Source organism: Pollicipes pollicipes, unplaced genomic scaffold (genome assembly GCF_011947565.3).
Source record: "Pollicipes pollicipes isolate AB1234 unplaced genomic scaffold, Ppol_2.1 Scaffold_7261;HRSCAF=8764_pilon_pilon_pilon, whole genome shotgun sequence".
Classification (NCBI taxonomy): domain Eukaryota; kingdom Metazoa; phylum Arthropoda; class Thecostraca; order Pollicipedomorpha; family Pollicipedidae; genus Pollicipes; species Pollicipes pollicipes.
The window spans coordinates 15,166,736-15,238,468 of NW_023597054.1; the positions used below are offsets into that span (position 1 = coordinate 15,166,736).

General features: G+C 52.5%; 1 protein-coding gene across 5 annotated transcripts; it reads left to right on the forward strand.

The window, feature by feature from the left end:
• The first annotated feature begins 16,794 nt into the window (after positions 1-16,794).
• Positions 16,795-39,700, forward strand: LOC119111819 (calcium-transporting ATPase sarcoplasmic/endoplasmic reticulum type-like). Of its 5 annotated transcripts, XM_037235648.1 has the most exons (18): positions 16,795-16,851; positions 19,580-19,798; positions 20,194-20,211; positions 20,566-20,648; positions 21,626-21,739; positions 28,780-28,918; positions 29,438-29,580; positions 30,648-30,701; positions 31,327-31,506; positions 31,846-32,239; positions 32,555-32,805; positions 32,996-33,316; positions 33,609-34,165; positions 34,529-34,832; positions 35,237-35,473; positions 36,106-36,223; positions 38,586-38,604; positions 38,955-39,700. In XM_037235648.1, the coding sequence occupies exons 2-17, from the start codon at positions 19,681-19,683 to the stop codon at positions 38,597-38,599; spliced, it is 3,045 nt and encodes a 1,014-aa protein (XP_037091543.1). In that variant the 5' UTR covers positions 16,795-16,851; positions 19,580-19,680; the 3' UTR covers positions 38,600-38,604; positions 38,955-39,700. The 5 variants fall into 5 exon arrangements, with proteins under 5 accessions (XP_037091543.1, XP_037091542.1, XP_037091539.1 ...); XM_037235647.1 differs by lacking the exon at positions 38,586-38,604; XM_037235644.1 differs by lacking the exons at positions 38,586-38,604; positions 38,955-39,700 and having other exon boundaries at positions 36,106-36,311.
• Positions 39,701-71,733: the final 32,033 nt, after the last annotated feature.

The following is a 71,733-nucleotide window of genomic DNA, read 5'->3' on the forward strand; positions in this document are numbered from 1 at the left end:
GAAAGCGACTTCCAGTAGGCCCCGAAATCTGCGTGATGCGGTGCGACAGATGCCGAGTGGCGTACCCCTCAGCTGTAGGCTGTACCGCAGTACAGCCAAGTCCGCCTGTGCAGCGTTGGTTGACGAGTGGTGGTCGGACGAGCAGGAGCCAAGGCAAGGTAGGTGACGCTATGTCCCAGACCCTGCCTTGGTGACTCGTTCTCGTGATGGTTTATCAACATTCCTATTTTAAACGAGGGGAGGGTCGAAGCTCTATGATGAATGTGATGTTACGAACCGTCCCATATTGCGGGAGATTTCTTCAGCATCCCGAATGGGGTGCCGTGCACCAGTTATCATATTGACTTTGCTGCTCGTCAATATGCCTCGATGTTGGGAGCGGGAATAAATGTAAGCATGTGTGAAGTGGCATCCGTTTACCTTGGATTTGTTTCATGATGTGACTTTACGAATGAAAGGGCGTTGCCACAACAAGCTGAATATGTACCGGACTCCGAAACCGACGAATTTCGTCAAGTAAACCACCTTTAGCGCTTTGGTTCGTTGCGTTTCACTGCTGACTGTCTTTTACTTGCTGACTTGTTTTTTTGCTTTCTAGTCGTCTTCAAAGCAGACTTCCCGCAAGCAATGTGCGACAACATACTTAACCAACAAATTTTCGGATGATGTTATGGCACGCAATGTGAGTAAGAGCTGACGGTGCTACACGTGAAGTCAGCGACGTTAATTTACGTCACTGTTGTGGGGGCACGACCGAATCAAGGGCCCGACAGCATAAGCCTCAAAGGGGTGTTGCAGAGCAGGCTAAGTCCACTTTTTGAAAAGGAGCAGTTTTTTGTGATATTCCAGAACAAAAACATTAGGTCCAAACCAACATTGGAAGACCAAATTAACACTAGGTATGGGAAGAGATAGGGCCCTCTCAAGAGGGTGCCCATGGATGCCCTTGTGTGAATCCTGTGGCATGGAGGAAGAACTTGACAGGCCGGTGAAACTGTAGAGACCCCGACCACTTGTTGACACGATTTGCGCACTTATTCATGATTTTCGCAACGTCGACAGCTCGAGCTTTAAGAAACCCTCTAGCCGAATGCACGTTCCATGGCTGTCATTCGACAGCTCAATCTTTAAGAAACCCTGTAGCCGACGGCACGCTCCATGGCTGCCATGACGGACCTTGTTCCGACTAGTTTGTTCACCAACACTAGATCCTGTTCCCCGCATCATGCTGTTTTTGTGGATATCAGGCTGGTTACTGGTTCCCAGTGGTTTTTCACAAACACTAGACCCTGGCTTCTGGCTTTCGCTGGTGTCTTACACATACTAGACCCCAGTTTTGGATCCCATCGGTTCACTTCCAAGGCACTCTGAGATCCTGATTCCTGGTCCCAAGGACGTCGATTTGTTAATGATTTGGCGAGTAGACAAGGGTGCGACAGCGTGAGCTTCTCAAACACCTACATTTCAACAGATGTAGTTATTTTATTTTGACAAACGCCGATTTTTATTTTACAACTTGCGTGATATTTATTGAACAGTCCCATATTTGAGCAGCGTAGTGATTTTGACCGGCAGATAATGCCAAAACAACGTAGCTTTTGTGTCATATTTAACCTTGTCTTTAATTTGTTAACTAAGCGTAAACCAATGTCGGAGGAAGGGGCGACAGTTCAACATTGATGTGGCCAGGGTTCTCACAAAAGAATACGATTAATAACTGACTGGTTCTATTTCATTAATTTGTAAGCATCAGCTTGATTTATCATTTGGCAGTGACTTGTTACCAGACAGAACAGGTAATTCGTCTCAAGGAAGAGATACCCTGCAGTAATACAGCATCATAATATATATATATATATATATATATATATATATATATATATATATATATATATATATATATATATATATATATATATATATATATATATATATATATATATATATACATATATATATATATGCTATATAATGCAGTATTATATATGCATTACTTAAGTAATACGCATACTTGTAAGTACAACATATAAATGTGTACCGATCAATGGCAGGTGTTCCATGTAAGATCCTCGTTTTTACTGATTCCTTTGACTCTGCGCTATGGCTTGGTCACTTCTGTGCTCTCATCATAACGCCAAGCTGTCTTGGTTTTTGTCGGAGCTCGGGTCTTATCTCAGGCTAAATATCGAGTCTTGCGGATCCGTTGACCTTATGCCGGATTGTATCTAGGATTTTGTCTGTGCAATTTTGCATATTCTAGGCTGAATGAGAGATAATCGGACAAAATCTTCAGAAGCAAGTATTGGCTCTTTTCGATCTTCCAGCCCACTGTCACACTGCATCCTCATTTCTGCTAGCCACCTCAACACAATTTATTGCTGTATCTTGATTGGTGCTAAATCTCCGTCTCAATTTCAAACTGGTTCCTAGATTCTTCCTGATTTTGCAGCCAGGGACCAGACCCTGGTAAGAAGTCTTGGGAACCAATTATATGTACCTGGGCTCTTTCTGTAGCGACAGAGAAACATGTTTGGTGATTTGCCAAATATCGCAGTCGTCTTTTCAATGGAATTTGGAGCTTTGCGTAGTATATATATATATATATATATATATATATATATATATATATATATATATACCAACATTTGCCGTAACACGTTTCAGTTTTCTAACCTGATTCAGTGTGAACAACCCGTTCTTTCCACATCCTATGGTAAGAGTATCATCAACGCACGTGCAGCGGCTGTGGTATAACCCCTCTAAGGACACTTCTTTTACACATTTTGTGCCTTACATTTTGGTTTTTACGTTGAGGTGTGTTACGCTGAGGTGTTTACCTTGAAGGTGTGATGTTTCCAGCATATCAATCCACTTTCCCTCCCTAAGACTCCTATACATCACATTTTTGCTGCACACCATCTCCAAGCCAACAAATTGTTTGTTTTTTATGGAGTGGTCCAGTGAGTGGATGAACCCGGGTAGTCCCACAAGTAAAGTGGATGAATTACGTAAGTTGTTCAGTGCATTAGCGAGGAACATTATTCACATAGATAAGACAGCAGTATTAGCCTTATTCCTCGGAAAAAACAGGAGAATGGAGGTATAGTTAGCTTGATGTTTCGGCAAGGCGTCTTTATCGAAACAATAGCAGTGCTTCACTTCTGCTATTATTTCGATAAAGGCACGTTGAAGAAGTGCTGCACTTCTGCTGTTGTTTCGATAAAGGCATGTTGCCGAAATATCAACCCAACTATATCTCCATTCTCCTGGTTTTCCCGAGGGATAAGGCTAATACTACTGTCTTATCTATGTAAAGTGGATGAACACTGGGTAGTCCCACACTATTCTTTCCGTCCCGTTAGTTGATGAATGGCTTACCAACCGGATGTTTAAAGCTCTCCTGTCTCCCCGATGTAACATACACATTCCCACACATTGCGATGAACACCATAACATTACTGGTTTTACATATAATCGTTCGATCACACGTACTCGACATTTAAGGTATCTTTACTAAATCATGCTTCAGATAAATCCGCCGACAGATGACGTAGTCAAGGTAGGCCAAGCGAGGGGCAGTCAGGAGTGCGGAAAAAAACGTGAAAGCTCGGCAAACCGAGTATAAAACGAGCAGTCGACTGCAGCGCGCCGGTGCTCGCACCATCTGCAGATAACCGAGCCAGCCCAACGATGTCAGACCCATATCGACGCACACAGTACCATCTGCAGATACCCAGCCAGCCCAACGATGTCAGGCCATCGACGCACACAGTACCATCTGCAGACAGCCCAGCCAGCCCAACGATGTCAGACCATCGACGCACACAGTACCATCTGCAGACAGCCCAGCCAGCCCAACATACGCGCACACAGTACCATCTGCAGATAACCCCAGCCAGCGCAACGATGTCAGATCCATCTCGACGCACCAGTACCATCTGCAGGACAGCCCAGCCAGCCCAACCGATGTCAAATCCATCTCGACGCACACAGTACCACTGCAGACAGCCAGCCCCGCCCACGATGTCAAATCCATCTCGACGCCACACAGTACCATCTGCAGACAGCCCAGCCAGCCCAACGATGGCAGGCCCATATCGACGCGCGCAGTACCATCTGCAGACAGCCCAGCCAGCCCAACGATGGCAGGCCCATATCGACGCGCGCAGTACCATCTGCAGACAGCCCAGCCAGCCCAACGATGTCAGACCATATCGACGCACACAGTACCATCTGCAGACAACCCAGCCAGTCCAACGATGTCAGACCCATGGTGACACCCGCAGTACCATCTGCAGATAACCCAGCCAGCCCAACGATGTCAGACCCATATCGACGCACACAGTACCATCTGCAGACAGCCCAGCCAGCCCAACGATGGCAGGCCCATACCGACGCACATAGTACCATCTGCAGATAACCGAGCCAGCCCAACGATGTCAGATCCATCTCGACGCACACAGTACCATCTGCAGATAACCCAGCCAGCCCAACGATGGCAGGCCCATATCGACGCGTGCAATAGCAATTGCAGATAACCCAGCCAGCCCAACGATGGCAGACCCATATCGATGCCTGCAGTCCACCGGCAAGTGACCAGCATCGCGTTTGTCGAAAACAATCGCAGAAGAGCACGGTAGTGCGATGGTTTGAATACGACACGTTCAATATGAGCTTAAACCGAACAAGATGTGGCTAATATATTGACACAAATGTAAACCCTAGTTCATGGTGACCAGTATCAACCCAAAGTATTTGAACAATTCGCCATATGTTGGTTACAACGACATAAAAGATCCTACAATGCAAAATCTTTCACATTCATCGGAGCAAAATGTCGCGCTTAATTCCCGGTCTACCGTCAGCTATACATCGACACTGAAGTCCGAAGTCAAGACTGGTGGTTGTCCGCACGGGTGTGGACAAAAGTATGTATAAACAGGCAGCCTTGTGAGATTTTTTGATGAATTTTATATGACATTTTTTGTATGATCATTTTCTGTACGATAAAGCTAGCATGAATGATGTCAGTCAGTATAGGCGGTGTAGAGCATAGGTGGGGTATACATTTCATCAAAAGTCCATAGCGTTAAAAGTTGGCATAGGATAAAGTTCGGAGACATAGAGTTTCTTTGACAAAAGTATATACGCAAAAGTTTACATGTCGATGTTTTGTGCATGTACGCAAAGCTTGCATGTTGATGTATGGTGAACGTAAGCAATGTTTGCTTGGAATTATTCGTCAAGGATAAGTCTGCTTCACGGAAGTATAAACGTAAAAGATCATATGCAGATGTGCAAGATAAGTTTGAACGTAGATCTCCACCACTGCTGAGCTTGGGATGAAATGTCATCGTGAGGCCACCACATCCTCTCCTCCGGGGACGGCCGGGGCATGGAGGACGGTGGTGGATAGCGGCAATTACGTAAGGCGGGTGAAATATTAGGACTAGTTTAGCTCTTCGGGACATGAAGTTAAATTTTTTGACGGTCAGAAAATTAACCCGAATCAATGCAAGTGGTGCAGAGTAAACTTGGAATGACAGGGATCGGAGACAAACAAAAGAAAACATGTCCACCTCAGGCCAACCGCCGTATTTGCCGTTTTTCCTTAACTGTCCCACCCTGACGCCGCCTCTAACGATGCCCTCGCTTGTGGCTCCCGAGCGCACCACTGGCGCTCGCTGACGCCGCCTTTAACGACGCCCTTCGCTTGTGGCTCCCGAGCGCACCACTGGCGCTCGCTGACGCCGCCTCTAACGATGTCCCTCGCTTGTGACTCCCGAGCGCACCACTGGCGCTCGCTGACGCCGCCTTTAACGACGCCCTTCGCTTGTGGCTCCCGAGCGCACCACTGGCGCTCGCTGACGCCGCCTCTAACGATGTCCCTCGCTTGTGACTCCCGAGCGCACCACTGGCGCTCGCTGACGCCGCCTCTAACGATGTCCCTCGCTTGTGACTCCCGAGCGCACCACTGGCGCTCGCTGACGCCGCCTCTAACGACGCCCTTCGCTTGTGGCTGTTGAGCGCACCAGCGACGTCATCTGACGGCCGCGGCAGAAGTCAGCTAGCTAGTGAAATACGGTGGGGAGACGCCCGTATGATGCCTAATAAACGATCACTTATATACAGCAACCATGTGACTGGAGAGAAAGGGGCACCAGACGCACCCACCCTCTTGCACTCACTTTGATATGGGCCTTGTCTGCACCGGCCCAACATTGCCTAAAGGTATAGCGTTTGAACTGGACGCCGGAGAGATGCACGGGCTAGCTCTACACCTTAGGTTATCCCGCGTAGACACCAGTTCAGCAAAATTTGCGAGCCAATGGTGCATTATTTGTTAACCGTCCGATCGATCTCTCCTAAAACACTTTCCATAGGAGCATTGTCTACACACATCTAGGTTATACGACCACTGCTTACCAGTCTTTGTCAAATCAACTTTAACCATCACAAACATGTGGAGGCGCTCAAACGCTTACCAGAAAGTGAATACGTGCTTTGTGGATAAGAGCATCTCCCATGCAAGCTTTTGTTCCGACGAGCATTTGTCAATACGAGTATTTTACATGTGTACTTTTTTACCATGTAAACGTTCGCTTACGAATGTCTGCCGATAATCTTTGCGTGTGCACTTTTGCTATAAATGCCTAATATCTCGCGTGCATTTGCTTCCTAACATTTGCGTCCTTACTTTGCGCATCCGTACCTTTTTCTTTCGAGCCTTTTCCCTAAAACGCTCCACACGACGACTATTTAGCCGCGACACTGGCATTCGGTAGGCGAAGGGCAATGAAAACGATTCGGCTCAGACAAGGACTTGCAATTGCACTGTCCCTCGAATCCGTTTCTGCTCGCAGCTGGCCACGCGCTGTCCAATGTTACAGTTGGATTGGCCAATTTTCTGGCATATTGTTTGCATCACATATCGGAGCGGCGGATGTTTGGCCACGTGAAGGAACCTTTGGCAGCCCGAGCCCGAAGCGACACGGAAACAGAACACGGCGACTGACGCAACAGCCTTAAATTGTATTGGTGCACCTGTTCATCCTGGCGTGGAGCTAGCCACACCCCGTCGAGGAGCCGGGCGACCAAAGCTTTCCTCAGGAGGGGAGGGGGGAAATATCAATCTTCCTTGAAAGCCTGCAGACTTAAACCACCTCCTTGCGAAATCATCCAGTATCAAGCGTAATCCTCCTCGGTCAAAGGGGGGGGGGGGACAGGGCTCCCTTGACGCTTGCCTTGGATCCAGTCCCTGCTGATTGGTCCTTGCTGTCGAGCGCAATTAATAAGAGGGTAACACTCTCGCGTATTTCTTATTGCTTCTTGATGAGTCAATTTGAGTTTGAGCCGGGACCAGCTAATTCCGCTCGTGATGGTCGGCAATGAACGCCCCCGGAGGCTTTTCGGCAGATATCGTAATGACAAATTTAGGGATTTCCCAACGCTACTACCCATGTGCATCTGAATTGGAATGCATTGCGCAAACTGCCGAAACTGCCGAAAATCAACGAGGTATTTTTAAGCTGCTACCGCCTGTGCGTAAAATTTGTATGCAATTTGGTATTGAACACTAGCAGAACACATTTGGCGCTTGCAAGTATCCCCCAAATACAACGGCAGCCAGCTTCGGCACCGTAGCGCGTGTCGTATGGTACTTGATTTATCTGTAATTAGACCACTGACGATCAAATATAGCTCCAATATAGCTAAAATATACAGGCTAAAATTTAGATACTCTGCAAAAGTTGACGGAAAAAATCATCGTCAAAAAAGTAGGACTATTAGAAGTGTATGCCCTGAAATGGTCCAAAAATAGAACGTTACATTCAAACACATTGAGTTTTGCACAATGCGGACCTCATAACTTTAAATTGTAGTTTTCGTAACGTCCACCGTACGTCATGCACATCTGCAGTCCCGGCTGTGCGTCGCCGTCAGCTGGCCACGGCAAATTTGCTGTGGGGTCAATCCTACAGGTTCGCTTCATAAAAGGAAGACATCAAACTTCATATATAGAAGGTACCAACCTGGAACCAATCTGATCAGCGAAATGCTGTCAGCGCTTGCAAACGTTCCCCAGTGATCCAACGCGATGAACATGAAACTTGCCAATTGCCAGAAATCGCCGAAACGCGTGGCGAAACCCGGCCAGGGTGCCGCAGCAAACGCGATAAAAACGCTTCAAATTGGAAAGGAACGGGCTATTGCGGGCAAATCACGAATTTGTGCGCACACTCGAGCACGCGGGCTTGTGCTCTAACGGTGGATTTGACGGTTTGAAGCGTTTTTTTAGGGTTGTTGTCAGACTTCGGTAACCTGAGTAAAAATGCGATGTGACACTGACTGCATTGTGCATGTGCATGACTGCATACGTCAGACCGATAGCGACACCAGCAATCGACATGGAGGTAGGACCGGCGACACCGTGATGGGGGGGGGGGGGGGAGGGCGTGGGGGCACGTCATCGTAACTTTCAAAACGTGGGAAAATGTATCCCACAACCTTGGAAAGAACAAAAATTGCCGGACGCATGCAATTGTTCTGGCGAAGCGAGTAAAAGTACAAAATATCCTACAGAACGCTAAACGCACTTGAAACGGCCATGGGCACCAGAAATTCTCCGAGTTGGGAGTACAACACACAGCTTTTTCGATATAACACACAGCACAATGTAATATATTGTACTACCGAAAAAAGGTATCTCCGTCACAGTAAAACTGTGCGCGTCGCCTCACATATTTGGTTAGGCACTGGTGTGGCTAAACAAACACAGCTGCAGATTTCCGAGATCTATGAAATGACGATTTTTCATGGCAATTTGGCCACGGATAGCAACAGCGGCGTACTCTTGCCATGGGATGTGATGATTGTGTTGCATGTCAAACGTGTCGCACAATACTTAGCAATTTGCATGCTCTTTTTGGATATCCAAAACATGCGGCACGATATTTCCCCATTCCCATGATGACGTCAAAACATATCTTGCATATTCCAAGGAGCTGGCCTTCTGTTTTTTTTCAAAAAGCTACAAAAAAAAGTTTCAAAAAGCATCTGGTGTCAACAGTCTACGACTTTTGCTGGCTTCTCCGCCCTCTGCTGCCGCCACCAGCATATCAATATTTGTGTCATGCGGTGACACTGGAGTCATTATGATTTAAATCCTAGTGCCAGTTGCTGTTTTCGTTTTTAAGATCACTTACTGTAAGGTCAGCAATGGATAAGATACAACGTCAAGGTGTTTTCGTCGCACGCGGGTTAACGATAGACAGCTGTTAGTGCCGTAACATTTTGCTTGACCCCGATCGTATTTAGCTTCCAAGTTCAACTCACTTCACCATATGTTCTCCTAAGTACTTAGCCTCAGAATGACAGAATTTACCGGTGTAAGAAGATGAACACTCTTTGTGTGCATGCACATAAATACATTAAAATTCATTTTATTTTATTTGGTATTACGTAGTGTGTTGAAGAAACCTATTTACTTTATCATGCGAACCCCTCATACTTCAGGACAGTCTGAAAATGTTGGCAGATTTCTCACGAAATACGTGGACAAAGCACCTGGATCGGGGCAAACCTTGAGCTGCGATATGTGGCAGCTTTTATGAACCTAAGGTAGTCACTTTTCACACATATGAGGCTGATATAAGGCGCGCATTATAAGTTTGAGTCTCGATTAGCTTCCAACATTGCATTTCCATGAGGCTGCACGAACATCACGAGCGTGCCTGTCATTCAGGCTCTGGCGTCCTGGTGCCCAATTCACGGTGCTGTGCTACGGGCTACCTGAAAGACAAGTGGCCAGGCCGACATGTTTGGATGATGCGTACCCCGGATTGATAGGCAGGGCATTGTCAATGAGCATTGGTGTTTACCACAACGACAAGATAAGTGTTTCTAAATGTACATAGCGTAAACAACGTTGCTCAAAGCAAGTTCCATAGCGACGTTTGTGTGTTCAGCTTCAAGCCATTAACCTCGTTTGACTTAGAAGATGTCAATGACTCGTGGAAGGTTATGTGAACATGGTTCGCTATTCACCAGCTTATGGTGGCTAAATAACCAGAGGCGGAGGGGCAGCGAATCTAGGGATTCTGACTCAGATCAGGCTGGACACTGCGCACCTCACATGCAGGTCGAGACAAAGATAACCTGCAACACGTTTAAACCTCCACGACTAGTGCCTCTTATAGCACCAATATTTACAACCTATTAGGATAACCATTCGACTTAAGAATTATTTGGTTGATAAACTCCCACCAAATAAAATTCAGCAATTAGCATATGACTAAAGGTCATTTCAAAAATTCGGCATTCCACTAAAAGACACTTCCACAGCTGATATTCGGTTAATAAGCATTTGAAGAAAGCAACATTGGACTAAATAGCCGTTGGGCTGAAAGTGCCATTTGGTAAATAGCTTAAGCATTAGCATGCTATTTACCGTTGTTTACCATTGCGCTGGTAGATGCTATTTACCATTAGCACTGCCCAAATTTAACACTGGCAAAAAGGCATGTTGACAAATTACCGCTTGACTTTTCACACCTTGCCTTTTTGATACGGCGAGAGACACGTCGACAAAATGCATTCGACAACATGCATTATGCAAAAATACAGTCAATTAAGTGCTTGTCGGTGATTTGTCCCGATACCATCTCACGTCTTCTTATGACATGACCCGGCTGGCGCCCCAACTGAGTCATGTCCGTGAAGTTGGCGATTTATTCGGCGATTTGTTCAGCGACGAGTTCCGATCTCTCTGAAAACATGTCAGCTGGTTGATCATGACACGAAAACATCAAAAATGACATTTTATTTTGAAATATCATGTGCCACACAAAGTCAAAAGCCAGGCCATAGCACGCGGAACTCCATATCACAAATATCGGCCGATTTCAAGTTTTCAAACATCAGAATACTCAACATAGAAGGAACAAGCCTCCATCAAAAGTTTCTTGCCTCTCAAAGAAGTTTTCAACGTCAAATTTGCACTCAAAGGATTGGAGCTCCATACCATACACATAAAATAAACGGCTGATTCCAACTTTGCAAGCTTTGGAAAATTCACCAGCGCGTGAACTAGCGTCCGTCGAAAAATCCGGCCTTCTCAAAGTCATTCTTTAAGGTAATACTTAAGCTGAAATGACGGATAGCTCCATCTTAGCAAAAGTTACCAGCTGATTTAAGCCTTTGAAGCATAAGAATGTTTACAAGCACAATAATTAGATTAAAACTAGATAAAGCAAGAGAACAAGAGCGCAAATTTAAAATCAGTCTGCAATGTTTTTGCTCATATAGAGTTTCCCGTACTTTGAGCCTGAATTTGACCTTCAGGGGTCAATTGAATGAATCACAGGGCTTTTTAACAGACGCTGTTTCATGCTGCTAGGTGAATATTTTGCCTGCTTGAAGAACTAAAATCAGGCACTAATTTTTGGATGATTCGGAGTTCTCCGTCACTTGAGCCTGCCATTTCAATTTGCAGGGCTGGCCTTGAAAGATCAGGGCTTTTTTACAGACGCTGGATCACTGCGATCCGGAATATTCTGTTAATCGGCCCTGACATTTTTTTGGTGATATGGAGTTCCTCATACTTTGGAGATAAATTTGACCGTGAAAAGGACCTTAAGAGGTTCAGGATATTTTATTGAACGCTAGTTTATTCAGTGATAATAATCTGATAGAATTTGCAATCAGTTGGTAATTTTTAGGTGATATAAAGCTTCCCCTGCTTTGACCTTGTTTTCGACCTTAAAGGAAACATAAAAGTGCAAAAATCCCATTTTTATGCTTTTGTGTCACAATTGACCATCTGAAGCGTTTTCAGAAAAGTTCGAGCTTGTCGCTGAATATATCGTTGAATAATTCGCAAACTTTGCGGATATAACTGAAGTCCAATTTCTCTAGGACTTCCTGGATGAGAGGATTATTTACCGAAAGCGCTTCAACAAAAATAATACATATCGCATGTGAAAAATGCCACAGACCCAAGCTGGGGCCAAAGCTAGCCATTTAAGGTGGCACAAAGCCAAGGCCGAATCCGAAACAAGCCGTTGAAAATGCATCGAAGTTGGAACTGAACCCGGCATCGTCCCTTCGTCTGGCGAGCCGGCCGCGTACATTGCAGGGGAAGGTTGAAGGTCCCACCTCCAGCTTAATAAGATGCTTTGTCCCTATTTGAACCTTGTACAACTCTCCTTGCGTCACTCACCTGTCAGGAGAATAGCTGCACAAAATAATTTGGAGGGGTGAGTAAGAAAAAACGACCAAACCTACCCCAAAAACGCGACAATGGCAGGTTTCTCCACAGATTTAGCTTTGTGTTTATATTTAGGCTGTTTTCTAAGCCCTTCTCCCCAGGGAACTGCACCCTACACCAGTTCTTTTTCAGGGGTGCGGCCAAAGGAGGGATGGGGGCCAGGTCACTCCGTTAGTCCAGGGCTTTTTCGTTTCTTTACCAGGGATGAAACTTTACGTTTTTTGTTGGGAGGCCGAACTCATGAGCATTACCTATCATAGTTCCCAGACGCAGTATTCAGATTTCGCCTGGTTAACTCTGGTAAAAATTGGGCCCTGATGTAAGCAAGAAAGGTCCTAAGCTCCTGTTTTTTTTATAAATATTCTGAGCTTAGAGCTCCTATGATCAGCTAACAACGTTCAGTATGCTGGGGGTACTACTTTTATGAACCTCTAGTGCTAAAAAGATTATATTGATTGAACTCAATATTTTCAGATGAGCGTTCAGTATCTTGGTCACGTTTCATAGACGTGCCATAGGCTCCGAAAATGGGACTGATTGATTATTCGTCTTGGTTTCGTTTAAAGACGGCTTACATGCCGGATAAAAATGACTCTATTTGACCACAGTACTTCCCTGTCTCAGTGAACACCACACGCGCCATGAATCGTGCCATTTCGAAGCCGCTCCAAAGAGCTGCCCGAAGGCAGCGCTTTTGAAAAGGAAAGTTTGGCTCCTTTCGGAACCACCAGACGCTGGAGCTAACACGCGCCCAGGTGGCCCGCTAGATTTGCTTCGCTCGGATGGGGAACAATTGGCCCCCCCCCTGAGATCTCAGACACTACGAGGGCTAAAAATACTAAATTCACAGGGTGTGTTGGCCTGTACGTACACTCACGTGTGTCAACATTTGGTGTCCCTAGGTCATGGCCTTCAGCTCAAATAAGTCAAACAGGGCCAAATTCCAGATTGCTGTCCAAAGTGCCCCAGAACCTAAATACTTGTTCTAAGCAAAATATGTTTAGTGTGATGGAGCTCCCCAGGACTGTTCATATTTGATTGTTTCATTCTTCTGCTTGCAATGGGACAATACTGTGCGGACGGGTGTGGAACTAAAAGGGGAGGCATGGGGCCATGCCATCCCCCGTGGGCCACTCATGAAGCTGTGGGACCCCTTCGTGACACTAAAATGTCATGGTGAAGGGGTACCAAAGGCCTTCACTTCGAAACCACATTTTGGGTAGCCAAACCCTTACTTTCAAAAGCTACCCGATTCCAGAGGGCACCACGCAGGGTTCCGAATCTGCATTCTCAAGAGGCACAAAATTCTAGAGGCAAAACAATGCTACAGCTCCCACCCTAGACGGAATCCTGAATCGGTTCCCCGGCGAACCAAAACCTTCATTGCCGTCAACTATGGGCTTTTTCCAAGAGAACTCCCTGTGGCTTTCACCCTGATGTAATTCCTGATCGGTTCGGTCTTTGCCGGTCAGCCAAGTAGCACCAAAGACTTTCTCTTCGGGAATCATAACCTTTAAGTTTCAACGTTACCTAATGCAAAGTAGTACCAAAAAGGATCTCAATTCTTTTCAGCAGACATTAAATTCCAGGTGAAATTGCAATGCCTTTGCCGCTCCGTTGACGAAACCCTGGATCGGCCCACTCGGAGAAGAGAAGGACTTCCATTATGGGCACAATGGTCTGTATTTTCAAGTCACCTAATTTTAGGGAGACACCACAAGAAGCTTCATAACCTTTTATTTCAAGTGATATCAAATTCCAGGGAACACAACAAACTGCCCCAACATATCTATGGCGTTACCACCATAGTCAGATGACCAACCTCAGGTCATTAGGTCCCAACGGTCACGGGGTGGGGGGGGGGGGCGATCTAAGGTCCGATCGGAGGGTCCGAAGGGCCCGTTTCCCAAGAAAGGCAGGGCCGGGCCCTGGACGTGTTAATCAGAAAGTTCTTGCATTGGTCGGGCCCCTAAAACAGTGAAGGGCCCTGGGCTGATCATGGGATCACAATGTCTAACAGGGGATCTTGTGTCGGCAATGGACCCCAAGTCGGGCAGGGGCACATTTGCTTCACAGAGACAGTCTTAGGACCCCCGAATGTCAAAAGGCCTCTTGCGTCGGCCACGGCCCTTTTAGCAATGAAAGAAGATGTGGTGGATGACGATGCAATGGTTCGCACTTACAATGAGACTGTACCTGTCAGATGTCCCAGCACCGAACGAGGGCCCTCCGCACCGTTTCAGTTAAAGGCCAATAAACCGCATTGGTGTCTCGGTGCCAACTGTTGGGCTCCCTGCGCTAGTTGAGGATCTTTTTGCGTCAGCGACGACCCCTGCGTCGATCCTGCGCCAGATGCCCACACCAGAGGGTCTGCCGCATTTGGAATAGGACCGACTTATGATGCATCTCTCTGCAGGTCACCACATCGCCATAATACCAGCTGCTGGGCAAGCCAGGCTGCAACGAAAGGGCCCTTCAGCTCCTGACCATGATTTCTCACCTGTGCGATTTCGAGGCTGGTTTTCTGAACGAAATTGTTAATTGCAATAACACGAGCAATCGAGATTACGCCATGGCCTTATGAGTCTGTGGTGCTGTGCGACCTAATCTTTTCCGAAATCAATTTGGCAATAGAACAGGTGAAATCCAACTTCCGGAAGCATTCTGCCCGCATACGAATTCATTTCAAAGGGCGTTCATGGGTACCATTTCCCGACACGTAGTCGCTCTCGCCTGCCCGTTGGCCCCAAATGTTAGCTACTGGGCCGACGTCGCGAGACCCACGGAGACTGCAACACCGAGGTGCAGGTTTCTTTCTCCTGGTCCTGCTTTAACCGCAAAAGCTCAAAATAAATGTTAGTTGGTCACAGCCTGTTTAATTTACTTTTTAAGATGCGCTAAACATTGTGCATGATTAATGCGTCCTCACCATAACAAACCTGCACATGTCTCCTGGCATATGTGCTTGGATACTGACGTAACCAAACAAATGCAGACGCAGTCTCAGATACACGAGATGACGATTTATTGTTTTCGGGACGGGGTGACCAAGTGGATAGCGCCTTCGGCTCCCACAGGAGGGAGCAGTGATCGAACCCCGGTCACTCTATAATCCCTGAGCTTTTATATGTTTGTTTTGGCATTGCTGGTGCTCCATTAAAGGGTGCGCAACGACGTGCGTCGCGTTTTTTCACTTTCACTGCTTTTAACAGTAGCAACGTTTTTCGATGAATTCTGAGGTTCAAATGCATGGTCACTGAAGCGCCGACTGCACTGTATACCTGAAAGTGATCGATTTTTTAATCTGCGGAGCTCATATTGCTTATGCTTTGCTCGAACCATATTCCTCAGCTAGAATTTTAGCAATTCTCGCACACCTTCAAGATACTCAAACCATGCAGCACAATATTTGATTATTTCCACGCAAACGGCACTAACATTTTGTACATTCCGTGGAGCTCGCCGTATATTTTACTGCAAGAAAATATATCACGGCAGGTTTGCGAGTTTCAAAGCTTCGCCTCTTTCTACTTCTACCGCCAAAATTTCAATATTCGCGTCATGACATGTCACTTGACAGGAATCTCGACTAAGATATCGCAAAAAATATTTTCCATTCACCGTGGGCTTCGGTTTCCCACTATGCCCCTCACCCACCTCTTTCTGCCCGGGTGCCAAGCAGGCGCCACCACGTAGTCTCAGTGGAATTGTAAAGCCCCAGTGACATACAACCGTTCACTGTGAGGTTAGCAACATAAACATGCAACTTCTTGCTGTTTTTATTTTACTTCAGTTGAAATTATACGTAAGCTCATCAGTCTCTAGAAAAAGACGGACGTTCGCCACGAGCATAGGTATATGTGCATCATGTACACCTATGCATACCTGCCCATGTCTAACCCTCCACGATACGCAGAGGACGGCATAAAGCTTCCCAATAAAAAAAACAAGAAGTTGAAAATAGAGTAGAAGAAATTGGGGGAACTTTTCTGAAGGGGTGGGGATATTATAACATTAGGAACTGAACAGTTAAATAATGAGATTGCCATGTGTTAGGGGCACATACAAATATAAACTTAAATTTTGAATATATTCCAATGTTCGGAAAGCATTTTTGGTGCAAAACTTAAGTTGTCTAGATTTCAAACATCCCACAAAGGTTTGGGACCAGGTGCAATATTGTCTATTTCCCAGTTTAATATTGCGGGAGCCCAGCTCATTATTGAGGGTGGGCCAGGGCCCGCTCAAAGAGACAAAATTCCACCCATGTTCTTTACTATAAACGACTCCTATCAAAAAGCTTAAAATCGGCGCGTTTCGTACCCATCGAATTCTGCCCCTCCCCCCCCCCCCTTACACAACTCACAAATTCCTGGCAACGTCCACGCGTTTTCCAACAATTTGAGACCTTCCGGAGCATGGGGTTGGCAGGCTTTCAACGCTACAGTTGGTTGTGAAATTCTACAGCAACCGTAGACGGGGCCTCCTGACGTCAGCAGAATCAGCCAATCCCAGCTCTCCACATTGGCCTCGTCTGCATCTCGTGGCGAGGGGCTGAGGGGAGCATTCGGCGATCGGCTGAGGCAAGTGGATGTTCTCTCGTGTATTGTGGTTGAAATTTATATTTCAGTGGCTGCTTTGAAAGGCGATTTTTGTGCCGACAGTGATCTAGTCGGGTCCGAACGTTGCATAGTGGAGTGAAAACGTGCATCAAGTCTCTGAGACATACCTGGCGCACTTGCCGGATCACCGTTGTGGACTTTGCTGGAGTACCTACCTACTGGTATTTCAGGCGACTAGGGCCATCAGTACATAAGTATCAATTCATTGCATGTAGTCATTCATCGATGTGTGTCATGATAAGGTGGCAGGGTATATGTACATCATCCAAGTTATCGGCAGTTTTGATCGTAACATTTTTTTGAGACACATGGCCTGTGGGCCCCATCAAGCTTTCATATGACTTGTGGGGTGCTATAGGTGACTTGTGTATCTTTTTCGGATGGCCAGTCTTCATATTTGTGTTTTCTTTGTGATGTGAATATGAGACTGCTTAAATCATGCCTAAATATTAACAATGTATAATGTTCTTTAGCTGCTATAATTTTGTAAAGCTCTGGTTTGGTTTTTATAAAATGTAGCATATATATGTTTAGTGTTTAAATATTTTGCAACAGCTTGTAGCCCAGTGATCTGTTCAGGCAGTGTAATCCTTACACCAGTTGCTGGTGGTCACATTGCATGCATTCAATCCTAAATGCCATATAGGCATCAGCATCATTTGGTGCTGCTTTCAAAATTTTGTATTGTTAGTGGTTAAGATACGAATGAACTGTGCTTTGGGAAAACTGGGTTTGCTGCTGATAAACATGGTAGGTCTCACTCCCCTTGCCAAGCAAGTCAAAGGTTGTATACTCAGTTATAGCAAAGTGAGTTCTTTGTTTAATCTAATCACACAGTATATATACTTTGGTGATCAAGAGGCTGTTCATTTGGAAGCTCACTACAACTTCTATGAATTATTTGTTTGGCTGCTTACCACATGTTTGGCATATAACTACACTCACCAACCAGGAAGCAAGTATCCTTGCTATCCTGGTGCTTTGCACTGGTTGTCATTCTTCTCCCCCCATAAGCACAGCATAAATCTCCTGTCAGTTAAGGTCATGTAAAGTGAATGAAAAAATCCCAGGATTAATATGTTAAATTAGCCACAATTGTACACTGCTGTACTGTTGCAGCTCTTTTAGTTATCTTTTAGTTATCTTAGTTATCTTTTAGAGACAGGTTATACAAACATAGACCATGTAATGGAGGATTTGTGGGAAATCAAGTTATGAGAAAGTCTTTGTTCATATTGGAGTTCCATGTGGATAAGAGGTATTTGTGTGTCACTGAGAGGGTGATTTGGCCATCTGACTACCTGTAAAAACTCATCAGGGATACTGATTTATTTGTTTTGAAACAGTCCAGGTAGTACTTAACTTGCTTTTATGATATTTTATCAGGTTGGGTTTTGTAAGCTTTTTATTTAATGAATGTCTAGCTGGACAAGTTAATGGATGAATTCTCAGCTGCTAGATTGGCTCTATCCTCCAAAGAGATCAGTCCTTTTCTCTTTATTCCAGCAGGAGTCATGTATTAACATTTGGCTACCATCATCTTTTGGTCAAAATTTTTGACATTCATCTAGTACTGTGCTATTTTTTGTTTGGTAATGGTGTTAAGCCAGACACTTTATTGGATATTGGCAGTATTAGTTGTATTCTGCAGTTATTGCATAATGCATGCAAAGTGGTAGCTGATATGGTATCACAATGACCAGAGTCACCGTCCTCTTGTGATGTCTGAGCCGAGCATAAGACGATTTGCTCCGCCAGCGACCTTGGGGTCCGCGCAAAATACGCTCGTGCGCAGCACTGCAAGGCGCTAAAGCGTGCTGTGAGTTGTTTGCGAAATGCCGCGGACACCGACTCGGCGCCTGGCATTTGATGTCCCTGCGCTATACTCCCGGTTTTAACCGCGGTGAAATCTGCGCATTTTGGTGCTGTAGCTCATGACTGACATTGACGATGTCTAATGTTGCTGATTGCTGCCATTGCTCTCGCGGGCGCGGGCTGTGGCAAGTTGATGACGCACTCCGTATGTGAATGGGAGTCTGCCACGATGGTGGTCTCTGCGGCGTGCTCGGCTGTTGAGGTCACTAGGCCAAGTCTCGTCAGGTCGGCGCCTGTCCCACGGTGGCAGGCGCCATTCCCAGAACCACGTGCAGCCGGCGTCTGTGGGCTGGACGCTTATCGATTATCTTAAATGGTAGGTGCCTCGTGCGCCATGCGTGTTCGCCGGCTAATCCAACTTGGGTGGTTTCCTTATCGGGATGGAAATGTGATACGCACTGTGGGTGCGGATAGATCCATTATCCTGATTTGTTTTGCCCGTTGCCCCGTAATTGGAACCGATTGGTCCCATGGACCCAGCAATGGCTTGGTCACTTCTCGTATTTTCATGCTGAGCTTATGAGGGGGAGGGGGAGGGGAGAAGCCCCGTCAATTGAATACTTCTTCGCACTTTGACACCTGTGGAGCACAAGCTGATGCCACTTTTGCTTTCTCCCTCCAATTTCCGCACCTGTCCCGAGACGTGCGCAGAAAAGGCTGCGGGCCAAAAATAAGGAGTGGAAGGCATGTGACGCCGCTGAAGCTTTGGCGACCGAGGTTTGGCCGAGGCGCCGCCGCTGGCCGCCGCTCGGACGCCAGCTCGTCCGCTGGCCGCTGTCCGCTCACGGTGCGCCGCCTCTGTCCTCTCCGGCAGCGGGTGCCCGGCGGGTTGACTGAATCGTCGCGTGTGTGTGCGTGGGCGCGTGGCAACCGAGCGGGCCGGCGAGGCAGCCGCGGCCACCGACACCAGCCGCCATGGAGGACGGCCACACCAGGACCGTCCAGGAGGTGGAGCGTTTCTTCAACGTGGACGCCGAGCGCGGTCTGGGCGACGACCAGATCAAGCGCAACCAGGAGAAGTATGGACCGAACGGTACGTGCGCCTAGCGGCGGGCCGGAGGGAGCGCGCGCCGGCCATGCTGACGCCTGCGCCGTGAGTCTAGTGGATTAGGCGCGTCATGCGTAAGCTACGATGGTAGCTTGTGAGCTATTAGCTGATAGGAATGCTGTTTGTAGGTGATTTTGACAGTGTCGTTTTTATTGAAATATGAATGTGGACCGCAGTCAACTTGTGTCGCTTACGTGCCTTTAGTACATAACGAGCTTCAAGAATCTTGGCTGTTGAGGGGGTTTAAATTATGGGCTGGTCGTGTTGTGCCCTTCCATTTGCTTCAAGTTACCATGGAACTGGATTATTTTACATGTATTTGCTGTATCGCATCAGTCCGATTGAGCAATACTAACAAGTTGATTGTTTTCTTTTTGCAGAGCTACCGGCGGAAGAAGGTTAGTACACTTTTAATCTAATCGTTCGCTTCTTTCCCGGGCCGAATGCCATTATAACGTGGTGACTAGTGACGTAGCAAATCTGATCGTTAATGCCTGTCCCTGTGATGGCTGCAGAGCCACGTGGGGCTGCACCTTACAACACAACAACCCTCTTAAGTTGCCGTTTAATGCAAGCTTCACTTTCTAGCCCATGCTAATTCAAGGTTGGGATCATCGTTTCAAACCCTGCAGTGGGTGATGGCGTGCGGGCGTAGTCATTATCGTCGCCGCCATGCTCCGCCGGCGGTGACGATTGTGTCGGTAGGTTTGCGGCGTCATCGTGAGGTAGTGACGCGTCCGTCTTCTTCGCAGGGAAGTCACTTATGGAGCTGATCCTCGAGCAGTTTGACGACTTGCTCGTGAAGATCCTCTTGTTAGCCGCCATCATCTCATTTGTGAGTATTTGATCGCGTGCGCATGAATCGCTGGGAAAGGCTGTCACTATCAGTAATTCCGCATGTATAATATTCAGGATTTGGTGTCCGGAGTGTGGTTGATGAGTCGAACCTCCCTATTTTGTTACGAGAATGCTTAATGCGGTCTGTTGAGGGCGGCGTTAAGGCCTGAAGGCTGGAAGGACTGCTGCGCTCGCGCTAATAACTTACATGCCACTTCGCTTAATAAAACGTCCTGTTACGATTTTTCTCGGAATTATTCTAAGTCAAGCTTTGTGTAATCTTAGCAATCTTAAACTTAACCCCAGCCAGACCAAACACGGCCCCGACCGCACCCGATCCGACCCGACCCGACCCGACCCGACCCGACCCGACCCGACCCGACCCGACCCGACCCGACCCGACCCGACCCGACCCGACCCGACCCGACCCCGACCCGACCCGCGTCTGTGAAAATTCCGATCCCTGAGTGGTTGACCCCAGCCAGCGTGCGCACTCTTGGCGCATTATCTATTTATTTACGGGTCTTTTCGGCGCTGGGAAGCGGGCCAGGGCGTTATTTTTCGGCGCGCTGAGATGGGACCGCTTGGCAGCGTGGCCGGCTGGCGTTGTCCGTTGCTGGGCCGCCGCCTGCCGGCCGGCCCAGCTTCAGATTAGCTCGTCTGGCGGCGCGCCTGTTTGCTCTGCGGGTCCCGGGGCATTTATTAGTTGTGTTATGACCGTTGTCTGTATGTTCTAGCGTGGTCGTGGTCGTCGATCCACTAAATCAGCCGTGATCGGTGCGGTGGGGCGTCTGCGCTGGGTCTGGCTGGGTCTGGGCGCCGAGCTGGGTGATCCGTGATCCGTCTGTGGATCAGCACCTCGTGCTCCTCCGGCGCGAATGGCAGCTGGGCGTGGGCGGTCGCCCGGGCTGTCGCCGTGCGCCGGTGCCCCGAGTGGCGCCGGGTGCTTGGCTGATGACGTCACGTTTGCCGCAGGTGTTAGCCATATTCGAAGAGCACGAGGACTCGACCGAAGCCATCACTGCCTTTGTGGAGCCGTTTGTAATCCTGCTGATCCTGATCGCCAACGCCATCGTCGGAGTATGGCAGGTAAGCGGTCGACACGGACGCCTTATGGCGGGGTGGGGGAGAGGGGAGGAGCTCTGTCACCACCTGCGCGTTCAGTTGGTGTCAGCGCTTTTGTCGTATGACGAATCCCCCATCAGGCGCGACGGGAAGCTCGTGGACACAGCTCCTTAGAGCATCAACATTTTTGAACCTGTCTGTAACCCAGGTTGACCCATGATAAGTTGTGAGAGGAGGGGCGTGACATTGCTGGCACGCATGGCATTTTTACCAGCACGGGTCGTGTTAAGCAGTCCGTCAACGTTCTGTCAATCAGTCGCGTGGGCCCGGGCGCCAGAACTGGCCGTCTCCGAGCTTTGTGGCGTCGTGCCGACCAGTCCGTTATTCACTCCAGGTCGGGGGTCAGGCGACGATGATCAGTTCTCTACGCTTGTTTGGTGCGTTAAGTAGCTGATCACCGGCATCCTGGCGGGTTTTTACACGGTCTACGGCGCCACTTCGTACGAACCAGTTCGGCTGCACTCATCGCGTCGTATAGTTTCACAAGGAGGAAAAACTGGTTGTTGGGCCCGTTGACCTCCATACGGTACGCTGGAACATGGTAGAGTATTTGCCAAACGCACGACACACTCAGTTGTCGCCTGTTATACTGTGCGACATCGGTCGTAGCTGGCGGTGGAGGGCGTGCTCCGCAATCACGGCAGAGAAGCCGCTGAGCGCCAGCACCCAACCGGCGGCGGCTGGCGGCCCAGCGCCGGCCACTGGGCCCCGGCCGGCCCCGCCGCTGCCGCTGCCGGCCGGCCAGCCCCGCTGCTAAGCGGCTTCGCGAGCCGCCAGCGAACCGACGTCTCGGCCGATTAGTGTCACCTTGCTGCGTCAGTGCCGCGGTGCGCGGTCTGTCACGGCGTGCGGACCCTGTCCGGACGGGGGAGAGTGCTGGCCCCGGCACACGCCGGTATTCCCGCTGCGGCGCGGCGTGGCATCCTCTTCGTTTGCCAGTGTCGCCATGGCGGAGTCCCATGGGCAATCACGGAGCCATCAGTGGCCTCGATATTGCTTGGTACGTTTCCCGCGATCCCTCCGTTTACTATCATCCGTTGATACGCCGCCGCCGCCATTGGCTCGAATGCGCCACTTCCCCTGGCGAGGCCCGGCGGGCCCACCTGTTCCGCGCGGAGCTCAGCTGGTGCCGCCTCGCGCCGCGCCGCCAGCGGAAGTCGGCACAAACGGCGCTCGGCTGGCTGACGCGCAGTCACCGTCGCCCGCCTCTGATTGACGTCACGACTGATGACGTCACCGCGGCCGGCGGCAGACCGGACGGCCTCGCGCGGCCGCGCCGGCCGGACGTGGTCGCCGCCGATTGGCGCACGTGCGCGTGTGACGCGCCGCGATGACGGGGCGCCTGACGCCATGGACACGTGGCCGCCGCCGGCGGGACACGTGTGGCTCCCGTGTTTGCCGAGGGTGGCGCGGCGCGCCCGCGACACGTACGCGACGGCTGGTCGATGTACGCCGACGGCCGGGCACCAGGTCATCGGCGACACCGGCGGGACACGTATGTCTCCTGCGATGGTAGCCGGTGCGCCTGCTGCACGCGCCCGCCTGACGGCCGGTGTTCGCTCGGCGGGCCGGCGCGGCGGTCCTGGATATCCGCGGTACCGGCGACCGTTCCAGCTGGCCCGGCCGCCGCACGAATACTTGGCAGCGCTGGCAGTGCCGGCTTAGTCACGGCCCTGTAGAAAGGTCGCGTACGTGTACTGCCGCACCGGCGGCTGGGGCAGCATGCGGTTGAGCGGCCAGCGCCAGGGCGTTCGCCCGCGCAGCCTGCGGCGGCGGCTCGGCTATTTCCGGGGTCGGTCCGCGGCCCCTCCGCGGGCCGTTCCGTATCGAAGCCCAGCCCGACCCGATAAGAGGCCGCGATTAGACGCGTGGTACGCGAGCGGCAACGCGCGAGGCATCACGGGGGCACGCCGCGTCGCGGGGAAGCGGTGCCGCTGCTGGGGCGCCGGCGGACCCTGACCTCGGCCCCGCACCGTCGCGGCGGCGGTCGGCTCACACGGCGCCTTGAATTGCGGTTACGTCACGGTAACCGCGCTCTGATGCGGCTGGTGAGCCGCGCGGACCGCTCACCGCAGCAGACATCGGGCTGAGAGACCGACGGCAGGCGCGGCGCCTCCAGCCGGCGGCACGCGGCCGCGCGCACAGCTCAACGGCGAACCACGTCTGCAAGCGGCTGGGTATAGCTGTGTGTTGGTGCTTGGGCACAGTAATTTACCGCCTTTCGGGCGAATGAAACCTGTCGCGGCAGGTGTCTGCCGAGCGGGAACTCACAACGCAAATTAGGTTGGGTACTACCGGCGGCGAAATGAAGCGTTGGCCTGTTTTCGCATCACCTTGTGATAAGGCTAAGGTCAGACCTGTCCAATTTCGTGGCCGATTTGTCGGGATTGCTCATTCCTAGCCGTGAGTCTGGACTCTGGAAAGATCCATAAACCAGACCAAACCATCTCAGATTGCCCTTGGAGGGGCACGGCGGCATCAGCTTCGGAGCTGCAGCACAGCCGAAGCCGGGCTAGAGCCGGGTCCGCTAACCAGTATTCTGTCGTCAATGGCACGCTCACGACTGGGCGCGATTGCGTCATGCCGGTGCTGCCTCTCGGCGTAACAACTGGGCCGGCCCCCGGCATCACTCTGGCCGGGGGCGGTTGGAAGCGAGGTCGCCCACGGCGCCGACCTGGCTCGTCCGCTGACGACACGGCGCTGGTATTCTGCCGCACTTGACGGTGGTCCCGGCGGACGAGTCGTCATTTGACCCGCGTGGGCCGCGCTGACCTTAGGGCTAGCTTGCTGCAGCTGAGCGTCACCGTCTTGGCGAGGCGGGGCCGTCTGTGATCTGCGGCCCGGCGTTTCCGCGCACACTCCAACGGTGTTGAGGTCGTGTCATTACCGGCTCTCAGGCTAGGGTTACCGCCGGTGGTCGTCATAAAACAGCGAGTTTATTGGTTCGTTTTCTAGCTGTGTGGGTCAAGGACAGCGCCCGATCTCGTGGTCCAAACGGCACTGAGACTGCCGAAAAGTTCCCGATTCAATCACTAGCACAGGATTCAGAGTGGAAAATCGCCGTCGAATCGCAGTTCAGTGCAGCAGGGAACACCTGCTGCTGGTACTGAGAGAAGGCTGCCTGCGGCCCACCAGTACAGTTTGCAGACTTTACGTTCGCGTTACTTGCCTTTTAGTCGTTGAGATCAGACACTGCTACATGCGCGCCAGAAACTAAGATAGCTTCATTGGGGCTGATGGATACGAGCAGTCAGCGGTAATTGCGAAAAGCATTTCGCAGTGAAACTTCACCGGCGAGATCTTGCTTAGCGGCTTTCTTCGCTGCTGGTTAGGCCTTCACGTGCTCTAGAGTGCAAATACTAAAGCAATTCAGCGCTGATTATTCCACGTAACCGACTATGGCCGCTAGACATGAAAGGTGATGACAAGAGTATGGCGTACGACGACGTGACATGGATATGACATTAAGAGATTCGGGAACGTCTTACCAGCCGGTAGAACCGACGGAGAGCTTTGCGGAAGATGTCAAGCGTTGTAACAGAACAGCTGTGACTCCTCGTCGGACGACTGATGCGCGCAGCCACCAATGAATGGTCCGTTTTCTGGAAGTTCTCAACGTGGTGTAAAGGCGCGATGCTTAGTTGCGTTCAACCGTAACACCCGACTGGACTGCTCCCAGGATGAAGGTACCGCCAGCAGCCAGCTTCTCAAAGCAAAACTTCGACCTTAGCTGCCACGACCCAAGCCTTCGCATTCCCTGACCTTTCTGACCATGTCATGACCTTCCTCGCCTCGCCGCGACCTTCGCTGCGGATCGGGATGCATTTGTTTGAATTGGTGGCCATGCATCAGCACTGTGTAGGCGTCCGGACTCACTGATAGCCTTCCCCACGGATTTATGTGGAAGACCTGTGATGGTATATCACCGCCAACGTAAGTATTTGGTATGATGAAATAGAAGCGGATGTTTGTATTGATGGTGGGCTGCGCCCAGGCGGGCACTGCCGCCAGATGCAGGTGCGCCTTGACCGAGCGGGCCCGGAAGCATAGATGGAAGATCGCTGGGCTTAAAAGTGAATCACGGCCGTGCTCACATTGGTCGCCGTACTTGTTGCGCCGTTTGGGACCGAACTCCGCTGACGCTCCATCCTCACACCCGGCTGCGGTCTGAGAGGGCGCCGTATGCTCGGCAGACGCATCCCTAACACTCGGAGCGGAGCCCTGCGGAGCCCTCTGGACCCCGTAGCCACCTGTTGATGTCCATTACCGGCGGGAGCTGGCAATGAGCATGCCACGAATATGTGCGGCTGTCCCGGCGCCCGGTGCTGCTGGCCGCGCGCTGGCCGGCAGGGGTGCTGGCCCGGTGCTGCTGGCCGCGCTACCGGCCGGCAAGGACGCTGGCCCGATGCTGCTGGCTGCGTCGGTGGCCGGCAGGGACGCTGGTCCGGGGCTGCTGGCCGCGCCGCTGGCCGGGAGGGACGCCGGCCCGATGCTGCTGGCTGCGTCGCTGGCCGGCAGGGACGCTGGTCCGGTGCTGCTGGCCGCGCCGCTGGCCGGCGGGGACGCTGGCCCGGTGCTGCTGGCCGCGCTACCGGCCGGCCGGCCGCCGAGAATGCAGCTTAGCGGCTGTTGTCGGCCGCTATTTTTACCGGCGCCGCGATTGACAGTGGCGCGCGGCCCGGCGGCGCCGACCGCCGGCGCGGCCGCCGCCCCATTGGCCGTCGAAGCGGCGGCTGGCCAACAGCGGCGACGCGCGCGACACACGCGCCGCCAGATTCTGTTACGGCCGCCTTATAAGGGTGCGCCGCTGGCCGGCCGGCCGTGAGAACGTGTCGTCGGCGGCGACCGAGGCGCGCCGGCGTCGGTCCGGCCAGCGGCTATCGCCGGATAGGCTGACGCGCCGACGCCTGCTTGCAAATAGGATGTGGGCGGCTGCTCCCCCCCCCCCCCCCCCCCACTCCTCCCTGGACGCACGACACGCGTCAACAAACACCGAATGGTGGGGCCACGCCCCGCCGTAGATCGATGTGCGGCGATTGTGGCGAACTGTGCGGTTTGGCGGGGCGCCGTCCCGTCCGTGTGCTTTACACACACACAACGGAGCGGCGCCGCTGGGGCGCTTTTGGTCCGGTCGGTCGGCCGCGCTGTGCTGGCTGTGCTGGCTGGGCCACAGAGCCGGCTGGTGCTGGGCAGGCTGACGCACTCAACCGGGCTGAGCGGTGCGGCCATCTGCCGGGCCCTGGCATCCGATAGGATTAGGTGGCTGAAGGCCGGCATTAGGCGCTATGTAGAAAAAAGCCAGCCGCGAGCGTCACGTCCGTTTCAGTGCCGTATTTCCTGTCTCCCATGTGCAATTCATTGCGCATTCGTGGCCGGGCAGCAGCGCTCGTTCACAATCGGCGCGTGAGTCGTTATCGGGCGGACATTGGCCTCCATTATGCGGCCGTACCCCATGACCGGGCCTGACCAATGCCGGGCGTGACGTCCGCTGGTGAGCCGGCAGCCGGCGGTGATCTCCCGCCCGCGGCGCGGCGGAGCCGCAGAACGGGTTTGTCGCCGCGGACGCCGCCGCCGCCGCTGCCGCAGCCGCTGCCGTGTCCGAGTCGGCTCCGCGCCACGGAGCCGTCGCCAGGCCGTCTCCAGGGCATGTGACGTGTCGGTGTGACGTGGTCTTGACCGGACCGGAACGTGACGGACGGACGAGCGGACCGGGGGATGCGGTGCGGGGGACCGGGCGGGCCGGGACGCCGGGCGGACGGACAGTGCAGGCAGTACTGGGCCGGGGAGTGCCGTGCGAACGGACCGGGGGGGGGGGGGGGGGGGGGTGCCGGGCGGATGGGCAGTACGGGCCGTTTCGGACGGGTGGTCCGGGCAGTACCGGACAGACGGACCGGGAACGCGCCGTGCCGCCGCCTCCGGGCCGTGCCAGCACACGCGTGATGCAGCGCCCGATCGGCGCCGGTCGCCGCCGGTCGGCGCGTGATCAGGAATCGGCGGGAGCTGTGCGAGCGGCACGATCGGGCGGCGGTGGCGGCGGCGGCGGCCGACGTCTGTGCGTTACGCCAAACAGCCGTCCGCCAGCGTTATGCCAACAGCTTCGCCGCTGCACCTGTGTATATACAGCGGTGTTTTATATACTCCGAACTCTGTTTTTAGTAACGGGCGTGCTGCGGAAAGCTTGTTCTTTTCGCGCACGTCTTTTTGTCATCGTATATTTTTTGCGTTGGTTTCTGAGAATGACGGATATAATGCTCAAGCACTTCCATTGCATCACCTGTGATCCTGCCTTGGTACCGTGTATACCCGTCGATTCGCTTTTTGAAGGACATTGGAAAATACCGCAGCATCCAGCAAACGCACTTGAAATCCTGATCCCGGGAGCTAAGGGCTCGTGAGAGTTTTGCTTAAGATGGTTACCTGTTTCGGTGAGCTAGGGTTAAAGGAGTCATGGCTGTTCGAACATTCGCTTTAGCTTATATAATAATGGGTGGACTGGGGAGCCAGCCGTTGCTGATTCCTGTTTTCAACAAGGCGGCAGGGCTCGAACAGCGGGCCATTCGCACGGATTGCGTGTTTTCGCCGATGCTCGTGACGGTTCCTCGTGGCCTCCACCGCCTCCTGCGTCTCCTGCCCTCTGCTGCCCCCCGTGTCTCGGCATCTGTTCCTGTCCTTTTGTGTCGTGCCTGTGGATGTCTCACTTGTTCGCTTGCGTCCTGAGTTTACGTGTTCCACCGTATCCGCGCCCACCCCCTCTCATTTATATCACAGCTGACTGTGCGCAGCGCCTTCCCGTGCGTCCGCGTTTGGCCCTCCCCCCCCCCCCCCTTTGACCGCTGTCCCTCTGACCGCCGTCCCCCTTGACCGGTTCCCCGTCTGACCGCTGCCGCCCTGACCGCTGCCCCTCCCCCCCGACCGCTGCCCCTTAAAGCGCTGCCCTCTGACCGCTGCTTTTCTGCCCCTCTGACCGCTGCCCCTCTGACGTGTCGTCGCCGGCCCGTCCCCAGGAGCGGAACGCCGAGAGTGCGATCGAGGCGCTGAAGGAGTACGAGCCTGAGATGGGCAAGGTGGTGCGCTCGAACAAGGCCGGCGTGCAGATGATCCGTGCCCGTGAGATTGTACCCGGCGACATCATCGAGATCTCCGGTACGACGCCCGCTGAGGCGGGGCACGCGGCGCGGCGCCGTCACGGCGCGCCGCGGCGCTCGTTGGGTGCATCGGTCGAGTGGGAGTCTGTGAATGAAGATGGATCGTTTAGGATGAAAGCGGTTGCCTTTACTTGTGACCTGCGTCCGCTGTGATGTAGCTTGCTATCGGTGTTGATCATGTCTTTCCATGCGACGCGCAGTTGCTGCAGTGCGACGTACGTTGATGCTGCTCGTGCTCCGTCGACCTGTTGCGACGTGGGCTTCCATGTGGCTTCTACTGAACCCCACGGATTCACCTAACGGGCGCAACAAAACGGATCTCACTGGCGTGGCGCTGAAGTGGCTCGGACCCTCGGAGGCCCTCTGACGGCATGGCTGTCGCTCTCCAGTGCCACGCCGATCCTCGCTTTACCCCGTGTGGGCACACAGCGACGTCCTGACGTCCGTGCGTCACCTTGACCCCGCGGAGAGCCGGCGGTGACGTCACGCTGACCGCTGGCTGACCCGGTGTTGGCAGTGGGCGACAAGATTCCGGCTGACCTTCGTCTGATGAAGATCTTCTCCACCACGCTGCGCATCGACCAGTCGATCCTCACCGGCGAGTCGGTGTCGGTGATCAAGCACACTGACCCCGTGCCGGACCCGCGCGCCGTCAACCAGGTCAGTGGCGCCCCTGCCGTGCTCCCCACCCCTCCGCTGACCCTCACCACACCGCCGTGAGGCGGCGCGCGCCCAAACCTTCGTGGAATGGAGTGACCCCTGGCGTGTGTGGCTGAAGTGCTCTTGATACAACTTTGCCCAGGTGTTTTAAGGTGTTTGAATTGATGTGATGGCTGATTTGCTAAAAGGCATGGATGTGAAGTAGATCCGGTGTGCCCTCGATTTGCATGACACTGGCGGCCTGTAAGCCGCTGAAGTGATCCGGCGGGTGTACAGTTTGGGGCTGTCTTGTGCTTACGTCCTGGTTCCCTCCTCTACATGCAGTCGGTGATGTTGTATCTGGCGCGCTGTGGAGTTGTCAAGGCCAAACTGGAGATCATAGGAGTGGCCCAGGCAATTTGCTAGCAGCGATTCAATGTTAAAAACGGGCTTGCATCATTTTAATCCCCAGATGTCCCGGATATCTCGGTGTTTCCTTCGCATGTGGTTGCAGGGTGAAAGGTTTTTCGACATCACGCATCTCGTGCTTGGTTCGGGTGTCCGGAGAATGGGTGCAGTAGCTTCGTTTGTGGGCCGCATCTCTGCCACTGCTTCAAGAAGAGGGCTGCTGGGCTGTCCGCAAGGCATTGTGCATGTTAGGGCATGAGTCACGGAAGTAAGGCAAAACAGCGGCGGTAAACGGACGCTGGAGAGTAGCTAAAGGCGTGCTGGACATAGCTGAGTGGGTCATGCTCCAACATTTTCAGCCGGACGTTATCCCGATATGACGCTTGGCGTAAACGGATACCCGGGACCGGGTTCCAGATTGTCCTGACCCCGGCCTTCCCCAGCCTACCGCCAGCCGTCCGGGCGTCTGTACGCTGCGGGGTGCGTGGTGTCGGCCTGACCTGAGCCCTTATGACTAACCGCCGCCCGCGCCGGGGTGGGCGCCGGCGGTGCGCACGGAGTGCCCAACGGCCGCCCTGAGCGGGCCGACCCCTCTGCCGGCCTGCTGCTCAGTGAGCCGGACGGGTCGCCACTGACCGGCCCCGTCTAACCCGAATCTCTCTCTCTCCCCGCCTGACAAGCGTGACTCCGGGGACACGGCCAACTCGGAGAGTAAGGCCAAGGCCATCATCCAGGTAAATCGCCGCGCCGACCGTGGGCGCGGCGCCGCCGCCCCTCATTTTGTATCGCTCGCTCGCTCTGTCTCTCACGCGCACCTAGCACACGCCGCCACCGCCGTTGCCGGGTGATCTAGTGCTTGGAGCGGGGGCCGGGCAGGTTCAGCCTCCGGTGGCCGCCTCCGTCCAGCTGATGACGCCAGCAGACGCCTCCGCTAACTGCCTGGACGGCGCCGTAACCTGCCGCAGCCGGCCGCCAGCCGGGCTGCGTCAACGGCCGCCGGCTGGCCGCGCCTCGCCGCTGCTTGTGCCGGACGTGCTGGGCTGGGCGGCGCGCTGACGGGCTGGTCGGTCGGACGGTCCGCGGCGGTGCCGCTCCCGTCCGCTAGCGTAGACGCTTCTCGGTGGCTGCGTCGCCGGCTGCGTGTCTGCCCGTCTCTGTGTGTTTGTGCCGCCTGCTCGTGTGTCCTGCCGTGTTTGTTCACAGCTGTTAGCGCGCCGTGCCGCGTACTCATCACCGCGCTGTGCACAGAGTGTGCTGCCGCCTGCCGCTGGCCGATCGCCGCTGTGTGGTTGCCTGTGCCCCGGCCGCTCGTCCCGCCTCACCTCGTGCTGACGCGCCGCCGTCCGCCGCCGCCGCCAGGACAAGAAGAACATCCTGTTCTCGGGCACGAACGTGTCGGCCGGCAAGGCGCGCGGCATCGTGATCGGCACCGGCCTGAACACGGCCATCGGCCAGATCCGCACCCAGATGGCCGAGACGGAGGAGATCAAGACGCCGCTGCAGCAGAAGCTGGACGAGTTCGGAGAGCAGCTGTCAAAGGTGCGAGCCCGCAGCGGCGAACCGGTGTCTGGACGGAAAGAGTTCCATGAGAAAGAGAAGATTAGCTGAATTTGATAGGGCTTTGTAACATCGTGTGATGGACACATTATCGGCTTCATGCAATTCTGCAACCCCGATATGTGTGTGTTTGCTGACCATTATTTATGTTAACATCTTCGCTGGTGGCTATTTCATCTTCAACCTTCCTATGAAGGTGAGCGCACGTTCCGCACCTGCTGAAATTACCTGCGTCGCTGGAAGCGTCTTGGCGCCAACTCTTACGCGCCACCGGAGCCCCAGAGTGTGCGACATGGCGTGACCGGGCGCCCTCCGCCGCAGGTGATCTCGATCATCTGCGTGGCCGTGTGGGCCATCAACATCGGCCACTTTAACGACCCGGCGCACGGCGGCTCCTGGATCAAGGGCGCCATCTACTACTTCAAGATCGCCGTGGCGCTGGCCGTGGCCGCCATCCCCGAGGGCCTGCCGGCCGTCATCACCACATGCCTGGCGCTGGGCACGCGCCGCATGGCCAAGAAGAACGCCATCGTGCGCTCGCTGCCGTCGGTGGAGACGCTGGGCTGCACGTCCGTCATCTGCTCGGACAAGACGGGCACGCTCACCACCAACCAGATGTCCGTGTCGCGCATGTGCGTGTTCGCCACCGAGTCGAGCGTACTCGAGTTCGACGTGACCGGCTCCACGTACGAGCCCGTCGGAGACATCTTCATGGGTGAGCGCGGCGCACGGGCCGGAGAGAGGGAGGCGCGTTTGGCACGGGACGGCGCCGCTGCTACGGCACGGCACGGGGCGGCGTTGGGATCGCCGGCGCGGCAGATTGTGCGCTGAGTTGCCCGTGTAGCTCCCGCTCGGTCGTCTATTTGGGTTTCGTGGGGTCGTATGTGTGCGTTTTGTAGGGTGTTTGTTTGGGTGTCGTGCCATGTATATTGCGTTTTCAGATGTTTGTATTTTCGTGTATCACGCACGGTGAGCGGCGCGGCTCGCCAGCGTGTGACGCGACTGACGCTACCGTCCTGTCGTCTGGCAGGCGGCGCCAAGGCCAAGGTGGCCGAGTACGAGGTACTGCAGGAGCTCGCCACCATCTGCGCCATGTGCAACGACTCGTCGATCGACTACAACGAGTTCAAACACTGCTTCGAGAAGGTGGGCGAGGCCACCGAGACGGCGCTGGTCGTGCTGGCCGAGAAGATCAACCCGTACGGCCTCTCCAAGACGGGCCTGAGCCGGCGCGAGGCCGCCATCGTCGTCAAGCACGACATGGAGTCCAAGTGGAAGAAGGTGAGCGCCGCCCCCGGGCTGGGCTACTGTGGCAGCGGCCGGCTCCGTGCCGCGATCGGAGGCGGACTGGCGGTGTTGGCAGGCTGTTCACAGCGTGGCGTGGCCGAGTGTCATCGAAGCGATGTCCTGCTGTGTACCGGCTGTCGCACCATGCTGATGTCACCGCTCACCACCGCCGTCTCCCGCGCAGGAATTCACGCTGGAGTTCTCGCGCGACCGCAAGTCCATGTCCTGCTACTGCACCTCGCTCAAGCCCACCCGGCTGGGCAGCGGCGCCAAGATGTTCTGCAAGGGCGCACCCGAGGGCGTCATCGACCGTTGCACACACGTGCGCATCGGCACCACCAAGGTGCCGCTGACGGCGGCCATGAAGAACAAGATCCTGGACCGGACGCGCGAGTACGGCGTCGGCCGCGACACGCTGCGCTGTCTGGCGCTGGCCACCATCGACACGCCCATGAAGCCGGAGGACATGAACCTGGTCGACGCCACCAAGTTCGCCTCGTACGAGGTGGGTAGAGCGGAGTGGACCGGCTGCGGCCTCTGTGAGCTGTGAGCCGTGGTCTGGTGTCGGTGGCTCGCTCCGGGTAATTTTAGTGTGCTGTACGTGTTCGGACCATGCTGGGCGGAGCGCGTTTCCCGGTCTGTGTGTCGTTTCCGTTGCAGGTAGGGGATTCTCGGCCAGGAACTGGCAGACCCAAACCCCACATTCATGTACTGGCAGGGCTAGCCTCCGTCCCGTGCCCAGCGTACGTCGGTCCGCGGACGCTGACCACCCCCCCCCCCTCCCCGCCTCGCCGCAGGTCAACATGACGTTCGTCGGCGTCGTTGGCATGCTGGACCCGCCGCGCAAAGAGGTGGCCGGCGCCATCCGGCGCTGCCGCAAGGCCGGCATCCGCGTCATCGTCATCACCGGCGACAACAAGGGCACGGCGGAGGCCATCTGCCGGCGCATCGGCGTGTTCGCCGAGGATGAGGACACCACCGGCTTGTCGTACTCGGGCCGCGAGTTTGACGACCTCTCTGTGGAAGAGCAGAGCGCCGCCTGCGCGCGCGCGCGCCTCTTCTCGCGCGTCGAGCCGTTCCACAAGTCGAAGATCGTCGAGTACCTGCAGGGCATGGACGAGATCTCTGCGATGACGGGCGACGGTGTGAACGACGCGCCGGCGCTGAAGAAGGCCGAGATCGGCATCGCCATGGGCTCGGGCACGGCCGTGGCCAAGTCGGCCTCTGAGATGGTGCTGGCCGACGACAACTTCTCGTCGATCGTGGCTGCCGTCGAGGAGGGTCGCGCCATCTACAACAACATGAAGCAGTTCATCCGCTACCTCATCTCATCCAACATCGGCGAGGTCGTGAGGTGAGCAACGGTGGCGCCGGTCAGAGGGGACTGGGGGAGCGTATCGTCTGCGCCGCTGGAGCCGCTCAAGGGGTTAGAGTAACTGGATGTGTGTCGCTAGGCGCAGACGTTCGGGCGGGATTCTCGGCGCATGTGGCTGGTTGGGGAAGCCGTTAGCGTCTAGGAGGCACCTGTGTTACGACAGTTTTGGGCCTTGTTGGCTTGTTGTGGGCCTGTAAAACTAAGATTATTGCGTTTCTTCACGACTGAAATGGACGCCGTCGACGTTGTTTTCTCTCGACGTGCGTGCACGTCAGCCTTGTGTGTGACTGCGAGCGCGTCCGTCGTTGAATATCCGTGTAACGTGCCGTGCCCTGTTTGCAGCATCTTCCTGACGGCGGCGCTGGGCGCTCCCGAGGCTCTGATCCCCGTCCAGCTGCTCTGGGTCAACCTGGTGACGGACGGCTTCCCGGCCACGGCGCTCGGCTTCAACCCTCCCGACCTGGACATCATGGACAAGCCGCCGCGCTCCTCCAAGGAGACGCTCATCACGCGCTGGCTGTTCTTCCGCTACATGTGCGTCGGCAGCTACGTGGGCGCGGCGACGGTGGGCGCCGCCGCCTGGTGGTACATGCTGTCGCCGTCCGGCCCCCACCTCAGCTACTACCAGCTGACGCACCATCTGCAGGTACGGCGGCGGGCGTGACCCGCCGGGCACTGGGCACCGCTGTCAGAGGCGCCGCTGTGCACTGCGACAGCAGCGTGGCAATTATATGAGGCTGCGTTTGTTTGCTGTTGTTTACTGTGGGATGCTTCTGATGAGTGATGGCGTGACATGTTCAATGTCAGAGAGTGGTGTTGTGCTCTGTAGATGAACGTGTGTGACAAACAGCTAACCTGTTCTGATCAATGTGCATGATTTGCAAAGGTGACCCCGGGCTTACACCGGGACTTTTCGCTTGAATCGACTGCAACGGACAATCCAACCCTTTGGAGGCGTCCGCCTGGCGCATGTACCACCATGCAGCGTCACTTAGCCGGCGTCGTGGCTGCGCGGCGGGTGAACTGACGCGGGACCGGCCTTGTCGCCAGTGCCTGGGCGGCGGCGACGAGTTCCACGGCATCGACTGCGCCGTCTTCAACGACCCGCACCCCATGACCATGGCGCTCTCCGTGCTGGTCACCATCGAGATGCTGAACGCGCTGAACTCGGTGTCGGAGAACCAGTCGCTGCTGGTGATGCCGCCCTGGCAGAACTTCTGGCTCATCGCCGCCATCTTCCTGTCCATGTCGCTGCACTTCATGATCCTCTACGTGGACATCTTGTCGGTGAGTGGGCCGCCGCCGCCGCAGCCGCCGCGTGGGCCCGTACGGTGTGCGGTTGCGGGTGCTGAGACTGGGCGCGCGCACGAGTTGGGTCAGGGTTAAGACTTGTGAGACGCGTGGTAGAACACCAACTAGGCACGAGCCGTTGACGTAGCATATGCTGGGGGAGCCGTCCTTTATTATACCGAGAGGCACTGGTTGAACAAGGATGTTAAGTAGTCATCGATATATGCTACGATGATATTCCATTACCGCACTACTCTATGCGGTATTTTATGACAATACCGCAGTGGAGTATCTTGGTACATCCCTGTGATTGCTTGATAGCTGCGTTTCACCAGCACTTTCTGGTACATTAAGTCAATAATTCCGATAATAAATTATTAGAACAAGTAATACCCCAAAAATCAGCACAAGCCATATCAAATTCGATTCCATTGGCGAACCGGTGCTGCTTCGTCCGTGTACCCGCAAGGCGTCGCCTGTCACCTGCCTGGTGGTTGGCCTGATGCATCCCCCGGTTTGGAGCCGGGCGTGTGGAGAAGTAGGACCAGGCCGGGACACTAGAAGACTGACTGCAAACTGCAGTGTATACGACGCGGTGCTCCATCTCACGAGCCGGTGCCCCTTTCCAGACCATCTTCCAGATCTGCCCACTCAGTTTGGAGGAGTGGATCGCCGTGCTGAAGATCTCGCTGCCCGTTCTGTTTATGGACGAAACGCTGAAGATGGTCGCTCGCAAATACGCTGACGGTAATAACACGATTCCCTCCGTGGTGGCTATACTCGTGGTGTGGGTAGCCTACGGTTATTACTTTTACGTTTCTACGTTTGTCTAGTGGAGACCTGTGCTCTGTGATGCGGGGTGCCTAGGAAATCATTGGGGGGCGGGACAGGGTGGGGCGGGATGGGGCGGGCAGGGCGGGGACTGACCGGGTGGAACCAGCCGGCCGGCGGGGACAGCGCGCGTGCGGTCGAGGTACGTGCGAGCGTGAGCGTGTGTGCTGTAGTTGCCGTGTGGCTGCCCTCTGTAGAGGCATGTGCCGCCGCCGGCCCGCGTGCCTCTCGTCTTTTAAATATCCAACGTACTGTACAGATAATACGATGTACATTATTCATAGCTAGTGATGCGCAGGCGGCGGGCAGTGGTGGCGCCCGCCGGCGCGGGCCGCCGGCCTCCCCCACTAACGCTAACCGCCCGCCCGGCTCGCCACTGACATTCCCTCGGCAGCCCTGTGTTCTGGCGCTGCCAACCGCGCCGCCGCCCTTTTATACCGCGCGCACGACTGCGCAAGCCTGTTTTTATGCGTTGCTGTGGGTCGGTTGCCCAAATTGTCGGCCGCCGGCGCCGGCGTGCGCTGCCGTGTACTGGACGGTGGCCGCCGGGCCGGCGCGGGGCGGACGGGCGGGCGGGCGGCTCGCCGTGTGATCATCTCTGGACCGGTGCGCGTGAATGCAGTGCATCGATCGCCTGCTGCACGTGGCACGCGTATCGTCATCTCTGTGTCGTTACTGTTTTCACCGCCGGCCGTAATAAAGACCGTTGGTACAAGGCGCGCCGTGTTTGATGCCCCTGCCCTCTACTAACCGTAAACGCCCGCCTGAGACGCGGAGACGGCTCCGCAGTAAAGACTAACCACTAACCGTCCGGAGCTGCCGGCGCCGCCGCCAGCTTCGGTCTCGTCTGGAGCAGGTGAGAGGCGCGATGAGGCGGGGGACAGACGGCTGCCACGAGGGCGGCCGGTGAGTGGCAGACGGTGTAGGGGTCGGCGCTGGGTCCCGCCTCCTTTCGAGCCAGCCGAAATGGCCAGAGGTGCGGTGCTGCCAACTGGCCTCGATGCATGGTCGTGATGGGGCCTTCATCCCAGCTCTCCCATCCGGTGGTCACAACTGCGAAGTCTCTGCGGACGTTGAAGACGGCATCCCATTTAGAGTACGGCATGGACGCTGCCATCTGAGCGACCTGCTACCTCGGCTTCTCAAGCCCGCCCGTAGCTCAGCCCCTGCCATGGCGCCCGATTATTTTTGGCTTCTTTGATCATTGCTCGCTGCCGTTCCCCACTTTCCACTCCTCGTCACGCTGCGGTATCACACGCGGTTATCAACTGAGATCGGTTTGAGCTGGCACGTAGGCTAAAACCGGCCTCGATGTGGGCGACGACCGGCGAAGCGGGCATGCATGCTCAAGCTTCTCGGAAATCTAATATTGGTCGTCTGATCACTGCTGATTTCATCTGTATGCAGCAGAGCTGCAATTTGTATTGAACAGATTCTGATGATTTCCGAAATCGCAAATGGACAGATTTGATCCGGTCGGGAGCCGAGCGGATTTGTCGAGGTTGTATCGTAGGTACTGACTGGATGATCTCGCTTGTATGTCGGCTTTTAATCCAGGCATAAGCTTCGTTGTAAGATTCGACATGTTCCATAACCCATCCAAAATTTCCGAAATTTCTCCTGCTGGTGATGGCCTCAGGAAAACATTTTTCTGTGTGGGGAGGGGAGGGGGGTTGCCTTTGCAGAGGGCAAGGTTTGATGGAATTAACGGAGATCGGTTTCCAGTCAAGAAATGAGTTACTGCGCGTACATTAGTGTGGATGGAGAAGAGGAGTCGAGAAGAAGGGTGGGTGGCAGGCTGCAACGTTGGCAGCGCGAGCTGATCACGTTAAAGCAAAGCCTGCCGACCGCTTCGGCAGCCCCAAGCGCTCGGACGTGAAAACTGGCGACGGACCTGGCGCAGTCGCGCGCGCTTGGTTACTTTACAAAAGCTGACCGCGTCTCATTTGTGTCATATCACCATAGATTCATTGCAAGTAAATGTGCGGCACAGCGCGGGCCAGAACACCTCTGGCAAAGCGTCACTATGATACAATGGCATCGCCTAGCCATCAGCCCGGGCCATGCCCAGCCAGCGGGTCGTGTAGAGCAGGAAGCCGGCAGGAAAGCCTCGCAGCCACCCGGCTAAGGCCACCAAGCACATGTAGAGTGCAGCCCTGTATATTTATGTTGCTTTTGTGGCGATCGCTTGCGTTTGAGCTATGATCTACCGCCACCTGACTGACGTGCACCTTCTCTCTCCGCACTGCTTCTCCGTTGATCGCTGGCTATGCTGCAGTGCTGGGATGCTAAGCAAGGTGAGATGTAGGTTTGCTTTTTAGCCTGGCTTCGACTCTTCCCTCCTTCCGGCTGCTCTAGCCGTTCGCAATGATGCTCCTGCTGCCCGCGTGCTTTCGAGACGTGCGGCGTCTCGACGCAGCCGCGGCTCAGGGATGATCGTTCGCTCAGCACTGGGTTGTGATGATCACGGAAATACCGCGCGAGTCACGAAAGCCGATCCGGCCTGTGAGGATTCCATCTGAATCTCTGAATTATGCCAGCGTTATTAGTTTTGCAGCAGTGCGTGCCGCGCTAAATCAATCCCTATAATGCGTTGCTGTCGTGGTGAAGGAGGCGCCGTGTTCACGCGGGGCGCCGTTTTTTTCAGTCCCCGTGCAGAACGAGTCCCGTGAATGGTAAACCTCGACCGCCGCTCCCATCAACTGGTGGTCGTCCAGCGAGACGTCCCGCGGCTGCTGCCAGCCGCCTGGGATAGCGAGTGAAAGGGAGCGAAACAGAGGGAAGAGAGAGAGAGAGAGCGAGAGCGAGAGAGTGGGTCGGACAGACCAGGCACCCGCAAGGTCTGACGACGAACAGACCCCTTCCGCGGTACGGAGCCGCACGCGTGCGTCAGATGGCGCTAGAGTCTGCGCGATAGGTGGTGTCACCGGCACCAAGCTTCGCCCAGCGGGGCCCAGATGTCGCCGTCGTCGCGTCCGCCGCCGCCCGTGAGTCCTGTACATACGCCACACTGGCGCGCGTGTAAATACGGTTGTTATCCTGTAGATGGGTCTTCGTGTCTAGTCATGTGAGTACAACCCGGTTCTGTTGTCTCCGAAATATGCTCAAACCTGGCCGACGTATTCCCCGCGGGACGGGGGGAGGGGAGGGGGCGGCCGCGGGGCACGAGGGGACCGGGTGGCGGAGGGGCGGCGCCGGCCGCAGGCCCGCCGCCTCTGGGAGGTGGGGCCTGCTGCCTTCGCCCCCCGACGGTGGCCCGCCCGCCCCCGCGGTCCGCCGTCGTAGGCAGTTAAAATGAACCGATGTATAACACGTTATAATTTGGGAGTTTTAATAGAATTTATGATTTTATACGCATCGCGCTGTTGGGAATAGAAACGAAAACGTGGGGAATGCTGCGTTTTTATGTGCGTGGTTTGGAGCCGAGCCGGAATAAGGTAAGAAGGCATTCCATGACACTGCCATCCCCGTCATCGTTGTTTGCAGAACGGCAGCTATTCAAAGACGGTTCAAAACAACATCGGCCTTGAAACAGGGGCCGCAATATATTTACTCGCTGAAGTTGCAAGTGGCAAGCGACGGACCAGTGGCATGTGAGCATTTTTGGTGGCATTATAACCAACCATAACTCGAGAGTTTTCGAGCTCTGCTGCGAGGCTGTCCCGCGGAACGTGAGTCATCTCGTTATTGCATCTCACTGCGGAAGTGATGACGTCACCACGGGTTGTCCCGACGATAACAGTGGATGTCCTGGCGCCAGATATCCCGAAGATGATCAAAGGTTCTTAGTGTGGCCCAATAAACATCCAGCTGCCAGAGGCCCGCGAACTGCAATATTCCGATTAATGCATTTGCGATGCATCTTCCGCTTGTGTTCAAGGGCTCGTCTGATGAAGTGGCTTGGCGAAAGGAGACTCAGCTCTATCTGCCAATTCCTGCCAGCTTTGCAAATACGTGCCAAGGTTAGGGGCTGGATAACATCCAATTCTGGTTTGCGGCTCCACGAATTCAGCTGGTGGAGATCGCGTCTTCACAAGGCTCCGTAGCCATGGGTTCTTCTTGGCCCCGCTCGTTCGACCTCTGCGTGGGCCGCGTTGTGGAGGCGTTGGCGGGCCGCGAAGGCAGATTTGTCCGAAGTTTTGCCCCGCTGCTCCTGATCGAAACCGGCCAGCGCTACCCAGAACCGAACACCCACTGGTTCCCACTGGTTTAACTGGTTCTGAGTGAACGGGAACATCTCCGGGCGGAAAAGCATTTTGCGCGGTCTGTCTGGACGTGCTAAAATCATGAAGCCGTGTGGCAGCCGGGCGAGAGCCCATAGGGAGTGCTTGTGATGGGGAATGATTTTCGTATATTTTTAACAGCTGGACTGGGCACACGCCTCGTGTCTTCCAGGTCCCCCGTCGTTGCTGTAAAGGAATTCGAATCAACATGCGTGCAGTTTCTCCTTCCTCTCTCGCTCCGCCATTTCCAGCCAAGAGCTTCATGCATGCAGGAGCGTCACAGCGGATACGGTGGAAACGGCTATATGTACACTTCGCGCGACAGTGGTAGTGGTCGCTTGCTATCATTAAGTGAAGATAGGACAGTGTTTATAATATGCATGCATTTTTGGGCATAAGTAACTTCCGAATCACAAGACATGATAACGCTATGCACCATTGCAAGCGGTCTTTGACATGACATGTTAAGTAATTAATACATTTCCACTATGAACCATGTTGTAGATGCATAGCTACAACAGGTATACTACGCTGAGTGCCCACGGCACAGTCTAAATGTGTCTAAATGTATTCACGTTGTTTTTGTTTTGTTTTTTGTTCCCGGTCCCCAACGTGAGCCCCTGCGGAGAGGCCAGCTGCCCCTGGCGGGTTTATGCCGCTGGAGGGAGGCGAGACGCCGCCGGCGACGGCGCCAGGCTGCCGAGGCTGACGCGTACTAGTGGGCTTACCTGCTGCGTGACGTCCTGAGGTGTGCCCGCACCACTTGGCGGGGCCTCACAACCCGCATATGGATACAACACTCCCTCTCGAAGCAGACCTTTCTCGGAGAATTGATCGGACGCTGCGTGATGTGCTCGCCGCACAGGGAGGCCCGCTTCGTGGCACTTGTCTGTCAAAGGTCCACGCACCCAGGAGCCGCTTCTAAATGGACAGACAGCCCTCATTCAGATCTATGCGGAGCTTCCGTTGCATTTGGCACTACCGCGTTGAATTGTCTGCTCACATTATGCTACAGCTGTACAGGCCTTTCGGATTAATTCAGACGTGTCGGTTCTCAAGTCCCTAGCAGTAGACCTTGCTTTGTTGACGTAAGCATGCCTTATCTCGTAAGACAATTGAAACAAAATTTGGAGTAACCACCGATTGAAAATTATAGCTTCCCTCCCCCGGCGCTCGTGCTTTAGTGCTTTTGTGCCACCACTGGCTGGCAGCACATGCAGTCTGCGGTGTAGCCAGCCCGTGCCTCAGACCACCCTAACATCGTGCCGCGAAGGGCCGAACAGCGTCAGCCTCGCGCCGCGGAGCTCGCGCCAATGAGACGCGCCGAACACTCAGCCTCGCGCCGCGGAGCTCGCGCCAGTGGGGCGCGCCGAACACTCAGCCTCGCGCCGCGGAGCTCGCGCCAGTGAGGTGTGCCGAACACTCAGCCTCGCGCCGCGGAGCTCGCGCCGGTGAGGCGTGCTGAACACTCAGCCTCGCGCCACGGAGCTCGCGCCAGTGAGGCATGCCGAGCATTGTCAGCCTCGCGCCGCGGAGCTCGCGCCAGTGAGGCGTGCCGAACACCGCCAGCCTCGCACCACGGAGCTCGCGCCGGTGAGGCGCGCCGTTCACGCTAAGGGTCCGCGCGCCACGTCAAGGACAAGACATTAGGTGGATGACGCCGGGACGAAAATGCTTCGGGAATGCTAATTCGGCCAGAGATGATCTGTTTGATGGCGTCATGTCACGGCCACATTGCTTGCATGGGCTTCAAACTGCATTAACGGTTCGCTGCCTCAGCGCAGCTATGCTTCTTCAGCAAAGCTTCGTGCACCGAGACAGTGATTGATTTCGTCCGTCGAGGTAAGGAATTGAGATTGATTGGCTTACTGCTGAATACTATGAACCTGATCACATGGCCTCGCAGCCAAAAATACCCGTGACGCGCAAGTACCGCCGAAGGCTGACGAACAGGTGGATCAAATACCTCGAGTTTTGCCGATTGACTTGTCAATAGTCTTCTTCGCCTGTCTAATGGTTACGGTCAGTTTTCCAAGGTCCATCCAGTGGCCGGTTTGGCCCTTCGATTGGCGATAAGCTCTACCGTGGCTGAGCAGTGCGCCACGTGAGCGCCGCCACGTACGCCCCGCGCGCTTTAAAAAACACACATACGTAGCGCCGTTTTCATAGGAGTTGCAATTTTGTAAACGTCTACGCGCGTGGATTCTATTACATACATCGCGGAGGATTTAGCGAAGTGTTCCAACTACTGAACAGAGTCGGAACCATAAAATTCGATCGAAGTGGCACATTTCTTTGGAGCACCATGGTTATGTAGGGTGCACCATAAACACGATGACGCCATGATGAGCAGATTTGTTTTAGGGCGTATTTGGCCATCCCGAGGTAAAGGCCGTTTACATGCTCAATTAGCTGAGCGCATTAGCTGGTACGCCCTAAGCAAGTGGCAAGCGCCGTCGGCGAGTTTTCATCACAAATCACCCAAAAATCGCCAGAACAAAACATCACATACTGAATATTTTGACAGAGGGGCTAGTCGTGTAAAGTCTCCGAGTCTAAATGAAAGCGTAAGGAAAGCTGATTGCTATGATAAAACACCTTAACTTTTCCACACATCATGTCTATGGAAGCTGCCCTATAAAGTTTTGAGGTTGTTGAATTAACGTGATTTGGAGCCTTTCTGTATTGAATATCCGCTATTGCCCAATCCTATGTAACTAGCTGGTAGTATCTAGCACACGGGTCTTTGAAATACTTAATAAAATAAAATAAAATACTTAATAAAAGGCACTGGTAATCAATACCCTTGAGAAATGCTGTTGCTGTTCGGAATCCACAAGAAACTTCCTCATCCAGGCTTAGAGCTTGCGTGGTAGTTCTAGAAATCATTAAAGGTTTTCTTCGAGGTGTTTGACGTGGAGAATCATCCTGGTGACTTTTAGAGAGAAATCTTATCGTAATTTCCTTCCTTTTCCTACGGGTGACATGAGCATTACAGGAATTACTAGAAGGAATTATCAGAAGGAGCTCGCTTTTTGTCATTGGTTCCATATTTACTCACGAAGCATGCATACGTGCTCTCGTATCGCTTTTTCTCATTTGCTGGCAGAACATGCCGTTTTATGATGGGTGCCCATTTTCTGTCCGAGTAAAGGCGTGCCAACTTTCCTGTCTCCTATCATGCTTGGTATCATGGCTGCGCTGCTTTCATGGAAGAACAGTACTGTGGGATAACGCTGCTGGCTTTTGGTCAGAAGGGTGCCAATTCATGGGAAGGGTGGGAGGTATCCATTTTCCCCGAAAAATACGCTTAACATTACGGGAGATCCATTCCAAAAGGACGCCTTCATTTTGGACGACTTTTCACTGCAATGCACTGGGAGGTCCTTTTGGGAAAAAGGTATCCATCTGGCATAAATGGTTCCACTTCAACTCACAGGGACGCCATTCAGAACAGGGGACTCATTTCTTATCATAAATCTTTCGGTCACTAGGGCGACTGCCACTTTTTTAAATAAAGAACAGCCTCCTTTCCGTTCAGTGTTCTCAAGATTACAGGAAGAGCACTGTAAAAAGTGTCGTCAGTGCTCCCCCAGCGTGATGCGCTCCATATCACTGGAGATACCATTTTATGAAGATGGCGCTTAGTGCACCCGCAGTGTCGCTTTGCTTCGTTGTATGAAAGAGCCTCCGCTCCTGCAGGGTCGCACCTATAGCGTCGCGGGAACCCAATTGATGTGACAGGAGCGCCCTTCTCATGAAACAGGGGCCAAACGCTCACATCTCCTAACCTCTCTCCCCCTCTATCTCTCTCTCCCTCCCTCTCACTCACCTCTCTTCCCTCTCTTTCTCTCCCTCTCTCTCTCTTGCTCTCTCCTCTCTCCTTCTCCTCTCTCTCCCTTGCTCTCTCTCCCTCTCTCTGTCTCTCTCCCCTCTCTCTCTCTTCCCCCCCCTCTCTCTCTCTCTCTCTCTCTCTCTCTCTCTCTCTCTCTTTCCCTCGCTCTGCGAAACTGGCAACGTCCAAGCTAGCCCATGAGGAGCGCGTCCAAATCACGCCTCTTAATGAGAGGGATGAGTGTGCCCGCGTGGAGCGTGGCTCCGGGAAGCTCCCATGACCACGCGCCTCTCTGGCGTGCACCTGGTCCCAGCCGAATTCGCCAGCACCCACGCTCGATTCTGACGCTGAGCGGATGATCGATGCTACGCGGTCGCGGCGGGGTATTGGGCCGCCGGCTGAGGATGGCTTTCGTCACCTTCACTGGCTTTAGCACGGGTGGAACACCGGGAATCCCCGACCTACAGTCGTGGATACCGTTCGAAGGACTTTATGCCAGGAGCCTGTGTGCTGTTCACGCACTTGATCGCGTCCCCTTTTTGTTTTGGGCCGTGACAGAAGAAGTAGTCTTTAAGGATAGCACGTGCGAAGCTCGTGAACATTCATATAGCCAGATCGGGGATATTTTATCGGGAAACATCGGGCGCAGCATCTCTTAAGTTAAGTATACCAGCTCTTAGACGCAAAGACTTCCGAGAAAGGAAGGCATAACAGCCAATGTTCAAAACAGCTCTTGGTGCCATGCATCGCCATAAGTTTAGATACAAGTTCTAGGGAGTGTGTGGGAGCGGGGGCATTGCCGTGTCCCTCTTCTTTCCTGTTCCTTGGCTAATGTGGACACCCATACTTCCGTGCATTCCTTATTCCCTCATTTGTCCTGAAAATTCGGTCACATAGCTTATGCTTTATACATGGATTTTCCGGATCCACTGGATGTAGTTCTGTGCTCCACCCAAACAGACAGTTTTCGAATTAAGTTGGCGAATCACCAAGAATAGTATAACATGCGTATGTCCTTTACATAAGGAAGGAAACCGTCTGCTCGGCTTAATGGGTTTGGCCTTTTAGTACGCCACTATCGAGATGACCAACGAATCCGAAAAAAGCCACCGAATCTCCGTAAAAGTACGCTTGACCTGTCAGCACGGGGCTCTCCAGAGCACTAATAAACCCGTAAATAGCTACTAACTCTCGGTATCGAATAAAGATACCGACCAAAGACCGGGGATCAAAGTCGATCAGAGGGCTCCTGGACCAGGCAGAGTATCTGTTGGTGGTCAGGTGGCTTTCAGATCGCATGCGCTTCTTATGGGAAAGGGGTTACTAGGATGACCGAGAAACCAGAGATAACATGGCGTAGACAACACATGACTAGAGCAGCATATGCTACGATACTCAGAAATACGTTTCAGTGCATTAGCGGTCGGTCGAACAGTAAGCACATGACTACATCACGTCTCCGCTTTTAAGGGAACGCGATGCATGGCGTCGCGCTCCCTTAAAACATAACATTTCCCTTTATGCCGACGCCGGCGCGCCAAGAAAAGGAGCGCCGGCGTCAGCATAAGCCATATCAGAACTCCATAGCGCAACCCGGGCCGCCCACATGGAAGCCGAAGGTACTGGCCACTCGGATGCGCCCCGCCTAACAGCTATCTTACACTTCGTGACCCCTCCAGAAATAAAAAGGTTTTGAAGACTAGCAAAATGGAGAAAATGCACACCATTGCATCGAGGCCTTCCGGCGTTGAGTAACATGAAGCCACAACAGTTATTTCAAAAAAATAAATGGGGCAAAGGCTGGCCTGTGAGGCTGAAATGCTAACCACACTAATCTCGCATCGAAAGTGAGGTAGGGGTTGGGAGGGGAATGGAGTCACACTAGCACCGCACCGCACAGCCCAGTACCGGGAGTGAGGTGAGGGATGGGACAATTGAGTCACACTGGCACCGCACCGCACGAGAGTGAAGTAGGGGCTAGGAAGGGGAATGGAGTCACCCTGGCCTAGTAACTTTCAAGGCCACAGTCTCTCCGCATACCAACCGGCATCTCAATGTGCTCCGGCTCTGATAGCCGACTAACGTTGACATTTCCCACGTTTGGCTGCAGATTGCGATGTGCTCTGGTCCTGCCGGCATGTGAAGACCGTCCTGGCGGACTGTTCAGAAGCCCGGAGCCTGTTCACTGTCAACACTTCCGCTAGTGATTGATGATTCAGAATGGTTCAGCGATCAGTTCGGGAGGCGCTTTGGGAAACAAAATAAAACAATCTGCCGCTGCTGGGATTCGAACGCCCCTGCTACCCGTGATAATACGATCGTGCCCTCACACATTAGCATGCACGGACTGGAAACCAGCGATAGAACAACAACAAAACAAGGAGATATTTGTGCAGTCTTCTTACTTCGGAGACGAATGCATTGTCCGTCATAACAAAGCTTTTGAATGCTTTGCCGGACGCCGAATCAACAATGACATGCTGCCGAACTCTTCCTTAAAGGTATCTGATAATTTTTTGCTCGTGCCTTAGGCACCTAGGGCATTTTCATTTTGAGTGCTCCAGTTGTGTGCACTTCACACACCACCACAAATCAGTACCTTGCCGAACAGGTTATCATCGTAAGGATTCTCCGCATACCCTGTTCGGTGGTCCTTACCTGTCCTCACAGCTCATGGCATGTCTCACTATGCAACAATCTCACTGTGAGCTATTCCAGAAGCGTCCATTCCACCGCATTGCTGGATTTAAGGCTCCGTCATGGATTCAGCATATTTACACGCGTACTACAGTGTCGTTTCCTGAATCTTGTACGGACAAGGTGATGGTGCAGACGCGGACGAAGGTCACCTTTGGCAACACCGCAGTCTGTGGGAGGCGGAAATAGCTGGGGCAGCCTGTATGACAGCGCGTCGACTCGCCTACTCCGGATATGACTCTTCTGGGGAGCAATGTCTGGCCCACGGCTGCGCCCGCTTTGAGGCCGGGCGAACAACCGCAGCTACCGCGGGCTGACGTCCCCATTCTCACTGGAGCGCGAACCACCCAGGCCACATCTAGAGCCGGCGGCATGGATCTCTAGAGCCGGTGACATGTCGTGTTCTCTGAAGCGTCGCACGTGACATGTCGCATTCTCTGAAGCGTCGCACGTGACATGCCGCCTCGCCGTAGCCGGCGTCACGTGACTCGGCCTGAGAAGGCCGAGTCACGTGACGAAGAAGCCCCCACTGCCGCTCGGTCTCAGCGAGGCCGCTCACCATGCCGTGAGCTCGGACGCTCCGATTTCACGGCGCACGAGGACACGCGGAGGGGCTGGGGAAGAGCCGGCGAGCAGGCTGGGGACGGCCCAGGGATGGGGCGGATATGGCGCAGGGTGCGGTAGCGCTCATCGGTCCAGCGAGGACGCATGAGGAAGACGGGAGGAAGCGGGAGAGACCGTCGGCACTTCGGAGAAGGTAGGTGACTTTGGACAGAGGCTGCGTACAGCATGGCTTAATTAGCTTGATAGTAATGATACTAAGGATTGGCTTGAACATGGCCTGGAGTTGGGTATTAATCACGAATTTTCGTTTTTTTGGGAGTGGAAAAGTCTGCTCTAGACAACACGATTTTACTGTTTAGTGAATATTCTCCTCAACGCGGCCTGGTTTGGTAACGTCATCGCATTTAGCACAACATTGAAGAGCTAAATGACGGCCGTGGTATCTGGGAATCGTGCTCACAAACGCCAAACATGAACGATTGGACACTTGTATATTTATTGGCTGTGATTGCCGCATAGTAAATGGGATGGCAGGATTTGAATGACGTTATTTTGGTGCCCCGGAGGCCTGGGTGGGAGAAAAATCGTTAACCCGAAATAGACTCCACATCTTCATGGGCGTGTAGCTCGGAAACTAGAAGGGCTCAGGACCTCGGAAGGGGAGGGCTGTGAACTGCACCGAATGATCTTCAAAATGGTTATTTCAGTTCGAAACCACGTACAAATGTGAGACACTCCCTTTAAGATGACACCTGCTGACTGTTTCGGTTCAGAAGCGCAGCCAGGGGGAACTTGCCACGCTTCTGGGGTCACGGCCACTTAGAGGTGGCGTTAGACCCCAGGGCCGAAGGTCCTAATATTTTTTCGTCATTTTAAAACTCTCGAAGGGCTTCTAGAACATAAGCAAACGGGGCCCCGATTATAAAAAATGGCGTCCCGGGTCTAAAATGCTTCTACGAATAAAACATGCTCCTACAGCGACGAGGAAGCTCTTCAGCCCCCTTGGCCGAGAGGCCTCCTGTGCTATAATTCGGCTCCTTCCTGGGCAAAGTCCTGGCTTTGCCGCTGTTTCTGCTCAATACGTTTTGGTAGATGTTATCTTCGGTGCAGCACAAAAATGAAAGTAAATATTTTTTGTGAAAGCTAAATTTCAAGTCAATAAAGCACTGGATAAATGCAACGACGTTTCTAAAAATGTATTGTGTTTCAGGGCTGACTATTTGTGAAACTTAGATTGTGGACGACATTCGCCAGGTTACTTGGAAAAATGGTGAGACTGTGTTAAACTTCACCTTCGGCCATTATTTACCATTAAGATTCCAAGAGCAGAAGTAAGAGATATTGCCATCAAAGCAGCGGCTGTAAGAGTAGCATTGATCGCAAAGCGCTTAAGATGTTCTTTGCTTTTACGTCGCTACGATTGGGTCTCCTATGAGCTTAATAAGGGCGCCACAAAGAAGCCAGACAAAAGCCCGTTACGAATAAGCCAGACAGACCCAACATTTTCACTCATGCTGTTGTAAATTTTGGGGAGAGGATTATCCACCAAATGAGGGACCCATCATTACTGATAGGTGAGATTGTCATACGTTTGTGTTTAGTTAATACCTTGGTAGAACCCAACACACGCGTAATTTAAGCTGTAATGCATAACCCTTCATCCTAGATGTTGGAGATTGTGTTCAAGAGTGCGGGCGACGACTGAACACATAGCTGAACGAACACCGTTCAGAAAAGACTCGTGGTGTCATAATGCGATATTGGGTTTTCTATAAATTTTGGAAGAGACGACGTTCAGTGAGTTCGACTAGGAAACAATTATTATGGCTTCACAGCTTCTAAAAGGGATATCCTTACTAGCTTTAGAAGTTATCGAAACAGAAAGATTGGAATTGTGATATCTTAACAAACTGCAACTTGAGTGACGCAAACCGCGGGGAGACATGAAGTGATCGGTTGGTGATACATTTGCGATGGCTGAGACGAAAGGTACGGCATGTCTTCGCGACGTGACTGTCTAAGGCAACAGTTCACCCGGCAGAAATGAGTATCTTCACATCGTCAGCTATTTAAAATGGGCCCAACGGTAGCTATTCAAATTCCGGAATCACAAGCTTCCTCGTCCTGGCTTGGGACCTACTGGCAGGAATTCCGCATCAATGGCAGGCGAAATCACCAAGTCAAGGGCGACTTCTCGCAAAGTCTCGCGTATCGGCGCAGTAGTGATTAAGGGGTCTTTGGCCGTTGGGGTTCAGGTTGGCTGCATTTTTTCCATGCCAGCGAATCCTGCATCCGCGGCTGCATTGTTCCAGGAACATGAAATGTATCCGAGGGGAACCGAGCAGAATATGGTCTTTTGATCGCTTTCAAGGCTGTTCCCCGCCTGAATCCCTGGCTAACGACTACCCTATGACGAAATCCTTATCTGGAATCCTGTGCGGGCATCCTACGCGGAAGAGCTATGAAGAACGCTATGTCCAAATCGCACATAGAGGTAGCTTCCTCGCGTTGTGTTGGTGCCGGTAAAACGCTCCGCATTCTCATGGATGCAGACCAAGAGAACTTGTCTCGAGAGTTAGGCCCGGAGGACCCTTACTACGTGTGATGCCAAAAATACGCCCGGCCTTCCTCAAGCAGTGGTGGCGCAGGCCTGAATCGGCCCTGAGCGATTGTCATAGCTGCTCACTCAACGTGGAAGTATTTCAGAAGCAGTCGCCAGCGCTGCTGCCAAGTTCAAACACTTTCGTTAACTTTCTCCAGAGCGGCATGATGTTTGATGGGTGCGGTGGTGGGGATGGTGGGGGCGCACTGCCTACGTCAGCCAGACGTCAAACCAGTCGATCTTCCCTCTCTGCAGCCCCCCCCCCCCCCCCACCTGCAGCCGTGCCGGAAATGTGCCCTGACCCTCACAACCCGCCAGCGGTTGGCACACCTCCACACACCGGGTGGGATGAGGGGGTGCAGAGACCGGGGCGCCGTCGCAAACGCTGCACGTTGGCAGCCGTCGGAGCAGTCTAGTCAACGCGTTCATTGTGTTTTGAATGGTCTGAAAACTTCCGTAGGTGTGATTGTGTCGTTATTGTCACATCACTGAGATCGCGAATTTTTACAGCTGGCACGCTATTACGCGCAATTACGTGCAAAGTCGTAGTAACGAAGTGACGTACGGCTTATGGAACAAACAAATTAAGCGAGTCTAACTGAAACGCGCCAAGTGATACTAGAATTCTGCGACAAACGTGGAATACGGCATGTCTCTACGCCTATTTGTGGTCTTCTTTGAAAACATTTGGTAAGTGGGTGATGCTAATAGCGTTACCTGTAGATGTCCCAAATGTTCTTACTTGGATTTTACTCTATTTATCGAGAGTTAAGGAAAGTATGCACTCATACCTTTATATCACATTCTTTTGCCTATCCTTGATCTCTCTTCTCAATTTCTAAGTCATTTTAGATTCCCACGATGCAGTGCGTTTTGAGGTACAATTACCTACATAGAAGCAATGCTCTTTAGCCACGAGGCAGAAGGGGCACCCATACCTTGGCAACGACAAACTTCATATATGTCATAAAACATGGACGCAATGGCATTTGCAGTCCAAAATATGCCTTGGGTGCCGAAGCTTAACTGACAATACTTAACATTTTCAGCATGTAAGTGTGTCATGAAAAGTAGGGAAGCATGCGGCCTGTACTTTGCATTCCGCTCTGTTTTGTAAAAACAAGTTTTCAGAGCAACCATGCTTGCAACAACACTGAGCTATTGTAAGGTTGCTGCGTCAGGACGACTCGGTGGTGTTTTGGACTCCATGTCGCATTGAAAACCACTCACGGCTGGGCACAATCACTGGCTCCAGATTTCAAACCGGAGAATCACTGGCTCCAGATTTCCAAGACTGGTCGTCCTCGAAAATGTCTGCAAGCTACTGTGACAGCCTGGAGCTAGGGATTGGTTTATTTCAGTACTAGGGTGTCCTTCGCCCGCGCTGCTGCACCAGTCCGAAGGAATCACAGGTGGGTGTAGAGTGCAGACAGCAGCGGCGTGCTGGGATGCCACACAGCCCGAGAGCAGCGGCCCCAAGGCAGCTGACACAAGCTAAGAGTTCCGAACACAGGAAGTATCGGGGTTTGCAACGATCCCAGGGTGGTTGGCACGAGCAAGAGCTCCGAAAACAAGGAGCACCGGCATCAGCAGCCACCCTGGGGCAGCTGGCGCGAGCTAAGAGTTCCGAACACGGGAAGCATCGGGGTCTGCAACGATCCCAGGGTGGTTGGCACGAGCAAGAGCTCCGAAAACAAGGAGCACCGGCATCGGCAGCCGCCCTGGGGCAGCTGGCACGAGCTAAGAGTTCCGAACACAGGAAGCATCGGGGTCTGCAATGATCCCAGGGTGGTTGGCACGAGCAAGAGCTTCGAAAACAAGGAGCACCGGCATCAGCAGCCACCCTGGGGCAGCTGACACGAGCTGAGAGTTCTGAACACGGGAAGCATCGGGGGCTGCAACGACCCCAGGGTGACTGGCACGAGCAAGAGCTCCGAAAACAAAGAGTGACCGGACCAGCAGCAGCATCCCCATGGCAGTTGGCACGAGCTAAAAGTTCCGAAAACAAAGAGATCAAGGATCAGCAGCAACCCCAGGATAGTTGGCACGAGCGAAAAGTTCCAACAACAAGGAGATCCGAGATCAGTAACCACCTGAAACGACCGTCAGACTCTTGGGTGCCGCAAACCTGAATGGAAAACGCTCCGAAACTCTCAAGAGGTTCCTGAAGCGCTTAACAACAGCCACACCAAATATCAAGTCCTGCCGATGACCACGAGGCCACCAAGGTAGAAGTTTCCAGTCATAGTGTGACTGGAGAGTTTGCCTCCTTTAGTAGCTGCAATAGTGGCAAAATGCGAGGAATAGGCAGGAAAATTTGCTACAGGGCGATGCATTTCCCCTGCGGTGATCCCACTGAAAGGGCCGCACACCTCATCATTAGTAGCTCAGTCCACCCACGGCGACCTACCATGGTCGGTGGCCTCTCCGTCAACACGCTTTCCTCCGGTCAGGCAGGACCTTTCCAGATGATTGCGTCGGTGCATGCCATCGACGTTGTCGCTGGGGCGTCGGCGACGGCGATTGGTCAACATAAAACAACGAAATCCAATCAAATACGGCGGGGTCCCATGCGTGCTGGCTGCGATCGGTCAGCGGCGGACGACAGCGACCGACGGCCGCCGACGGACGCGAGGCCGCTCTGACCTTTGCCAGGCGTGGCGCCCGGCAATCCCCGCAGCTCAACACACTTAGGTCAACCAGAAATAGGCATTTGGTCCCTGAAAATGGTCACCCATCCTGCGCCAAACGACCTGTCGCCTTTACCAATATTGACACTCCTAGTCAAGCACTGCACAACCATTATCTCCCGCAGATGGAAGGACAGTGTGCCAGAGAGGACGTAGCGCTGGTAAATCTACCTTTGCGAAGACCTTGACAACATTTGTGATGATCATGGTGCCAAGGGTAACCAGCAGCAGCAGCAGCAGCCGCTGCTGCTGCTGCTGCTGCTGCTGCTGCTGTGTGTGCTGTGCTGCTGTGCTGCTGCTGTGCTGCTGTGTGTGTGTGTGTGTGTGTGTGTGTGTGTGTGTGTGTGTGTGTGTGTATGTGTGTGTGTGTGTGTGTGCGTGTGTGTGCGTGTGTGTGTGTGTGCGCGCGCGTACGTGTGTGTGTGTTTGCGTGTGCGTGTGCGTGTGCATGTGCGTGTGCTTGTGCTTGTGCTTGTGTGTGTGCGTGCGTGTGTGTCCGTGCGTACATGTGTGTGCACCCTCTGCCGCGTGCGATTGTTTATTATAAACATCTCCGGCCACTGACAAGCCACACCTTTGGCTCGGATAAATGCATTTATGACACACCGTGTCGGGCACAGAAGTACATTGACGTTTCGCGTCAGCGGCGGCCACTTGCTTGATGGCTACAGCCGTGGCGCCGCGGGCTGGTCAAAGGACGCAAATTAAATAATGGGGAATTTTCAATTGGATGGTTGCACATTTACCGTGTACGGAAAATAATGCGGTGCTTTCCATGCATTTTCAATCATGCAACACTGTCTAATCGCAAACTTTGAATCCGTCATTTATCAAGTAAAAAAAGAAGATGAACGGGTGGGCTGTAAGTCACAAGCCTATCTCGATAACGCAAAAAGTACTCCGTGCTGCGAAAGCGCTGCCTTAGTCCCGGACGGCTTTAATCACATGACGTTTTGTCATGCGCGCACCGTTGGTGCTTACCCAGTTTTGGGGTCGTGATTTGGCGGGCGGATGTAGTGTCAGTACGATTGCAATGTACGCATTGATTGTATGATTCCCAGTGGGAAAGCTTGCAATACATATCGCAGGAATGGCTCTTTGAAGTTATAGGAATTACGCTTGAAGCGACCTACACTGGACGACTTAATGTCACCCATTCGGAACGTCGCGTATTTGGAATACCCCGCCGTACCGACGTTGCGTTCACATGCCCCTGGTAGCTGCAGATATGGCGCCCCAGATTCAAGTGTAAATTGGAAAGCTGACGCCTTCTTCCTACAGGGAGCTGCCATTCATGCAGCGTGAAGCTCACTCCTTCGGCACCGCCTTTCAAAGCGGGCGCCAGCTGTCACATTGCACAAAAAGCATATCAGAACCAATCAAGCTCTTGAAGAGCATCGAAAGCTCGCATGTCCGCACCGGCATGGGGAAAAGTACGTAGCAAGCCAAACACTGCTTAGGTGCTGGACAAAACCAGGCTTGCACCAGAGCGGGCATACGTCCCTATTAGCAGCCACCGCCATCACGCTCACGCTGCTCCGGACGTATAGTGTCAGTGAATGGAAGCCATTGATACCGATCAGCTGTTGGCGGTGGAGTGACGATAATACGCGCACCTGCTGGGCCACGCTGCCCGTGTTGGAGCCGCGGGAGGTCCCCTCACATATGATCGGCCTTGGCCACGGTGCGCTCCATTGACGCCATCCGCCCTTCTCTCGTCATCAACCGCTTCATCCTGCATTCCTGCAACGCCCCATTTATCCGGGACATGCATCATAGCTGCATGCATCAGCCATGAGTGGGCTTAAGTGCCCCCCCCCCCCGCCCCCGACGGCACCCCCGCCCGAGCGCTCGCACAAACTCCAAACAGGGGTCACCGCGTGGGAAGTCTCCGAAAAAAAGAGAAATCTCAGATGCATGAAGCCTTGTCCCACCGCTCTCCGTTCTTCTTCGTCCCATAGCCCTGGAGTGGCCATTGCTGGCCGAAAGAGCCTGAATCCAAACCAAACCAAGTCAAACTAAGCCATTGGCATTTGGCTCCCTGTCGTCCACACCTTTCTGGAGTTACAAGCATTATGGGACTACAAGCATTATGTCGTTTGCGGAATATGACCAATGCTCGAGTGGAGGCCATCAAATGTAGGTTAGACATCAAAACAGTGTTAGACGAGGCCATACGCCTCTAACATGTTTTCACTAGACAGTCATACATGGATTAAGGACTACGACAAATTACATTGACCTAGAGTCAGGTATGAAGCACTAATCAGGATGAACCTACTTTGTTTTTTTACTAGAGAGCCTGCTCTATGAGGCATTTTCCGACGCTGATTTTAAATTTGGTATGATAGAGACCGATGCGGACATCTGACATAGACTTCTCAGAGGTAGGAGAAGCCCACTGACCTAAAATGACTATGATCAACATTTGTTTTTTTTAGAAGCATACCACCTTGCGAAATCCTTGCAATTCTCCCAAGTTAAAAATCAAAACAATCTCTTAGGTTTTTGGTCACCTTGACATTATAAAAGTCAAACAAAGTCACTAACCTAACATGAACACCAGTGAACTTTATTAGAACAAGCATCTAGGTTTAAGGTCGGTACGTGAGGAGATGCAGGGACACTTTGGACACTAATCTGGAGTTTGCCACTGTTTAATCTAATTTGATGCAATGATAGGAACCTAGAAACCTGAAACAAGTAAATTCACATACAGGCCAACCTGCCCTATGAATTCCGTATTTCTAGCTCTTCTAATTTTGCAGATCTCGGGGAGTCAAACTGACGCTCCCCCAAGCCCCAAGCGTGTGATATGAACCGGTCGCCCGGGCGCATGTTCACGGCGCTCCCAAGTTTAAGGAATTATCCGGACGCTGCCTGATATCCAGCCGGGCGAGGGCCCTAGCTCCAGAAGAAAGTGACGGACGTGTCTGTTTTAGCATCGTACCGTGTCGGCATACGGCAGGCACGGGGCAATGCTCCAGTTTTGCTTCTGTTTTACTTGTATGCTAGGAAGAAGTTGACTTCGAAAAGGCATACACCTCTTTTTGAGCGCCTTTGCGTCCCTTTGCATTGGTTGCTGTCAGAGCAATTTCATAGCGTATGAGTTTGTTGCTTTTTTAAAACAGACGATGAAGCTGAATCTGGGGAAGTTTTCCAGTAGCATGGGCCGAATTGCTGGCGTTGTGGCAGCCACGAAACACCGATCATCGTTCTTTAGTCTGCAGTTCACCCGGCTGCATTAGCCTGTCATGCGGTTACTTCTTGTTGTGTCAGCACTGCGCAACTTTTCTGCTTGTGGAGGCGGCTTGCTGTGATCCCACAAACCACTGAAGTTGGATAACAAGATAGTTACAGTCGGTGAAATCGCGCCACCTGCACCTTCGTTCTCCGATGTCAGACAACTTCTGAAAAGCCTGCGTCATCCTCACATATAACGCACATATTTAGCTGGCTCTGTCTCGCTCTCTCAACAGCCAGTGCTGTTGCAAAGTCTCAACAACAAATGGAGAACTGGCTTGACGTCACAGATATATATGTTTATTTTTCGTGCGTCACGATTCTATTTCGAATCTCAGGCAGGCATTTTTGTTTGGCCATTGTCGGGCCCGCCTGTCCCGCTTCTTTCAGCAGGTCAGGGCATGTGAGCCTCTTGCTCACTCAATGTGCAGGAGCATAAAAGGAGTACGATTAAGAAGAACGGCGGATGATATCGTCATTTGCTAGGGCTGAATTTTTATGTTTGGTCAGGCGAGGTCAAACTCCATGTTTTCTATCTCTATGTGGCTTTGGAAGTGTTTCAAGTAGAGCTGATACTAGTCCAAACATTTAATTCCAATGATGGCGTGAAGCTGTTCGAGGCCATTTAATGATTGACAAGACCTTGCACGTACATCTATGTAAAACGATGATCAGAACCACGGTGACGTGCTATCAGTGGGACGTGGTGGCAACGGGACGCGTCTTTGGAAGAAGCCGTCCAAACAGGCCAATTGTCTTCCGTTTTGACGATAGATAAAGGATGCATAGTCATAATCCTGGAAGGGTACTTAAAGATCATCCGACGCTGGTGACAGTAGGGCCAAGTGGCCGGGCGCGCTAGAATTGTCATCTTCTAAAACCCTCCCCTTTCCTCAGCACTCTCCCTGCCGCATGTTATGACACATAGATGTTTGTGCTGATAGTACGAAGACACTGCGGCCATCAGAGTTAAGACAGCACCGGTCGGAAGACAACGTCAGATCAACATTTACCTGGAATATCCTGTCCCGCCGCTTCATTGGCGTCATTTGGCCTAAAGGAAGAAGACCAATTGCCTTTTTTCTCAATCTGATAGGCAATAATCTAGTCACTCAGCATTGAGCAAACAACAGCGTACCAATAAGTCCATAATGGTGTGATGTGCCGCCATGCTTTTACCTCAGACGTACCTCGTGCAGTACACCGAAAAACGTCAACCACATTTTGTCGACCGGCAGCAACCGACCGCATCTTTTGGAAAATTGTGTGTTTGAGTTCTGAGTGAAAAGTTGAACACAACCATCCGCTGGATGTGACATAAAAAGACTAAAAGCGATTCTCCACTTTGCTCCAATCTCCATATTATATCGCTGTCCACAGATAGTCGCGATCTCAAAGAGGAAATGGCCCAATAAGCGGTCTGGTGGGCAGCGTTCTCTAAAAGGAACGTCACGTCTTCCTGCCACAGCAGTGGTAGTATCTTGTCTGTTTAGCAGTATGTCTCGGTGCACAAAAGTTTGATTGTAATGATTGCATACGTTTGGTGTTATCATAAGTATTGCGCATTAGTTCCATCTTACGAGCATCAAGAGATTTTCGGGCTTTGCACCACTGCCTTTGGCAAAGAAGAGATAAGGCATTACGTGCTGCTATCTGCGTAGAAATGCCATTGCCCGTCGTATTTTATTTTAGTCGTTAATTATCGATGTCCTCTTCAGGCGCCGCCTTGTAGACGCTGACGTAGCACATCTATTTATCAGTTATATTTAAAGGAACGAGTGTATTTTAGTGTTATGAGCTTATCGTTTGTAGAAAAAGAGGTGCTTGACAACGGATTGCACTTCTCGCTCGTTAACCGAAATGTCTCATGTTCGGCTCACTCTGAAAACAAAGGGCATCGGTGGCTTGTCCCGATGTCAACGGGCAAGTGTACCACAACGCCAACGGCCAATCATTCACATCTTTGGAAAGCAAGTGATCAGTCGGTGATAACAGCATAAATGTGAGGATACGATGTAACGATCGATTCCAACCATCAATTGACATTTATATTGGCAACCACCGCCTCGATGCACTGACGTTTCCATGAAATCTGTGAGCCCATACCCTTGTCCTAGTAAATGGCACGTTTCTGCAGCTAAGGGCCCACTGAAAGATGAAATACAGCAAAAAACCCTCCCTCCACACTCTGGAGCAGGTGGTGAGGTTCCCAAGCCTCAGAGCCTGGCCTCCGCCAGTTGCATAATGCGCGCTGACCTTGGCCAATCAGCGTGCCCGAGTGCGTGCTGCCTGCGGTCTCGGCGGCGATTTGTGCCGGTAAACAGGGGAGCGCCGGCGGCGGGTTACGTAAGGCCGGCCGGCGGCGCGCGCAGCCCCGGGCGGTACCGGGTCACGACCCCTGCTGTTCGGCGCGTGACGGCCGCCTGCGCCGCCGCGCCACCGTGGCCTGCGAGTGTGTGCGAGCGCGAAGCTTCCGAAACATAGGTCTCTTCGAGCGCACTGCAGAGCACTTTGAGTTTGCTTCACGCGCGATACGTCACGTCGGCGTATCGCATGCGTTATCGCATATTCTTATGCTTAACTTCATGCATAACGCTTATATACTTTATCACGGCTATCCTTGCAACTGGTCGCACATTTAACGTTTAATAATTTCATTCCACTGATGTATTGATAAGCGACTGTCAGAGTGTGTACAGCGACAAAGCTACCGACACGTCTAGTTGGCCAGCAACAGCGGGGAAGCACCAGCTACTTTGAACTCGATCCACTTATCCGCCAAGAGGCATGGCTGTTGCAACAGTCGCAGCTCTTTCACGGGACGACGAGCTTTCTATATTTGTCTTGCAGTTAAGAAATGACTGCCAGTTAGGTGCAGAAGCATCCAGTTATGTGACGTTAGCTCTGACGATTAAGACTTAGCTTGGTCCTTTGGTCTACCCCCACCCACACCCCATCCCCAAACCCTACATCGCGTGACAATGCCAGAAAAGAATAACGGCTTTGGTTGTGAATGTGAGGATACACAGGTGGCAGCAATGCAACACTGAACTTGTAAGGCTGGGTGATGACGGGTCGATGCAATGCGCAAAACAGAGGTACGAGCTAGGTTTGGCGGCGATTTGGATCGATGCTGACCTCTCAGAACAAGATACCAGTTCTGATGAACTGGTACAATCCCACACAGCTGTGGTGTCGCGTGGAGCCCGCTGCGTGTGCACTGTAAGGACATACTTCGCGTTGTGACATAGCTGTCGGACTCGTGCAGCTGCCGTGAGGAAATCGCTCTTTGTTGGCAGTATGCCGTGTGCTTAATGCTGCCAACGACCGGCGCACGCCACCAGCATAGGAGACATGGCTTATGGAGTATCCATTGAACCGGTTAGAGCTGGATGAGGGCCAGTTCGCCAATTGTAAATCGCATCGCACGGCCTGTAGCAGCTCGTGCTGGTATGGAAGGTTCTGGAGAAGTATGACCACAGGCATGTGGATGGATGGAGCTTTGTATCCCATTAAGGTGTCCTGAACTCCGAATGCTTGTTCCTGACTCTCTCCCCTCTGCTCACTCCCAGATATGGTGGCCTAGATAAGGCGGCAAAAGACACCAGCAGCCCGCAAAACCTTCACATTTGAGAGACATCCGGCCTGCAGATGCCCACTGCAGTTTATAGAGCCTCACTCGTCGGTACAGAACACTCTCAACTCCTGAGGGAGTTTTGGATGGGACATTTGCTGACGAGTCAGCCGAGCGGCGGTCAGAGACAGGTGGCGTGGTGAGAACCCGTTCCCATCACAGCTTCCTTCAAATTTGGGATAACGCAACACCTGAAACACCGCGGGAAACTTGGTGTTTAGAAATAAGACCACAAATTTGATTCCTATGTGCTTCCTGGTCATTCAGGCTAAGTCGACCATCATGCACGAATATAAACAGATATGTCACTGCCAAAGCGCACAAGGGTGATTAAGTTCAGCGAAGCTGCCCAATAACTTAAAATAAAAATGAAATAAAATCAAACGGTTTTTCAGCTCACAACCAGAGCTTAAAGGAAGTGTTTCACATCTGTATGGGGTTTTGAGCTGAAATAGCTATCCTGAAGATCATTCGGTGCGGTTCACAGTCCTGCCCGTCCTATGACCTAAGCCCCTCTAGTTTCTGAGCTGGACGCGCGACAAGATGTGCATACTATATCGAGGAGACCATTTCAAAGTCGTCGAGGCATCCATAACGCATAATAACGCCATTCAAAATACTGCCATTTCGTTGTCTTTACGGCTATCAAGACCAAGAAAAATGCCAGCGTTAAATCGTTCATATCTGACGTTCGTGAACACGATTCTTAGATAAACTGACCGTCAACTGGAACTCAATCACTGTTATGCAAGGCACGATAACATGATCAAACAACGACGCATATTTACTAAAAAGAGAAACTGTGCCGTCTAAAGCATCCTTTTACACTTAAAAAAATGCCAGTAGTTATGAATGGGCTTTTCCCTTCGCATATGATACTTGCTTCAATACGTTCAAATGTGGAACAGTCCCTTTAGATGCGTTATAGAACCGGGCGGATGGGACTGGTTTAAGGGTAACATATCTCTACCGATTCATGCGTAGGACTGCGCGAGTAAATGAATGCTGCGAAATAAAACTAGGCTTTTACCCAGAAAAATGCACCTTAATAATCCAACAGCTCATCAATGGCGTCGATATTCCATTTAAGGGTCAAATACAATTAAAGCTTCAATTAAAGCTAAGTGAAAAAAACATTATAATGATAATTATGATAGTTATTGTTGTCATTGTTATTTTTGGTGGTAATAGTAATAGAAGCAGTAGTAGTAGTACTAGTAGTAGTAGTAGTAGTAGTAGTAGTAGTATTAGCAGTAGTGGTGATGGTGGTGGTGGTGGTGGTATTAGTAGTAGTGGTATATTTTCAGAAACATCCACCTGGCTTTTCATGTTCGGCATCAGAACGATAAAACAAGACACAGCAGTAAGAACACGAGTACAAAAACGCAGACATTGCGCCTTGCAGAAGTTCATTGGAAAGCAGACGCTCTCTCAATACGTTCCTGAAGGTGACGCTCAACGCATCACGAGCCGAAAACGACACTATCGCACAGCGACGGTGCTGGGTATGAAAGCATTCGTTTGCTGGCTTGTGTTCCGATCGGGTGTGAACTATACGGGTGTGAATGTCTTGCGTTGTGCGAATGAAAATCTGAACAAGATACGTGACGATACAAGACGATAAGGTAGTGGTAATGCCAGATGACAATGCCATTGGCTGCCTAGTGGTAACGATTGCCTTGCAGTCGTGGTAGCATGAATAAATGTCTTGAGCGATTGTGCTGGTTCAAATGGTGCTATACTCGTGTGGCTTAATGCTCGTATATCTGTACGGCGCTGGACTGTTCCAGAGATCGGTCGACATGTCCTATGTGGTTCAGCTTTTTCGCGTGCTGTGATTAAATTGATGTGATGAATGAATTGCCGTGAACTGAAGCGCACTATTTACACCACGACAGCACGAATGTATTGATGGGGTTTGTCATAACGTCTCGAGGCAGCTAATGTCGAGTTGCTGTCCCTGCAAAATACCAATATGACGTCCTGCTTCTCGATCGAGAGGTACCTTGAACGTCATGCTGCTGTCCATTGTGACTCGCAACCGGCGTACTTGTTGCGTCCGGAGATGGCCTCGCCTGCAAATTTTTCAGGCTGCACGTCGTAAAGGATTTGAGGTGTTCCGAATGTCATAAACTGGGTTTTCGGCGCGTTGGTTTTCATCTTTTGGCTTGACAACTAATGGTCAAGGCAAGTTGGTGTCGATTATAGTCCCTGGGGAAATATGCCAAATCGCTTTTTTCTACATGCGAGCAATGCCACGTTTTCAGCGTATTGTAGCATGGCGACACAATCTCTTGCAGGAGCAGGGACGTGCCAAGGGAAATAATAGTTAAACAAGAGTGGTCCGAGTGCCGTACCCTGTTCCCAAGGGACTGCTAGCTGGCTTAGGTACAAGTATTTAAGCATAAGATCAGACCTGGCCCTGAGCCTATTGAGATGTTTTGACGTTTTTTCCTTACTTAGCCCCACGACGCATTTTGGCATACTTCACCCCCGATGTGTCAGGCTGTTTTTGTCCTCGGCGCTCGTTTTCTATAGCAGGCGCACAATAGAGATCAGCCCAAATTGCAAAGGATCATTCGGGGCGGCACACTTGTGAGGAGTACGCGCCAGTGGCGCTTTCTCGCTGTCAGAGAGAACACGTGTGGCGAGACAGGTCGAATATCCCCAGGAACAAGTGGCCGACGATGCTGAGTGATTTCCGACATTCACAGTGGCATAGCGTCAGCCCTGCACGTGCTCGTGTTGCGCAGGCCAGGGCTGCCCCGCAAGGCTGGCTGCGACACAGCGCACAATTCGAAGGGGAACGTCAAAGCACGGGGTAGCAAAAAAGTCGGCACTTGGTGGGTGGACATGACGGCAGGTGATATTCTCAAAGCGGTAGTGGCGAGGTACTTGCGTGTTAACATCACCCACGTCCACTGGCGAATGTGGATGAGTGAGCGAGCGAAACGAGTGAGTGAGAGAGTACGAGTAGATGTCGCTTTGTACCAGTGGTACAGGGCGGGCGGCATGGCGTTTGCTGGGGGGGGGGGGGGGGGGAGGGCATCCTAACAGCCCTCTAGGTCCCAGCGCCACGTTGTGCTTGAAGCTTACGCGCCACATCTTCAGCCACATTACCACATCTCTTTATCAGTGTCATTACCACCCTACATTACACTGTTGGGAGTTCTCGTTGGATGGCTGATGGGCACCGTTTATCCAGTACTGCGTGTCAACAATTAGTAGAGTATTGCTAGTTAGAGACGGATCTAGGGGATTTGTATAATTTATTTTACTATGAGACCTTGGTCATTGAAGGCTGATACAAAAAGCTCAGCAACATCTGGGACCTGTTCTCAGTGTCTTGGCCACTGCCACCAATACTCCAGCCAACCAGTCAGGACAATTTTGAGTGCGCCCCAGTTCGCTTCAGAGATGACTCGGCAAGCGACAGCGATTGATGTAGTTTTTGCTTTCTTTACCGGAACGCTTGCTCTAGGACAATCGTGTCGACTGAAGTGGCGCATGAGCGTCCTCACACACATCACATGGTCACATCTGCTAGTGATGACAGCGGCAAGTAATGACGGCACTGGTTAGCCGCCACTGGAGCCGGGTATAGAACATTCGGGATGGGCGTAGTGCGAAAGAACTAGCAACAGTAACTGTAAATAAATAATCAACAAATTGTGTGCCAGATTGTGGTCACAACCAAAGGCAAAGCTAACCATGCTATTCAAAAGGCTTCAAAAGATATGCTTGGCGTTTGAGAGGCCAGGGGATTTTCCTCCAGGAGTGATGACAAGGTCGCCGGCGTCTTCCAGAAATATGTTAGAATTGCTTGTATCGGTGGCCTTGAGGCCAGATCACTCTCTTGAACAGAGCTCGAATGTGCGTTGGGCTCACCAGCCAGGTATTGTCATGACAGTTCAGTGAATAATTTCTTACGCGTTTTTCACCAGGCAGGAATGTACTAAGACTTTTTCCATCATCGCATTGCTTCAACATAGCATCGCCTTGCCAGCTGACCTTTCCATTCGAGCCGGACCAGACCACGTGCCCACGTGGGGACCGGTAACCTGTGCGGATGTATCACGAGGCCGGCATTTTTCTCCCAGACCATGAGACCGCTCCCAAAGGTCCTCACCATCTTGCAGAATACCATCGCCAAAAACTGACGTCAGCAGACAGCATGGCGGGACTGGATCTGAACAGGATTTCCCAATCCGGGTAAGAGTGGCGTTTCCATGACCGACATGACGAGTCCGAGTTACCTCATGAGTTTGCAATACCTCATTTATCTTTAAAGTGATGCCAATTATTGTGCATGCGATTTTTCCACAGGAACTTGGACGGTTTCGGAGGTTTTCCCCTGCTAGTTTTACAGCTTTGTAACAGTGTAATTGAACACTGGACCAGTCCGAGTATACTTCGACTGTAAAGGACAGCGATGCATCACTGCAGGTGGATGCTAACGTCCACCTGACAAACCTCAAAAGATGTAGGCTCACATAGGGGTCGCTGGTGACGACGGTTTGTTAGTTTACAATGTGGTGGTTTCCTGTTTTGGCGCATCAACGATTGCCTTTAACAATTGCCGTTTTTTTAGCCTTTTTCAAAAGTTAAAACAATTCCCATGGTAAAATACTCAAGCTCATCCAGCCGCATAAGCTGTAACCATGATAAAATCGGCATGCTTCATCTCGGCACACGCGGAAGTTGTAGGGTAGAGGGAGTGCCTGGATGATATTTTGTTGTTCTTTTTTATCTGTCTTGTGGAAATATAACTGGCATGTCATTTCGCCAGCTGTGCAAGGGTAAAAAGACAAAAATGCTGTAAAAACTGGTCTTCTTTGACTTTGGTGTGTGTACAGTTCAAACTTCTCCTGTCCTCTCAGGTTCACCTTGCCCAGTCATGTAGACCAATGGCGTGAGCTGTGAAACGAATCAACGGGTCAGGGTCTGATTGTGACCTATTTGTGTGTTATGTTGGTGGCTCTGTCCAACGCTGGTCAGGTCCACTTCTAATCTGGTATGCTATTGATCCAGTCTGCTAGTGTCCTACACCACCGTTGGGAAGGTCTGCTGTGGTCTGACCTCCGCTGTTCTGGTCCACCGCTGGTCGGTCCGCCGCTGGTCTGGTCCGCCGCTGATCTCGTCCGCTGCTGGTTCTGTGCGACTCGTGTTTGGTCTTGTCTGGCCCGTCATTAGCCTTGCCTGCGCTTGCCTTGGGACCGCTAAGCCGTCGCCTGCTGCGCTCATGCCGGCCTGGAGACCGCCGAGCCGTCGCCTGCTGCACTCATGCCTGCCTGGGGACCACTGAGCCGTCGCTTGCTGCACTCATGCCGGCCTGGGGACCGCTGAGCCATCGCCTGCTGCACTCATGCCTGCCTGGGGACCGCCGAGCCGTCGCCTGCTGCACTCATGCCGGCGTGGGGACCGCTGGGCCGTCGCCTGTTGCACCCATGTCCCCGGCCGGTGAATGGCTGCGGAGCAGCCCCGCTGCAGACGGTCGTCAGACCGCGAGAACCGCAATAATACATGGGCATCAAACAGCTCCGCATCACGCCATACGGTTATCCGCCGGTCGTATTGCCAATTAGGCTCGGGTCGTGAAAAAATCAACTTGCCCGGCCAGTTTGTGTCGATTGAAACCACCCACAAGGTGCCGGGAATTCTGCTGGAGTGAGTACATTTCACTCATCCGCTGGACACGACTGCCGCTACTCAGCCAGCCAAACGGCGGTCCGACAACGATAACGCCTAAGCGTGCCTGTTAAAAATCCATTTATCGGCACTTTCGAGACAACCGTCGTCGATGACCGACCTGCCCCTCCCCCCGCGCGAGTCTCAGTTCCACGTCCGTGTCGGCCCTCCGTGTTGTTTTACCCCGCCGCTTTCACGCAGCCTCGGCCCGCCGCGATCACTCGTATCCACTGACCGCCGGGGCGATTCGATGTGTGGCCTCTGCTGGCGCGCGACCCACGCCGCCCCGTTTTTGTTGGCGTGGAGTGGAAGTGTGCCGCTGTGACGTCACGCCGACCTGTCGGGCTGCCAATGATGACGTCATGCGCGGCATCTGCGCACAGCGCCGTGAGTGGGCTAAGGGCGTCCGATTTCATTTATCACAAATTGATGCCGGTTCTCTCGCTCCCTCAGTGCGGCAATGGACAATCCGTGCGGTTCGTTATGTGTTGACTGGATCACATGCATGGAGCGTGAATCATATTTAACGGTCATGATATACCAGTGTCTTTCACTATTAAATGACCATGATATAAGTGTCTTTCACTCGATCGTGGCATAGCAGTGTCTTTCACTTTTTAACACGCGCCCGAGTGGGAGGTCAATTTGACCCCCGAAGGTTTTGCCGGGGTGATTTTCGAACGGCGCGGCGTAGCCGCGCCGAATTTTGCATGGCTAGTGAAAACTTAATAGCATATCGTTTGGCATCAAAAAATTTAGATATACCTTGTAAGGTCGCTAACCTACGGCAGGTCAAAGTCTAATCAGTGGTTCAGCGAAGAAAATTTCTAGGTAAACCTTCAATCTGATGAAACAGCGGAGTGTTAGACGAGGCCATATATATCTGAGATAGTCTCTGAGGCGACGCAACAATTGAATGAATGAATTTCATGGACCTAGGGTCAGATATGAAGGTTGGGTTTAGGTCCAAACCAACTGGTCTTAATATTCTAGAGTTTGATGCATGGGGTAGTTCCTGGTTCTCATTTCGAATTCATTGATAACCAGAGCCGCATTATCACATCTCGGAATACTTGTGAAAGGTCAGGATAGGTCACTGACCTAAAATGACTCAGTCCAGCATTTTTCTAGGAATATACCGTTTTGCGTGGTCTTTGATGCTTATCCAAGAACAAAACTCCTAGACGTCTTGCATGATTTTGGTCACCACGTCCTCGTCAAGGTCAAACAAGGTCACTGACCTTAAAAGAGCACGGGTGATGTTTTGCTTAAAACAGGTGTCTAGTTTCTGCAGCACTTTGGACACCAATCTCTAGATTGACCTTGTTTGGCCTCATTCGACCCGAAAGTCACGACCTAGGAACCCCAAATTTTGTCACATGTGAGTTCTTGCACAGGCCAACACACCATGTGAATTTGGTGTCTCTAACTCTCTTCATTTCTTGCATTTCAGGAGGTCAGATTGACCCTCATCCGAGCGAAGGCCATCTGGACGCGTGTTAACAGTCATATAGCAGTGACTTTCACCGTTTAGCAGCCATGATACAGGTTTTAACGATCATGATATAACAGTACCTTTCAGTAATCAATGATCAGGATGTAGCACTGTCTTCCATCATGAGATAAAACGGAGATTTTCTGGATTGGAAACATTCCGGCCAGAAGATATAGGATTGACTTCAAAAAGATCACGGCAAAACCCGTGACAATAAACGTGATTAAGTAGTGCGGATTTCTTAAGTGAAATGTTTTTTTCCTTACCGTTGCCCATTAACATGCAACCAGGAATGCTCCTCCCACTGTCCCAGCAACACACTGAACCACACGCTGACACCAAAATTTATAAATGCGGATCGCGGCACTCCCTACTAAAATATGGGGTAAAAAGGCAAACAAAAACAAAAAGTTAAGATCGTAGTTGCAAAGCTGGAGAACATGCCACGTTAGACATAGGCGAAAATAAGAAAAGATGGTAAATAACAGTCGTAGCCAAAAGCAAGAAGTGACTGTTTGTCAATGACCTCATCCCAAATACACTCGCCATGATCTTGGTCTTATTACATTTACGCAGGCTGGGAGGGCCTGGTCTGGTCCGAGTTCTGGTCTGGTCCGGATGCAAGGTCTGTGGCTCTCGTGTCCCCCCCCCCCCCCCCCCCCACCCCGCCTCCGCCACGAGGTATAGCAAGGTTTTGGGTAGGCAGGTGACTTAAAGATGGAGTTGTCATTTGCTCGTTGAAAATGTATACATAGCCGTGGTATGCTGTGTACACACACACACATACACTCATAAGCGCACACCCACACACACACACACCACCAAGTGGGCTCTCATATGACCGGGATCGACGCCGGTCCCCAGCGGCGGGGACCGGGTAAGGGGCGCGTCGGGTTCGCGCAGACCAGCGCCCAGCACGCCGCAGGTTATACCAGTGGAACAAAACTTAATCCCCAACCTTTCATGGGGAACGCATGCTTGATGACGCACTGCTGTCATTGAAGCTCATAACAACCAAATATATATTTCAAGACAGTTATCTTTTATAATGTCCTAATGGAGCATTTTGTTGCCTTAATAGCATCTGCTACGGGTACCTTAGGTGGTGAAATATGACACCATAAACGGGGGCCGTTGCGCGCTGTAGCCCGACAGCGAATTGTCTATGCGATTTTTCATTCATATGACGACCTTTTCTCGTGGTTATTATCACAGTGTCTACTAGTATAAACAGGGCGTCCGTTGCAGGACATCTAGTTTGAATTAAGCTGCCATGCATTGACGAAATTGGCTGCTACTTTTCAATATTGCTAACCTTCAGCTATCCTGGCGAATTTATGTATGGCGATTCAAGACAATTATAGAGCATACGCAGCGGCCGTGTACCCCAAAAAAATGCATCCATTCATAAACCAATATAACGACTCATGAATGTAGATAAAGGATTAACATTGTGCTGCCATTTCGGCCTGGAGCCAATGTACGCTTCCAAGTATTTCATTTGCTTTTCCTATTTAGCAGCGACATTGTGAAGTCATTTTATTCTTGTGAATTATTGTGTATTGTGAATTCGTTTCATTTTATTCACGTCATTTTATCACGCCAGATGCTATAGATAGACTATCTGTGCATCTTGAAAAACGAAGGCTCTTACTTTGCCATTAGATAATTCTGCAGAAATTCTGGTGGTGTCACGGTATATTTTTGAACGCTTTTACCAGCGAACGAAGCAATTTATAAAAAAAAAAACGAATGCCACTTGGACTTCCACCACCATGACCTCCTACCGTTTTCGAAAGGAGCTCTGGTTCCAAAAAAAGCAACGTACAACTCCTTTAAGAATACCACAAGTCATCCAAGTGTGAGAGCATTACTTAAGGACCGTGTTGTAACGGCAACAATTATGACGTCAAATGCAGTGAATATCATTGCCAGCTGATCGTTATTGTTAGCTGGAAATGTGGCCCAGTCGGCAGGAGATTTCTGTCGGTGGATGCGCCCTGTGCGCCTGTGTTTGTAGGCATACGTGAAGCTTGTTTGCAGCTCAAACGATTTGCTGTTCTTGCATTTTTGTCTCATGATTGGCTGTTCATAGATAACGTATGTGTGCTGTGCGACGCAACATTCAGTTGAAAAAGGATACACGGCGGCTAGACAGGTATTCATGTCTTTATGTCTTTGTCTCGACAAAGTGTTGTGCACGAAACGCAGGCATATGTAGCCACAGGCCTTTCGAAGCTTTGCTAAAGTTTCTTTGAGGAAATATTAGGATTTGTCGGAACACCAGGCGTGGTGAAATACTATACGTGATAAGATATGTCTGAACTTAATTAGAGTTTCTTTTCTCCAATCTCGGCTTAACATTCCACGGAAATCCAAAAACATGTGTTAAGCTTATCGGCATAAAAGCCACTGACCTTGCACGATCCTCACCTCGAAAGTGTAATTTTTGGAATAATTAAAACGTGATAAACATAGATGAGCCCCCAAAGTCGTGATGCACGGTGCACCACATGTGCCTACAACCTGTGCTCTGACCACTGTTTCTCGTGTATGAACCAGGCGTGACTCAGCCTTCATTCCCTGGTCATGAAATCTAAGAAGCTGTGCTCGGGGTGCTTCAGCGACTTTTTACTTTTACCATCTTGGATCGCATGACGAAGACACGGAAGAGGTCGGAGGGGCATGCACACAGACCAATGCAGGTCATTTTTAACGCTCAGGTTTCTGGTGCGCTTTGCCTGGCCACCGCAGACGGTGCCCAGATCTGTTTCAAATCCTGTTTCGAATGCCGGGGTAGATGGAATCTGTTACTGGTGGACCAGTCGCCCGTTTGATGGTGCGACTTTGGGTTCGCCCGTGATTAAATGAAGGAGTATCAGTGCCGCCGGCATTGACCGGAACTATATGCTGCCACCGCCTGTCTGGTGCCGATCACAGGACATTGACCAGATCTGACTGTCTGCTGCCATCCCCGTATGGTGCCGAGCACAGGACATTGACCAGATCTGACTGCTGCCACTGTCTGCCGATCACAGGACATTGACCAGATGCTGTCTGTGCCATCCCAGTATGGTGCCGAGCACAGGACATTGACCAGATCTGACTGTCTGCTGCCCTCCTGTCTGGTGCCGATCACAGGACATTGACCGGATCTGACTGTCTGCTGCCACCTCCTCTCTGGTGCCGATCACAGGACATTGACCAGATCTGACTGCTGCTGCCACCTCCTGTCTGGTGCCGATCACAGGACATTGACCGGATCTGACTGTCCGCTGCCACCTCCTGTCTGGTGCCGATCACAGGACATTGACCAGATCTGACTGCCTGCTGCCACCGCCTGTCTGGTGCCGATCACAGGACATTGACCAGATCTGACTGTCTGCTGCCATCCCCAGTACGGTGCCGAGCACAGGACATTGACCAGATCTGACTGTCTGCTGCCACCTCCTGTCTGGTGCCGATCACAGGACATTGACCAGATCTGACTGTCTGCTGCCACCTCCTGTCTGGTGCCGAACACAGGACATTGACCAGATCTGACTGTCTGCTGCCACCTCCTGTCTGGTGCCGATCACAGGACATTGACCAGAACTGACTGTCTGCTGCCACCTCCTGTCTGGTGCCGATCACAGGACATTGACCAGATCTGACTGCCTGCTGCCACCTCCTGTCTGGTGCCGATCACAGGACATTGACCGGATCTGACTGTCTGCTGCCACCTCCTGTCTGGTGCCGAACACAGAACATTGACCGGACCTGACTGTCTGCTGCCACCCCTGTCTGGTGCCGATCACAGGACATTGACCAGATCTGACTGTCTGCTGCCACCTCCTGTCTGGTGCCGATCACAGGACATTGACCTGATCTGACTGCCTGCTGCCACCTCCTGTCTGGTGCCGATCACAGGACATTGACCAGATCTGACTGTCTGCTGCCACCCTCAGTCTGGTGCCGATCACGGACATTGACCAGATCTGACTGTCTGCTGCCACCTCCTGTCTGGTGCCGAACACGGGACATTGACCGGATCTGACTGTCTGCTGCCACCTCCTGGCTGGTGCCGATCACAGGACATTGACACACCCGTCCGCCGCAAGCTGATTACTCTGCCCGACGGGATGAACGTGCTGATCAATGGGCCGTGACCCTTTGATTTTGCCGTGTATGTCCGATTCGGGGATGTTTTTTTCTCAATAAACCTGGCTCAGACTTGAAAAGGCTGTGACCGGATAAGCACGTCTTCACATGTCGTCTGGCAATGCCGGTTTGCGGGAAAGAAATACAAAACAACGATAATCTATTCAAGAGGTGCAGATTATGAAAATGTCTGGAGATACGTTGCCTGCAGAAGTAAGGGTAAAGATGTTGATAGGCATAGCAGCAATTGCATCACTGCACTCTAACATTATCCTGTTACCTTGTGCAACGCAGAGTAAGGCACTGTTTATTGAGATGCCAGGCTAGCCGAACTCTGGCCGCTATTATGCAGCATGACGCCCAGCAGGCTGACCGATCTGTGACACGTTCGGCCCGATGTGCGGATGTGAGTACGACACTGGTCTGAACTGGTGGTGGTACGGCTCACCGGCCGTGGTTACTTACATTACGAACTGGCACTGGACATGCAAAACACGGAACTGGCTTAAGCCGGACCGAATCGGTGATTTTTCAGCAGAGTTATCCGATACCTCGGGGCGCGTCGCCTTCCAGCAAACGTTCGCCGACGATAGCAGGCCTATTTTTGTCCAGTGC

Excerpts from the sequence above, each read along its gene's own strand:
- LOC119111819 (XM_037235644.1), top strand. The coding sequence starts at position 19,681 with ATGGAGGACGGCCACACCAGGACCGTCCAGGAGGTGGAGCGTTTCTTC. Across the intron at positions 31,507-31,845 it reads TCGGAGAGCAGCTGTCAAAG|GTGATCTCGATCATCTGCGT; the intron begins GTGCGAGCCCGC and ends CCTCCGCCGCAG. Across the intron at positions 34,833-35,236 it reads AGCTGACGCACCATCTGCAG|TGCCTGGGCGGCGGCGACGA; the intron begins GTACGGCGGCGG and ends CCTTGTCGCCAG.